The 72,089-nt window shown below is 42.2% G+C and overlaps 2 protein-coding genes across 5 annotated transcripts; one reads left to right on the top strand and one right to left on the bottom strand.

Moving 5' to 3' along the window:
* Positions 1 to 8,492: 8,492 nt before the first annotated feature.
* pabpc1b (poly A binding protein, cytoplasmic 1 b) lies at positions 8,493 to 35,918 on the bottom strand. Of its 4 annotated transcripts, none has more exons than XM_078216727.1 (16): positions 35,811 to 35,918; positions 34,542 to 34,667; positions 24,313 to 24,506; positions 22,924 to 23,039; positions 22,294 to 22,433; positions 21,378 to 21,472; positions 20,752 to 20,889; positions 18,310 to 18,405; positions 17,743 to 18,015; positions 17,478 to 17,568; positions 16,119 to 16,232; positions 12,017 to 12,150; positions 11,166 to 11,250; positions 9,751 to 9,881; positions 9,398 to 9,493; positions 8,493 to 8,914 (listed from the first exon to the last, which is right to left on the bottom strand). In XM_078216727.1, the coding sequence occupies exons 3-15, from the start codon at positions 24,484 to 24,486 to the stop codon at positions 9,407 to 9,409; spliced, it is 1,674 nt and encodes a 557-aa protein (XP_078072853.1). In that variant the 5' UTR covers positions 24,487 to 24,506; positions 34,542 to 34,667; positions 35,811 to 35,918; the 3' UTR covers positions 8,493 to 8,914; positions 9,398 to 9,406. The 4 variants fall into 4 exon arrangements, with proteins under 4 accessions (XP_078072853.1, XP_078072852.1, XP_078072851.1 ...); XM_078216726.1 differs by having other exon boundaries at positions 12,017 to 12,159; positions 35,811 to 35,917; XM_078216725.1 differs by lacking the exons at positions 34,542 to 34,667; positions 35,811 to 35,918 and adding an exon at positions 30,512 to 31,549.
* On the top strand, positions 31,805 to 40,946 carry LOC144495495 (uncharacterized). The gene is made up of 3 exons (XM_078215512.1): positions 31,805 to 31,849; positions 33,840 to 33,977; positions 39,651 to 40,946. The coding sequence occupies exons 1-3, from the start codon at positions 31,805 to 31,807 to the stop codon at positions 39,840 to 39,842; spliced, it is 375 nt and encodes a 124-aa protein (XP_078071638.1). The 3' UTR covers positions 39,843 to 40,946.
* The last annotated feature ends 31,143 nt before the right edge of the window (positions 40,947 to 72,089 follow it).

The following is a 72,089-nucleotide window of genomic DNA, read 5'->3' on the forward strand; positions in this document are numbered from 1 at the left end:
ACCTAACCTGAACGTCTTTTGGACTGTGGGAAGAAACCAGAGCACCCAGAGGAAACCCACTCAGACATGAAGAGAATGTGCAAACTCCACAGTCACCCCAGGCTGGAATTGAACCTGGGTCCCTGGCGCTGTGAGGCTCATCTCTGTAATCTTCTCCTGCCCCCACAACCATCTGAGATATCTGAACTCCTTTAGTTCTGGCATCTTGAACATCCCTGATTTTAACCACTGCACCATAGGTGACTTCAGTTGCCTCGGCCTTAAGCTCCCTAAATCTCTCCTCATCTTTAACACCCTTCTTAAAACCTGTCTCTTTGATCAAGCAGTGGCAGAGTGGTTAACACTGCTGCCTTACAGCGCCAGGGACACTGGTTTAATTTCCAGCTTGGGTCACTGTCTGTGTGGAGTTTGCATGTTCCCCCCATGTCAGCATGGGGTTTCCTCTGGGTACTCCAGTTTTCTCCCACAGTCCGAAAGACGTGCTGGTTAGCATTGACCATGCTAAATTCTCCCTCAGTGTACTGAATAGGCGCCGGAGTGTGGCAACTAGGGGATTTTCACACTAACTTCATTGCAGTGTTAATGTAAGGTTGTGACACTAATATAAACAAACTTTAAACTTTTGGCCACCATCCCTAAAGTTATCTGCTACGGTTCGGTGTCAGATTTTATGTTATAATGTTCCTGTGAAGTATCTTGGAATGTTGTATTATGTTAGAGGTGCTACATAAATGCAGCTGTTGTTGGCAACTATTCCAACAATCCCACTTTCCAAATCTGAAAATAGAAGCACAAAACTCAGCAGGTCTGGCAGCATCTGTGGAGAGAGAAACTGAGTTAACATTACGAGTCCGTATGACTCTTATTCACAAACATAAATTGCAGTCACTTTGCTGGATGCCTTCGTTCAGACAGTAAGTGAATGGCATACCTCTGTCTACATCCATGGGGATGAAGTAGAAATGGTCGAGAGCTTCAGGTTTTTAGGTGTCCAGATCACCAACAACCTGTCCTGGTCCCTCCATGCGGATGCTATAATTAAGAAAGCCCAACTTCTCCAGATGCATCATAGAATGCATTCTTTCTGGTTGTTTCACAGCTTGGTATGGCTCCTATTCTGCCCAAGACCGCAAGAAACTACAAAGGGTTGTGAACGAAGCCCAGTCCATCACTCAAACCAACCTCCCATCCATTGACACTGTCTACACTACTTTCTGCCTCAGAAAAGCAGCCAGTATAATTAAGAGCCCCACACATCCTGGACATTCTCTCTTCTACATTCTTCCATCGAGAAAAAGATATGAAAGTCTAAGATCACGTACCAACCAACTGAAGAACAGCTTCTTCCCTGCTGCCATCAGACTTTTGAATGGACCTACCTCGCACTAAGTTGATCTTTCTCTACACCCTAGCTATGACTGTAACACTGCATTCTGCACACACTCCTTTCCTTCTCTATGAATGGTATGCTTTGTCTGTATAGTGCAAGAAACAATACTTTTCACTGTATACATGCAACACTAATAAATCAAATCAAACCTCCCAGTCAACCAGAGGCCAGAAAATCACAGGAAGTGACTGCCTTTTTGAATTGTAGTGTTAAAATTTGCGTGCATGGCAAATATGGCACCTGAATTGTTATGAACACAACTTAAAACGTATCGAAAAAATGTGTCTTGTAGGTTAAAAGTCCCTAGAGGGTTAAATTGGGAACTGCTGGGAGTAGAAATAACCTTTTTAGCATTAGAATTCAGTCTATTATGTACTTTGTGCGTCTCCATGCTGCTGCTGCTGTTTTCTGAAAGTCAGAGCTGCTATTGAAGCTCATACAAAGACTAATTTGTCAAACATATCAGAGAGCTGCCAGTATCTGAAAAAAAAAACTACCTCAGCACCTTGAGGAGAAAATAGAGATTTAATTGGGGGCGGTGGGAGGGCACAATAATCCAACCTCACACAAGGAGAACATCTTTGATATACTGTAGGACAATTGGCACCTATATGGCACCCATGACTTAGTGAGTCACGAAAGGGTAAGCTGAAAAATACAATTATTTTGAATCGCCATTCTTACATTTAGACAATTTACTGGATATTTACACATAATGTTAGCATTCCTGAAGAATTAAAACTGATGATTGGACTTCAAAATCAATATCCATATTACATGCAGCAATACTCCTGCTGAGTTAACAGAATATAATATAGAATAGTCTTGTCAAAGTTTTGCATTGGAGTGGGAGGTCATGTTTCCATTTTTTTCTCAGTTAAGGGTCTGATGTGCAAAGTTTGGAAAGATAATGTTGGGCACATTAAAAATGAGTTAAAAAAGAGGTACGAATGAAGGGAACAGCTTGCTGAGCAAAAGTAAAGCAATATATTAAATTACACTTTCTTAAATAGGAGAGTGAGAAAGTGTGCGCACCTAGCTTACTCCCAGTCTCAGAGGGCTCACACTCGCCCTCACCAACTGAGAGTGGATGAGAGTACGGTGTGTGACGGTGAGAGTGAATGAAAACCCTAAGAATGGGAGAGAGACAGACACACAATCTCTCTAACATGCACCTGCTCTTGCTCACGCACACACTCTCTCACATACAGATTTTGACCATTTAAAATTATCACTTTCTTGGAAGAGGCACATTTTCTCTAAGCGATAGTAATAGTAACGAAGATGCAGCAAAAGATTTACAAAAGGATGTCAATTACATAAACTCAAAGGAAATCGAACACCATATGAATGTAGTTTACTGTTCAAAACTTTTACACAAAAAAAGTAGGCACTTGAAGGGTTTAAAATTGATGAGGATCTGCAAGATAACGCAGGAGCAAAGTGGCCTGGGTGTATATGTGTACAGATCATTGAAGGTGTCAGGACTGGTTGAAGGAGCAGCTAATAAAGCAAACAGTATCTGGTGCTTTAATAGGGACATAGAGTACCTTAAGCTTGTATAGAACACCAGTTGAGCCTCAACTGGCATATTCATCCAGATTTGGACGCCTCCGCACTTAAGATATGAAGACCTTGGAGTGCAGAAAAGATTCACGAGAATGGTTCCATGGATGAGGAACTTAGAATCCCTTCAGTGCAAAAGCGGCCATTCAGCCCATCAAGTCTGCACCAACTCTGACTGGCTCTCTCTCCCACCCTATCCCCATGCATAAACCACGGCTAATCCATCTAACCTACACATCCTGGGACACTAAAGGGCAATTTAGCATGGCCAATCCACCCAACCTGCGCAGCTTTGTACTGTGGGAGGAAACTGGACCACCCGGAGGAAACCCACACAGACACAGGGAATGTGCAAACTCCTACTAGTCACTCAAGGCCAGAATTGAACCTGGGTCTGAAGCTGTGAGGCAGCAGTGCTAACCACTGTCCCACCCCTTGTGTACTTGTGCAGAATGATTGGAGAAGTTGGGATTGTTTCCCTTGGAGAAGAAAATGCTGAGAGATTTATGAGGGCAGAGTAGATAGGGAGAAACCCATTGATGCAAGGATCAAAAACAAGAGAGCAGAGATTTAAGGTAATTGGCAGAAGCGGCAATGGCAAGTGAGGAAAAGCTTTTTCATGCAGCAAATGGTTAGGTTCGGGAATGAACTGCCTAAAAGTGTGTATAGGCGGGTTCAATAGAGGCATTCAAGAGGGAAATAATATCTGAAGGTGATGCAGGGCTATGGGAAGAGTGCCATTGGATGAATTGTTCCTTCAGAAAGCCAGCAGACATGATAGGTTGAATAGCCTCCTTTGAGTTGTAACAATTGTATGCGAAACTATACATATTCAAATACAAATAAAAATTAGTGTCTGCTCAGAAAAAGTGAAATGACAAAGTTGGAAAATATGGAGACAATGCAATGTAGCATTAAAACTGAACCCCAAAGGCAAAATAAAATGATTAGAAGCTTAACATTCTGGAAAGCAGATTATGTTTAAGGTGGGGGGGGGGGGGGGGAGAGAAGGAAAAGAGGAGCGCAATGGCAGGACATCACTCATCATATTCTGGCAACTTGACTACATTACTCCATTTCATATATCCTAACTGATTTATCCAAGCTAGTAGGTTGCCTTTGGTTCTGCATGCTCTCATTTTTAAATATACGTGAAAACTTGTGGAATGCCATCTACACTATATCCATAACCACTCCCTTATCTACCACTTCAGTTACATCTAAGTAGGCCATAAATAACTTCAAATGCTGTGTCACAAAATAAATTCCTGTAATTTTCTCGTTAAGACTAATACGCATTATAATTTAATGGGACAATTCCTTAATTGATTTGAAAAATTAAAACAATTTCATCTACTTCATTTAATATCCTGGGTTGAAGTGACGAGAGAATTAGGATCTCTGAGTTACTCGAAAGCTGATTCTAAATAAACTTTTGCGAAATCAAGAGGAAGAAACTAGATTCATTTTTAGATTTCCTTGCATTTTAGTTTATCCTCACCTACTGTGAAGACCAACACAACAACATAGCCATTTAGCAAATTTGCCATTTTGCTTTCTAATTACTGTGTTGCTTACATGTCATTAAGAGACCATTTTAGTCATCCTTTAATATTGTACAATCTTGTGTCAACCCTATCGATTGTAAGCCTTTTCAACATTAATCAATACTTCCTGATTTACCTATATAAGCTTAACTGTCTTGTCTATTATACTAAACATTTACATGGTATAACACAAAATAGAATAACAATTACTGGACTATTTATTTTCTCCTTTTCATATCCCACCATTGTATTTGGAATGCAACAGAAGGCGACCATTTAAATCAGGTCCCAATGATCATTGAAGGTTTATTCACAGGCTGAACCTCCAGCCATCCCAAATATCCTGTCCCACAGCACAGAATGGGGCTAAGGCAGAGGCAATCATATTTCCAGAGTAGCTTCCAGGACTGTTTTTTCCAACTCCACTATTCGGGCAGACACCCAGCTCATAGCCATAATGACCCGGATGCCTTCCAGAAAAACCCAAGAAATCCTCTATTTAGTGCCATAATCCAATGGGCTCAAAGGAAAAAGATCCAACATTTGGATCCCAGCAGTGAAAGAAAAGATGCACACATTTAGTATCCATATTATGTCACTCATCTGCGTTTAATCTGCCAACATAGGGTAATGCAAAAGTAATGAAATGACTTAATTTGCCATTAGGCAATACCATCAAGATAATCTGGAATTTCATCACATCACAAAGGGTGTGAAAAAAAGTCAGCCGTTAAAGGGTTTCCCTGGAGACAGACTCAAGAATTCTGTATTAAATATTGAATACTGCTCACAATTTATAATTACACATCAGTAACATAATTGCCTAAATCTTCCAGTCTCCAGATTGTCAGAGATCAGGCAGCCTCCCCCCCCCCTTCAAGCTGTACTTCAGGACCCAGTGGGAATTGTCCAGAAGTTTAAACTTCCAATGGGCAATTTCCCTGCTCCAACTCTGAGTTAGAGGCTTGAAAAGTTCCAATTTACTTATCTGTATAGTTACCCAAGAACCGTTAAGACAGAAAAACCCTAATCTAACACTACAACCCCCCTGCCCCCACCTCCCAACCCACTTATTCACTCAAACACAAAGCAGCTCAGGTAGCTTTAAACACTTACTAAAATATGGTAGAGTACAGTAAAGAGAGGGTGCTGCCGATTCTCTGCTGCACTCTGAGCTTACTGCACTGAATCCTGCAGGGATCCTCTATCAGAAGTCAGAGCTTGTTCAACAAGGTGGGTAGTTTTCTGCCGGATTTGTGTCATGTGGAGATGCCGGCATTGGACTGGGGTAGGCACAGTAAGAAGTCTCACAAAACCAGGTTAAAGTCCAACAGGTTTCTTTGGTAGCACATGCCACAAGCTTTCAGAGCACTGCCCCTTCATCAGGTGAGTGGGAGTTGTGTTCACAAACGGCATATATAGACACAAATTCAATTTACAAGATAACGGTTGGAATGCGAGTCTTTACAGGTAATCAAGTCTTAAAGGTACAATGTGAGTGGAGAGGGCCAAGTACAAGTTAAAGAGGTGTGTATTGTGTCCAGCCAGGACAGCTAATGAGATTTTGCAAGCCTAGACAAGTGGTGGGGGTTACAGATAGTGAGACATGAACCCAAAATCCTGGTTGAGGCCATCCTCATGTGTGTGGAACTTGACTATCAGTTACTGCTCAGTGATTCTGCATTGTCGTGTGTCGTGAAGGCTGCCTTGGAGAACGCATACCCGAGGCGGAATGCCCGTGACTGCTGAAGTGTTCCCCGACTGGAAGGGAACACTCCTGCCTGGTGATTGTCGAGCGGTGTTCATTCATCTGTTGTCAAAACATCTGCATGGTCTCCCCAATGTACCATGCCTCGGGACATCCTTTCCTGCAGCGTAACAGGTAGACAATGTTAGCCAAGTCGCAAGAGTATGTAACTGTGTACCTGGTGGATGGTGTTCTCACGTGAGGTGATGGCATCCATGTTGATGATCTGGCACATGTTGCAGAAGTTGCTGTGGCAGGGTTGTGTGGTGTCGTGGTCACTGTTCTCCTGAAGGCTGGGTGGTTTGCTGCAGACAATGGTCTGTTTGAGGTTGTGCGGTTGTTTGAAGGCAAGAAGTGGGGCTGTGGGGATGGCCTTGGCAAGATGTTAGTCTTCATCAATGACATGTTGAAGACTCCGGAGAAGATGATGTAGCTTCTCTGCTCCGGGGAAGTACTGGACGATAAAAGGTACTCTGTCCGCCGTGTCCGTCTTCTGAGGTTGGTGCGGTTTTTTGCTGTGGCACGTCGGAATCGTCGATTGATGAGTCAAGCGCTATATCCTGTTCTTATGAGGGCGTCTTTCAGCGTCTGTGTCTGTTGCAATCCTCCTCATCTGAGCAGATCCTGTGTATACGGAGGGCTTGTCCATAGGGGATGGCTTCTTTAATGTGTTTAGGGTGGAAGCTGGAGAAGTGGAGCATTGAGGTTATCCGTGGGTTTGCAGTACAGTGAAGTGCTGAGGTGACTGTCCTTGATGGAAATGCACGTGTCCAAGAATGCACCGATTCTGGAGAGTAGTCCATGGTGAGTCTGATGGTGGGTTAGAACTTGATGTCATCATATAGTTGTTTCAATGATTGTTCACCATGAGTCCAAAGGAAGAAAATGTCATCAATGTATCTAGTGTATAGTGTCGGTTGAAGGTCCTGTGCGGTGAAGAGGTTTTGTTTGAATCTGTGCATAAAGATGTTGGTATATTGAGGTGCGAATTTGGTCCCCATGGCTGTTCCATGCATCTGGATGAAGAACTGGTTGTTGAAGGTGAAGACGTTGTGGTCCAGGATGAAGCAGATGAGTTGTAGAATTGCATCTGGAGATTGGCATTTGTCGGCATTGAGTACTGACTTCAAGTCGGGGAACACTTCAGCAGTCGCGGGCAGTCTCTGATCTTCGGGTAAGCGTTCTCCAAGGTGGCCTTCACGACACACAACGCAGAATCGCTGAGCAGAAACTGATAGCCAAGTTCCGCACACGAGGATGGCCTCAACTGGGATCTTGGGTTCATATCACACTGTCTGCAACCCCCATGACTTGCCTGGGCTTGCAAAATCTCACTAACTGTCCTGGCAATACACACCTCTTTAACCTGTGCTTGGCCCTCTCTCCACTCACATTGTCTGTACCTTTAAGATTTGATTACCTGTAAAGACTCGCATTCCAATCATTATCTTGTAACTTGAGTTTGTGTCTTTATATGCTCTGTTTGTGAACACAACTCCCACCCACCTGATGAAGGGGCAGTGCTCCGAAAGCTTGTGCTGCCAAATAAACCTTTAACATGGTATTGAGAGACTTCTTACTGTGATTTGAGTTAGACATGGGTTCAGACTGACTGAAGTTTTGGGTCAACATAAATTCAAAAGTACTGAGGTTTACCTGACCATGCTAGGGAAATAATTACTTTCTTCCATGTTCAGGACTGCTGGTAATTATTAAACTACAACGTACCAATTTTCCTGGTGCATTGCAGGACATATTCATTGCTGGGAGTGAGAAATTGAGAACAAGACTGTATTATACGGCATAGTCGATATCACGCTTTCATTCTCATTTTTAAATGAGAGTATATTCCCCAGGTATTTTACACAAGGATCGAAAGCAAGGCTGAAAAATCAAGGAAAGATTACTACTGGTTTTCAAGGTTCATAGAAAATACAAACCAGATTTTGAATTCCCTACAGCCCCTATTATTCATTGGTAATTTATGTACTTCACTGTACCTTCAATGAATGCAGTTCCAATCATGTCAAATTATGGAAATAAAATCTTTGTAATAAAGTAAATATCATCTATTAGCTCATATGGCTATGAGAGATAGAATGTCCTAAATCTTTGGAAAATAGAGATGTGAATAGGCAAAATTTACCCTTTCTTCCGCACAAGTAAAACCCATGAGTTTAGAATAGTTACTATTTTCAGTAGTAAACGCAAGTCATGGATAATTAAACAAGAATCCACACTGTCATTATTCAGCATTTTTATTAAAGCAAGCATTCTATAATCCAAACGTTCAGTTTCAGTTTCTAATGCTCAACCATCAAACACACTGCCAACTAAAAACAGTGTGGATCTGCTGAGCATTTCCACAGTAATGGATTACAAAACTTTAAAGAAAGGAATGCAAACAACATTCTGTGCATAAAACACCTACCCCGGCCTAGAAAACTTTTCATTTTACAATTTTTTTTTGGTATTTTCCCATTAAGTCTAGGACTAGCATCACTTATGCCAGACCTGGTAGTGACTTTGTTTCATAAGCTTAGAGGTTTCCTTTCTTTTTTTGTATACATTTTTTATTTTGCGATGTTTTAAAATTTTTTAGCTTTTTCCAATGTTTAGAAATTTTTTTTCTTCATTAAATGCAAGCTTCATGGTCCTCCTCTCCTACAAAGAAAAATAAAATACAGAGTTATTTTCATGTTCAATGTTTCAATCAGTTTCATCCAAACATTTTAATCTAATGGATATTAGGTTTGCAAAATTTGAATTCAGCAAATCTGCTCAGCATTCCAGTGAAACAAGTACATTTTGGTCATTTCACACAAAGGGAAATTAAAGCAGTTATCAAAAGGTGCTACAAATTATAGTAAAAGTGGGAATGTATTTATTACTGCAATCAAAAATAACTCGAGTTATCAACATCCAAGCAGTGGAGTGAATGTTCCTTGTCCACATTGTAGCTGAACAGAAACTGAACTGAATTAAGAGCAACTATAGGCATAGAAATTGGGACGAGGTTCCAACTGGTCCCCACCGTCACCCAGCATGGAGTGAACCATGGAATACAGATACCATACTTCATTACAGCCACAATAAAAACTCAGTTTTTATGAAAGGCTACCCTCCCCCATCCCCATTAGAACTCACCTGAAAGATTTAAACACCTGCAGCATTTGGCACAACTACTTTCTGAGCAGCCTCTTTTGCCTGATGGGCCTGCAGTACAGCAACAGCTTCGTCAACCTAAATTTAAAAAAAGTCAAATCTGTAACAAAACAATTGCATTGTAGGGTATCATAGCCACACAACTGTAGAAAAGGCAAATGTATTTGATGAGTGAGCTACAAAAATCTGGATGACGTTGGAAAATCTGACGGTAGTATTGATATTTCTGTAGTAATTGTTGAACAGAAAGCAATATATAACATAACTATGTTTATTATTTTCAACATTATACTTTAGTCAAAATAAAGGATTTGAAACCAAATACAATGAGTTACCTTGGAGCGCAGGGACTCTGGGGACTCCAGCATATGAAGCAATTCAGAGTTGTCTATTTCAAGAAGCATCCCGGTGATTTTACCCGCCAAACTTGGGTGCATGTTCTGAATCAGGGGGAAAAGGCGCTCACCTGCAAGGAAACATTTCACTGAATAACTGAGCATAATGCAAAATTAACTGCAGGCTAAGCATTTCTATATAACTTGCAGTACGAGAAATAGACTACTTCAAATCACACTGACATCCCAGACATCTATAACACCATTTTCCCCCAACGTCTTGCAAACAAACTGAGAAATTGAACTCTTTCCACTTTTAGTCAACCTGTGGCAGCACCAAATATTCCAAAAAGTCTCAGTCTACCCCACACCAACGCCAATTAGTGCTGAATCAGAAGCGAGTTCAGATGACCTAACATTAATTTGTGACATCAAACCTTAAAATCATCAGGCCCCTGAATGAGAGCAAGGCCCTGCACAACACCCAAACTATCAAAGTATTAACACAAGTAACAACGGTGGAAAATTGACAATCAGTAAAAAAAATGGAATCTATGTAGATAAAGATAATAAAAAGGGATTATTCACATTAATTGGTATACACACCATTTAACAATGGAACTGACATGGAACACACAAATGAACCAGCAAAATGGTACAAGTTGTATTTGACTCAGTAGACCATCCAATTCCCCCAAAATTCCCTAGATTCTGGGATCATTCCAACAGAGTTGAAGTTAGCAAATGCAACACCACTATTCAAGAAAGGACAGAGAAAACAGGGGAACGGCAGGCTAGTTAGCCTGACAGTCATCAGCAAAGTGCTGGAATCTATTAAGGAAGTTTTAACAATGCATTTCAAAAAGCACAGTATTAGAACAAGTCAACATGGTTTTATGAAAGGGAAATCCTGTTTGACAAATTTATTAAGAGTTCTTTGAGGATATAACTGGTAGGGTATCTAGATAAAGGGTGACCAACAGGTGTAGTATATTTGGATTTTCAAGAGGTATTCCATAAAGTGCCACAAAAAAATCAATACACAGGATAAGGGAGCAATATATTAGCAGGATTGCAGATTGATTAGTGGACAAAGAGAGTAGGGATAAAAGAGGCATTTTCAAGTTGACTGGCTGTGATTAGGGGAGTGTTACAAGGACCAGTCCAGAAATTTTAGCTATTTACAAATCTATATTAACTTAGATGATGAATGGCAGAGCAGTTTACCTCCTTTTACTATTTCTTGTGTTTTAAATGCTACTGGTTTTAACTATAATCTACTCTCTCCTTGCCATGATTTATATGGTTAGATGTCATGACCAACCACCAAATCAAATTCACTTATGCCAGTGTCACCTCACCATCATGCAGTTCAACTTATTACCCATTTTTATTAACTTTAATGGAATTCTTACCCAGCATCTGCTTCTGTTCTTGGGGAGGGGCAGCAGCCAGCATGGAAGCAGTCAGGGGCTCTTGGCCTTGCACATGAACCGCAGGCTGAAAAGGGAGAGCGTACATCATAACATTTCAAAATTGAGTCATTTTCATCAGATTATGATATTTCACAAAAACTCCGGTCAAAACTGCCTTTGGATTACCACCCACAACACAAGGTAACATTATTTCCATGCAGCTATGTAACCCAGTGGTCTCTTGCCAGAAAAGTTTTGCTAATAGTAACCAGTAAACCCTGCGTTGATCGGGTTATTGCAGTTGCCAGTATAATCTTAAACTGGGAGAATAGCTCCAGAACCAGCATAAATAACAGCTGCAACTAAAAGGAAAGGACAGGTGTAATCATTTAACAAGTGCCATGTCAACAATGAGCCAACTGCAACTTAATTCTATTTGAAACAGGCACATAAACACTTTAAAATGGCAGCATATTTATCCAGATTATAATGTATTCTAAAGTGTTTTGAAAACCAATTCCATTGTTCAAATTATGGCAAATTGCATTCAACGTGTATTGCTGATAAAAGTTTACATATGGATGAATTTACCTAGCAAGAAACAAAAAATTAGTCTTTAACATTATCACTGAGCCACATTTGACACTCGCTACATATATACCAGGGTCAAGTTTGCTGACTGGTCTATGTGAAACAATGGCTGTAACGGCCCAGTAGCAAGGGCACAACCAGCTTTCCTATTAGACTTGGTTCATGTAGTGACCATATTCTGAATAAACTTCAATAGTTTAATTTACAAGACACTGCAGCATAAATACTTTGGAGTAAGAACATTTGCATGACATACATACCTGTTGCATAGCAACTGGAGGCTGAGCATTTAGATGCTGTTGTGGATTGCGTACTCCTGCAGCATATTTGTACTGTGTAAACGAACGGACACCAGGAGCAGTAGCACCAGGGCGAGGTCCCATTGTCTGTGTTGCTGTATTGGCTTACAAAAAAATAAAGATAAAACACTCCCAAAAATCCAAAAATCTCCAGCAGCCTTTTGGTTACAATTGTCTGATCCACCACAAAGGGAAACATTAATAGGTATTTTTATTCTTCCTTGTTCTATTAGTGGTTAGGCAGCCTGGAATCATTGAGTAATGTAATTAGAGAGCTTTCCCCACAAATCATCTGGTCAGTTTCATACAAAAGAAACGAAGAATGTCAACCTGGGGAAGAATAATGGGCAAGCTGGGCACAGATATTGTAGCAAAGCAAATGGACAGGATACACAAGTAGCGAAAAATTAGTTGATGCCAATTTTTGAAAATCTTTATTTATCAGCCCACTGAATGAAATGCCTTACTCATCCCAACCCACAAGCATTTCTGCAGTCCCTGGAGATGGTTTTTAGAACCCTAGTCAAACAGGTATATTTGAATGGGAGATTCTGCATGCAGCTGTTCTTGCAATCACAGACCATTTTGCTCCTGTGTTTGCAGCGAGGGGGTGACAGGAGAGATTGTGTACACATGACAGAGTGCCAATAAGTCTGGCTCACTCCTGCGTCAGGGTTCACATTCAACCTCACTCCATACACCAACATGCATTCCCATTGACTCTTACATGGTGAGGGGATGAGCACCCTAGGGCTGGGAGTGAGTCAGACACACCCTTTTAGACGCCAAGACACATCTTTATTACTTTTTTTGGCTCAGCAAGTTGTTTCTTTCACATCTCTTTTTTTTTAAATTTGTAACACTGTGCCAAACTTAATCTTTCTGAAATTTTGAAATGTCCCCCCCGCAAGATAAGGTCAGGATGTAAATGGAAAGTGGGAGGCCTTCAAAGGAGAAATTTTGAGTGTGCAGAGTTTGTATGTTCCTGTCAGGATTAAAGGCAAAGTAAATCGGAATAAGGAACCTTGGTTCTCGAGGGAGATTGTAACACTGATTAAGAGGAAGAGAGAGTTGTATGAAATGTATAGGCAGCAAGGAACACATCAGATGCTCGAGGAGTATAAAAAGTGCAAGAAGCTACTTAAGAGGGAAATCAGGAGGGCTAAAAGAAGACATGAGGTTGCTTTGGCAGACAGAGTGAAGGAAAATCCAAAAAACTTCTATAGGTATGTTAGGAGCAAAAGGACAGTGAGGGATAAAATTGGTCCTCTTGAAGACCAGAGTGGTAGACTGTGTATGGAACCAAAAGAGATGGGGGAGATACTAAATGGTTTTTTTGCATCCGTATTTACTGAGGAAATGGGCATGGCATCTACGGAAATAGGGCAAACAGGTAGGGAGGTCATGGAACCTTTACAGATTAAAGGGGAGGAGGTGCTCGCTGTCTTGAGGCAAATCAGAGTGGATAAATCCCCAGGACCGGACAGGGTATTCCCACGGACCTTGAGGGAAGCTAGTGTTGAACTTGCAGGGGCCCTGGCAGACATATTTAAAATGTCAGTATTCACGGGGGAGGTGCCGGATGATTGGAGGGTGGCTCATGTTGTTCCGTTGTTTAAAAAAGGTTCCAAAAGAAATCCGGGAAATTATAGGCCAGTAAGTTTGACGTCGGTGGTGGGCAAGTTATTGGAAGGTGTGATAAGAGATAGGATCTACAAATATTTGGATAGACAGGGACTTATTAGGGAGAGTCAACATGGCTTTGTGCGTGGTAGGTAATGTTTGACCAATCTATTAGAGTTTTTCGAAGAGGTTACCAGGAAAGTGGATGAAGGGAAGGCGGTGGATGTTGTCTACCTGGATTTCAGCAAGGCCTTTGACAAGGTCCCTCATGGGAGGTTAGTTAAGAAGGTTCAGTCGCTAGGTATACATGGGGAGGTAGTAAATTGGATTAGACACTGGCTCAATGGAAGAAGCCAGAGAGTGGTTGTGGAGGATTGTTTCTCTGAGTGGAGACCTGTGACTAGTGGTGTGCCACAGGGATCGGTGTTGGGTCCATTGTTGTTTGTCATCTATATCAATGATCTGGATGATAATGTGGTAAATTGGATCAGCAAGTTTGCTGATGATACAAAGATTGGAGGTGTAGTGGACAGTGAGGAAGGTTTTCAAAGCTTGCAGAGGGATTTGGACCAACTAGAAAAATGGGCTGAAAAATGGCAAATGGAATTTAACGCAGACAAGTGTGAGATATTGCACACTGGAAGGACAAACCAAAGTAGAACGTACAGGGGAAATGGTAGGACTCTGAAGAGTGCAGTTGAACAGAGGGATCTGGGAATACAGGTACAGAATTCCCTAAAAGTGACGTCACAGGTGGATAAAGTCATAAAGAGTGCCTTTGGTACATTGGCCTTTATAAATCGGAGTATCGAGTATAAAAGTTGGAGTGTTATGGTAAGGTTATATAAGGCATTGGTGAGGCCGAATTTAGAGTATTGTGTACAGTTTTGGTCACCTTGTTACAGGAAGGATGTAAATAAGGTTGAAAGAGTGCAGAGAAGGTTCACAAGGATGTTGCCGGGACTTGAGAAGCTGAGTTACAGAGAGAGATTGAATAGGTTGGGACTTTATTCCCTGGAGCGTAGAAGATTGAGGGGAGATTTGATAGAGGTGTATAAGATTTTGATGGGTATAGATAGAATGAATGCAAGCAGGCTTTTTCCGCTGAGGCTAGGGGAGAAAAAAACCAGAGGGCATGGGTTAAGGGTGAAAGGAGAAAAGTTTAAAGGGAATATTAGGGGGGGCTTCTTCACGCAGAGAGTGGTGGGAGTGTGGAATGAGCTGCCGGATAAAGTGGTAAATGCTTTTAACATTTAAGAAAAACTTGGACGGGTTCATGGATGAGGGGGGAAATTTCTATACATAATCAAGTGCTATTCCCTTTCAAAGGAAATTTCCATCTTAAATTCCAAAGACAATAAGCAAATATTAAATGTAAGTTTCGAAATGCAGATAGGGTCCATTTTGAGTCTCGTGATAAAGTTAAGCCTTTTCAAATACTTTTCTCCAAAATAGAAGTGGCTTTAACTACCTAAAACACAAGACTGACCGAGACAGTGGAATAGTCCACAATTGGCAGGAGAAAAGTTTCATTGCTGAGCCTACATTGCAGAAGTGACAACACCTCAATAACTTCATTGGCTTTGTTCAGGGTATCCTGAGGTTAAGGTAGCAAAATTTGTTTCTTTCATCGCCATCCGCTTACTACTACCGAGGAAGGGCAAGCAGCCATGGCAACATGCCTCTTCAACTCCACAAATTAAAAACAGGGATGAAATAATTTGACTGCTTCTTTTAAAGCATTGCCACCTCACCATCAATCCTCCTGTTATCTCACCCACCATACTGAATTACAGAGATTTGACCAGGCAACAAAAATAACTGGTTGGTTATTTAATGGATTTTTAATTTAATTCCCAACTTGGGTCACTGTCTGTGTGGAGTCTGCACATTCTCCCCGTCTGCGTGGGTTTCCTTCAGGACATCCAGTTCCCTCCCACAGTCCAAAGATGTGCGGGATAGGTGGATTTGGCCATACTAAATTGCCCCAGTGTCCCGGGATGCATAGGTTAGAGGGATTAGCGGGGTACATGTGAGGTTATGGGGATAGGGCCTGGGTGGGATTGTGGTCGGTGCAGACTCGATGGACTGAATGGCCTCCTTCTGCACTGTAGGATTCTATGGAGGAGACAGAAGTCTTGTCCACCTACTGGAGAGCCAGAGATTCATCTGTGTCACCCCTTTTTGAGAAGGCCTGGTGCATTAAGTGCCAATCAAGCATTTAACTGAGTAGTAGCAGACCTTGCCCGAAATCAAGTACCTCAAGGGCAGCAGTCCTGCAAATGAAGAGGGCAATAAAACCCACCAATTATTTTCTGGATACTTTGAAATGACAAAATAAATGACTGGATGCATGTAATGGACCCTACACGTAAAACAAATATGCATGAACCTTTCATGACATCATGTACAAAAAGCACTTGAGTAACAGACAACTCACCAACACGTTGAGTGCTCATGACACGTGGCACCTGAGCAGAAGTTGGTCTCATGGAACTGAGGGTTGGTGGTCGAGGACCTGTTGGACGCATGCCACCAGGCATGTTCTGGAATGCTGGCAAAGAAAACAATTTTACAGAAATTTAAGAAATCTGAATTGGGATATAGCAATTGTCCCGATGACAATTCACATCACAGAAATAATCTCTGGAATAAAATAATCCATTAAAACTACCACCTTGTTCATATCTCCCTGGCCCTGCACTCAACCCTGGAACACCTAGATAACAAAGACTCCTATTTATCAATTACAGCTTAGCCTTCAACACCATTATTCCTACGAAACTCATCTCCAAACTCCATGACCTGGGCCTCGGTTCTTCCCTCTGCGACTGGATCCTGAACTTCCTAACTCACAGACCAATCAGTAAGGAGAGGCAACAACAACACCACCTCCACAATCATCCTCAGCACAGGTGCCCCACAAGATTGTGACCTCAGCCCCCTACTATACTCCCTATACACCTATGACTGTGTGGCCAAATTTCTCTCCAACTCTATCTTTTGCTGATGACACCCCCATAGTGGGTTGGATCTCAAACAACGACAAGACGGAGTACAGGAAAGAGATAGATCTGGTGAACTGGTGCAACGACAATAATCTCTCCCTCAGTGTCAACAAAACAAAGGAGATAGCCATCAACTTCAGGAAGCGTAGTGGAGGACATGCTCCTGTCTACATCAACGGGGATGAAGTAGAAACAGTCGAGAACTTCAGGTTTTTAAAATGTCCAGATCACCAACAACCTGTCCTAGTCCCCGCATGCCGACACTATAGTTAAGAAAGCCCACCAACACCTCTATTTTCTCAGAAGACTAAGGAAATTTGGTATGTCCACCATGACTCTCACCAACCTTTACAGATGCACCATAGAAAGCATTCTTTCTGGTTGCATCACAGCTTGGTATGGCTCCTGCTCTATACAAGACTGCAAGAAACTACAAAGGGCCATGAACGAAGCCCAGTTCATCACTCAAACCAACCTACCACCATTAGCATTGTTTACACTTCCCATGGCCTTGGAAAAGCAGCCAGCATAATTAAGGACCCCACGCACCTCGGACATACTCTCTTACACCTTCTGCTGTCGGGAAAAAGATGCAGAAGATCCCTGCTGCCAGACATTTGACTGTACCTACCTTGCATTAAGTTGATCTTTCTCTACAGCCTAGCTATGACTTAAACACTACATTCTGCATGCTCTCCTTTTCTATGAACGGTATGCTTTGTCTGTATAGTGCGCAACACTGTATCCCAATACATGTGACAATAATAAATCAAAATCAAAAAAAAACTTACGTTGGGGTCTGACACTTTGAGCAGCCCATCGAGGGCTTGGTCGAAGCTGTGCAAGCTGGCCTGCTGGATAATATGCAGCACGGTTCTGCGTCTGTGTGAACAACGAGTTTTGTTAACCATTTAGCAAGCATTTTAGAGAAAAAAACAAATGCTACTTGCACCAAAGTGTTTATTCTTCTGTGCACTTGATTAACACTGTACACTCTTTAACAATATAAAATATGCATAATTGCTGCCAATGTTTCTCCAGTATACAGACATTTACCTGAGGAATAGCTGCCATGAAGTATCCAGAGGGTGGAGCAGGCTGATAAGGATTGATAACAGGGTTTGGTACAGCCCTGACACTCGCCATTCTCTGCATGTACTGGTTTGTCAAATGAGCCTGTCGCTCCTCTTTGCGCTGAGCCAGAGCAACGTACAAGGGCTTGGTGCTAACAATTCGGCCATTCATTTCTGTTACAGCCTTGGTGGCCTCTTCTGGTGAGGAGAAACAGACAAACCCAAAGCCTTTGCTGCGCCCGTGCTCCATCATCACCTGTACAGATAACATTGAAATTATTTCATCCCACTGAATCATTAATCAAATTTGAACATTTCAAAACCGTTGTCTAGACAATGTTGACAGAACAGACTAAACCATACCAGCCATGAACTCAAAAAATGCCAGGGTTTAAAGCAAAATACTTGATGCATTTAAAACTGAATTTAAAAAAACATTATCTACCATTAATTTACCTCCACAACACACTGGTACAAAATGGATCCCTCCCCCAAGAGGCATTACAGTAACAATGCAAGTGAACATGGAAATGAAAATAAAAACTAATACCTTAGCACTGGTAATTGTGCCAAATGGTGAAAACTCTTTGCGCAAACGCTCATCATCAATACCATCATCCAGATTTTTGACATAGAGATTGACTCCCTATCATAGAAAAATATCCATAAAGTTGAAATTAAATGGTACTTAATCATAAATATACTTAAAATAACCACTAGAAACATAGTATTAGCATTGTCAGCCAGATGTGCCAAGTGGATGGTCCACCTTTGATTTGATTTATTATTGTCACACGTATTAGTATACAGTGAAAAGTATTGTTTTTACGCGCTATACAAAGCATATCATTCATAGAGAAGGAAAGAAGAGGGTGCAGAATGTAGTGTTATAGTCATAGCTAGGGTGTGGAGATCAACTTAATGCAAAGTAGGTCCATTCATCCCAGCCTTCACCAAGGTCCCCACCATCCTTAATGCCACACTTCTGACAACTCAATTCACTTTCAATAATGTCTGAACGTACTGGATATAGCAAAGACTTATGGTGCTCCAACAAGCTATAGTGCTGAAAACCTGGACTCCAGAATTAGCCACATCTTCATCCAAGCTGCTCTAGTACAACTAAAACATTGTCACATCTACCTGCCAAAGTGCAAAATTGCCCAATTATCTTGTCCATAAAGAGTCAGATCCTACTGCTGCCCCAGCAGCTTTATTGCAATCAAAGAGCTGCAAGGTACTGCTGACTGTGCCACCTACCAATAAATTCACCAATGCTTAGTTCATGTTCTAAGTCACCATACCTCATTACAGTCTTGGCCCAAATAAGGACAAAAGCTGAAAAATGTGATGGAGTGCAACTGCCCTTGAGATCAAGCCAGCGAGTGTGGCCGCCTTGTAAACTTGAAGGCAAGCGAATATGGAGAATATATCACCATTGCCTGGAAACATACCTAGCACAAGGGAAGATGGGTGTGGTTGTTGGATGCCAATCATCTCAGCCCCAGGAAATCACTGGAGGAGTCCCTCAGGGCACTACCCTCGGCCCTACCATTTTCATCTGCTTCAATAATCTTCCCTCTATTACAAGGTCGTAAGTGGGAATGAGTATTGCGACACTCAGCTTTGTTTGCAATTCCAGAAAACAAAGCTGTCTGTGACAGCACGTAGCAAAATCTGGACAAGAACTAAGCATCGGCTAAGCAGGAAGTTACATTGATATGATGTGACAGTCTAACCAACATCCCAAGGTTTTACCATTACTAAATCTCCAAATGTCTTGGCTCACTGCTGACCAGAAACTTAACTGGATTAGCCACATAAATAGCGTGACTATATGACATAGGCTAGGTATTCTGCAAAAAGTACCTCACTTACTAACCTTCCCAATGACTACAAAGGGCAAGCCACAAGTCTAAGGGAATACACTCCACTTGCCTGGATAAATGCTGCTTAAGAAACTCCATGGAAAAACAGCCTCCCTGTTCAGCACCCCACCCACCAATGGTGGAACATGGCTATAGTAGCATCATAAGATGCAATGCAGAAATCCTTTGACTGCATCGTCCAAACCCACAACACCTATCACCTAGAACATGACCAGTAGGCACATGGAAATACTACCATCTTTAAAGCCACACAACATCCTTACTACTCCTTCATGGTCTATGGGTTAAAATCCTGAAACTCAACCAGACAGCGCTGTAGGAATACTTGCAGTACATAGTGACTTAAGATAATTCACTACTGCCTTATGGGCAACTAGTGGTGTGCAATAAACAATGAATAATAAATAAATGCAGGGACGCCCACATCACATGTGAAATGAATAATTAAAAGAAGTCTTTGGGATCAGCTTTTGTACAGTAACATTTATATTCAATATAGTCATTCTGAGGACAGGATTACCTCTATTGCTAAACAGAAGGAAACATTTTTCATTCCCTTTGGAATAGGAGCAATTTGCACAAGATTTGAGCCATCATCAGCTTCAAAGATTCTTAGACAACAAGTGATATCAGCACACATGTAGAACCTGCAAGTGTGTTCTTGTTTTTCAGAGGAGGATCAGGTGGATGAGAAACAGTAATCAGGTGCCTAAATATTCAGATTAGTAACAACTAGCTCACTTAAAACTACCTTTGCTGGCAGCACACAGCAAAGATTGCACATGGAAAAACAAATTCACTGATGGTTTTAGTGTTAACCCACAAATTATTGACAAACTGCATGCATTCTTTGACTCTTGAGGTGAATCTACATCTAACTAGACTTTAAGATGAATCAACAGTTGAGTAATCTGTAGCTCCACAGAAATAATAGTGAAAATCTAGTTCCAGTGGTCACTTTTCAAGAATAGTTACGTGAACAACCCGAAATGACTTTCAACCAGTGCGACACAGTCATATACATCTGGCACCCATTTTGAGGAGTAAAATTTTGTTTGCTTGAGGTCAGCGAGTTTTAAAACACCAGCAATTCCACTACTCACCTGGTACCTTGTGATCCGGTCCTGTTTCATCTGTTCAAATTTGCGCTTCAGCTCTGTCTGTCGCTCAACCTTTTTCTGGGCACGGCCAACATAAACCTGTCTCCCGTTGATTTCTTTGCCATTCATCTCATCGACAGCCTAATTAATGCATACATGAGTTTAAAAAATAGGAAGGAATATCAGTCAATGCATAAACTGATGGCCAAAATAATTTGCTACAGCTACAATCCATTCTTTCTGCTAATGGTCATTAAAAGTTGGAATGTTGTATGCCTGTTAAATGATGGCATACATCATTCATATACCAGTAATTCCAAGACATTATTGCTTGGTACACACCTCTATAATCAGTGCAAAACAAACACCAGGAGGAGAAACCCAAGCAGCTATATGCTTGGCTTCTATTAAAGTATTTCTAGTCATCACATAATTGGGCTACAATGTAATTTCCTTCCTTCTTTTCCACCTCCAGAAATACCAACAGCATAACTGGAAACCCTTAAAGGGTTTAAGAGTAGATTAAGTCCATTAAATCAATTGAAAATTATGCACAAAACCCATTTCAGAAAAGTACCTTTCTAGGCTATTCACTTGACCTAATAGAGATTTTAACAGCAGCTGCTTACTTTTTGTGCGTCTTCATGCTTTTCAAAACTGACAAAACCAAAGCCCTTTGATCGTCCACTGTCATCGGTCATGACTTTTACACTCAGGAATGCCCCTATAAAAGATTGCAAAATTTTCAGTATTGAGATTTAAATATATTACAGGCTTTTGCTGGTTAATTGATTCAGAACAGGACAACATTAAGCCCAGAAATTGTTAAATCCTTAAATTACCTCACTGCGTTTCTTAGTCAATCCTATCACTGAAGAGTGTTAAAGGGATGAGAAAAAAGACCAGTCACACCTGTAAATAATTAACTGATAAAGCCAGAATCTCAGTTAGAGTACATGCTTAATAGCTATGGACCAAACTATCTTCCTGCAGAATATTAACAATGAGAATGAATTTACACTATTTGGTTAGTAAAAACAAAATAAAAATCCGTTTATATGCCATTGTCGATATCATGAATTCTGCACCCCACCAATCTTAGTTGGGCAATGTAATCCTATTTGTTATAGGATTTGTCCAGAATGAGGTTTCTTGCTCTTGTTTCATAGGTAGCTAGCTTCTAAACAAGATGTTAGGATTAGCAGCCTGGAACTCATACAAATTAAACAAGACATCAACGTAATTTTTACATTTGGTTGTCACTCTGCAATATATGCCACTCAAGGCAAAAAAGCACGGTCATCTCAGGCATACAATCAGGACAACCACAACTGTTCTTGTTTACACAGATTTCATGATTGTAAATTACAAGACAAAAATAAATAAGGCAAGTATTTAAAGCACATGGCAATGACTCTAATCACAATAAATCAGTAGGAAATACATAGAACAGGGGAAATCAAGCTCTCTTCCTTGATCCAAAATCTGGTACCTGGAGCGTCTCTACAAGGTCAACAAACAGGCACAAAGTGAAATTAAACTCACCAAATTTGTTGAAGATTTCTTTCAACCTCTCATCGTCCATATCTTCCCCAAAGTTCTTGATGTATACATTGGTGAATTCCTTTGCTTTGGCTCCAAGCTCAGCTTCACGCTCTTTTCGAGATTTAAAACGACCTACAAAACTATAGAACGCATAATGTTAAAATTAATCATACCTACTACTCTTTTAATTCTTATTTCTCCAGGCTACCAATGAGCCCTAGCCAACGTTGTTCCTTTATAGCCCAGAACGTTGAAGCCAACTGATACACCCCCATTATCAGCATGAGTGGTTCTGTAGAAGGATCATTTAGATCCAAAACATTAATTGTATTTTTGTCCACAGATGCTACCAAACCTTAGCTTATCCAGCATTTTCTGTTTTTATTTCAGATTCCCAGTATCAGAATATTTTGCTTCATTACCACCCTAATTCAGATCAGCCACAAAATCAGACTTCCTGACAAATTAGAAACTAAGTTTAAATCAGCGTAATAAACAGCGTAGTGCACATGGTTCTTACAGTAAAAGGCTTCCTGATGTTAAGAGTCTCAGACATGTATTTCTATTTTCTGCAGTAGCCTTATTTTTAAGTCTAATAAAAATGTGATTATTCAAAATCCATATACTTACACTTTACGATCGTTAAGAAGCATGCCGTTCATTTTTTCAATGGCTCGTTCTGCCGCTTCATGCGTTTCAAAATGAACAAATCCATAGCCCTTAGACCCATTTTCATCACAGACCACCTGGGGAGAGCAAAATCCTTGGTTAACAATCTGCTCTACAATCAAAATTGTATTACATGTCATGTAATTTTTGACATGATACAACAATTTTTAACAAAGAAAATCCTCCAAAGTCATGTCACAGAGGTATAGATCAGGCCAAAAAAATCTGTTCATCCTAACCAGAGAAATCAGGAAGAGCTGATCAAGTTTTGTTAGAGTTGGATTTTAAAAAGACAGCTAAGAGGCAGTGGCGGGGGAAGGAATTCTAGAGTGTTGGACAAGGACATGTGAAGACAGTTACAACGGTGGGCTGAAAGGGAGGGAGGGATACACAAGAGAACAGACCGGACATAACATTCTGGGGTAGTGCCTGATGTGAATAAGAAAAAGAGAGATAGAATCAAGGCCATGAAGAGTCTTGAGAACTAGGATGAGAATTTTAAATTGAAGGTGTTGGTGAAAGTGCATGTTTGTAAAGATGAGACAGGATATGGGCAACATAGCTATGGATAATCTGGCCTTTACAGTGAAGAATAGAAGACAGCCATGAGAACAAATAGAAAAACAAAGTGCAGGAAAAGCTCAGCAGCTCAGGTAGCATCTGTGAAGAGAGAAGGTGTTAACTCTGAGTCCAACGAGTCTTCTTCTGAACTGCAGTTGCCGCCAGACCTGCTGAGTGTTCCTACCACTTCTTTCTGATCTCTAGCATCCACAGTATTTTGCTTTTATTGCACAAGGGCAATCGATTAGTTTCAGCATGGAGATAACAAACATATGATTGTGGATTTGGCACTTTTTGAAACATTTATTTCAGAACATCATTGAGATGATGGATGGAAGAGCGTATTTTAACTCAATAAATTAGACTTGGGCTAGCACTGAACATTTGGGTTTCAAGTTGTGAAAGCCGTTACTTAAGCAGAACAGTTTCATCCATCTCAACATACATAATGTACTGTAAGATTTGTTGAAGTTTCAGCTCTAGACCTGGAAAAGAGTGTACAGCTCTAGTACGGAAACCTAACTGAATCTGGAGATGTACTATATGACAATGAAACATCAACATTTAGAATACTCTCAACATCAAAGCATATGGGGCAGAACGACAAGATCCAGGTTAAAGCACCCGAGAGGTTGAAGAACTTGGCACTGCTTACTCTTAATAGAAAACTGGTGAAATATTATTCATGATTAAGGAAACAGGTGAATTAACCACTGAAATGTTTACGATTGCCAAACTCTATAACCCGAGAAATGGGTTCTAGTCAGTTAAGGTCTCATTAATTCTCACCTTGCAAGAAAGTATGTTACCAAAAGCTGAAAATGTGTCATATAAAGCTTTATTATCAATGGATTTGTCCAAGTTCTTAATGAAGATGTTGCCAACTCCAGATTTCCGTAAAGACGGGTCACGTTGAGACCACATGATACGAACAGGCTTGCCTTTGATAACATCAAAGTTCATTGTATCTAAAGCACGCTCAGCTGAGGAGAGGAGAAAACAAAACAAACTTTTAGTATGTAATACTTTTTTTTAGATCAACAATTTGCCCAGAGGTTAAAATTATAGCCAACATCTGAAGGACTTTATATTTCAGGGGTATCAGCTTCATCAAATAATGAACTGGCCCCATTTTTACATTGTTTGGGACGCTTCAAGTCTGGGCTTGAAAAAACCTCTCGGGCTTTAAAGGGTAAATCAGAGGGAAGGACTTTGTACCATGCACAGTAATATGTTACAATCATGAGCTAGCCAATGGAGTATCAATGATTACCAACATATCTTACACAGCCAGTTCAATCCACATTCTATAGGCTGGCTTAGAATGGAGTAATTGCGTATATTGGGGGTTCTTCCAGCACCCCCAATATATGCATTAACTGAACTAGTTATGTATGTCACTTAAGTCTATAATTTTCAGCTTCCACAAGGCATGTCAGATCCAGAATATTACTGATTGGATTTTGTCATGAGTGACGCAACAATACTTGCCACTGATCTCTCCAAGAAAGCTGCCCACAATGATCTACTGATATCTGCAACTTGGGTTCCTGTTTTCCCAGTCAGTTTGCATCTGGTGCCAAGTCAAGGGGATCTCCAGGCACTCAACACGTGATGTCATTAAGCAGGGCAATCAGCCAATCACACTGAAGTGTTCTCAGTGAACCAGGAAGCAAAATGCACTGATCCTTATTTTGTTAAATCTCATTTTACAGGGAGAAAACAAAATGATTGGGGGACAGACACTGAAAATATCAAAACTTTTTTAAAAAAGTCAATTTATCACAAAAAATTGCCAATCCATAAATATAAAATCACTTTTGCAGGGATAGTGAAACTGTTTTACTAGTAATTGAGTTTAGTACACCATGTGTTATTGATGACTGCTGTATTTTACTTCATTTTTTGGAGAGGGCACTGCTCAGCCAATCAGGTAATGTTAATTTTCCCATTCCTTATAAGGACCTAACAAAATTTAAATGCTAGCAGCTACAACTTTTTCAAGTTGCTTATGGACCCTGCTTATGGAAATGGGTACAATGACATGAAACTCAAACTGCAAGCTCACCATTATTTTACAATACAAACAAATTAAAGGACATCTACACTTCTAATTAATCACAAATCTCTTCCCCCCCCCCCCCAAGGTAACAGATTGCTCAATTTTTTTTGTTCAGAGCATTTCAATTTTATTAAATGCATTTAAAACATTAAAAGTATTGGATTTCCCTTATTCTTTCAAAGTGCATCCAGGCTTTTTATTCCCAACACAAACAGAAAATGCTGGAAAATTTCTACAGGTCTAACCAGGGTCATCCAGACTTGAAACATTAGCTCCATTCTCTCTCCATAGATGCCACCAGACATGCTGAGACTTTCCAGTGTTTTGTGTTTTTATTTTAGATTTCAACATCCGCAGTCATTGCTTTTCTCTTCTTCCCAGATTTTAGTTTTATAAAGGCATATTTCCAAGCACGTGAACGCTTCATTGGAAGATATTTGCCCAAACCAACCTGACAGCACCTCTCTTCCAACATTCAACAGTCAAAACTTCTGAATGCCCAGCTCATTCCTGTTCTTCTGTATTCTCTAACAATCGCTCCTACAATTTGGTGATCAGAACGGTGCATTGTACTCAAAATGGGATGTGATTTTACACAATACTGTATATAGTAAGTCCCGATGTGTACTCCTTTCCTCTTCTTTTACCGAAGTTAAATATTTTATTTTACTTAGCGATTTAGATTTGTCATCTTTATACTTAAAAGGTTTAGCAATGTTCTACAAACTTCACTACTAAGTACAGGAATCCACTGTTTACATTCAGAATATTGGCAATTCTATGATGTGAGCATCCTATTAATAAATAAACAATGCAGAAAGTGACCCTACAAGAATAAAATCTGGAGTTGCTGAAGTACTCAGCAGGCTAGGCAGCATCTTTGGAGAGGGAAATAGAGTTAACATTTCAGGTCACTGACCTTTCATAAGAACTGGAAAAAGTCACTGAAATACTGGCAAGTTTTAAGCAAGTACATAGGCAGCAAAAGGACAGGGAAGGAAAAAACAAAAGGAAAGGCCTGTGACAAGGTGGAAGACACGATTGATTAAATGACAAGAGGCTTGATGGCACAAGGCAAAGGGACATGCAAATTCAAAAGCTGAATCTAGAGAAGGTGCAAATAGCAGCAGCAGAATTAGCCACAGCTGCTGCCTAAAAAAAGAGCAGTGACTAGGATCGGAAATTGTTCAGTTCAGTATTGAGTCCAGAATTTAAATGAGGTGCTGTACCTCGAGCTTTGGTTAAGTTTCATTAAAAACATGCAAGAGGCTGAGGACAAAGTTCAGAACAGAGGTGCAGCAGAGAATTAAAATGATAGGCAGCTAGACGCTCAGGGTCAGGTCTGCAAGTTTAATGGACAATGCACAAAGCAGCTACCCAATTTGGGTTTGTTGTTCCAAATATAGAGGAAGTTCAAAGATTTAGTGATGCAGTGGTCCCCATATCTGGGTCAGAAACTCTGGGTACAAGACCAACTTCAGGATCAATGGCCAGAGAAAGTATGTTCGTAATGTGGCAAAACAGGTTTATTGTCAGCTTGTAAATCCTTCAAATATGCCCAGTGGCAGGCAGCAAGAACTGTACATGCTGAAGGCAATGGAAAATCACTACAGGACTTCGCCAAGCATAATCATGGACTAATCTAATGGAAACCCATTGTCGACAACACCCTCTTAGGTCTCAACACCAGAAGAAGAAATGTAGGAGTTTGAATTGGGCAGCGATTACCGTCTATTAAACAGAAAGCAGTACAAGTTTAGTATTTGATGCCCTGGGTGATGGCAAGGAGGTGAAAGGACAGATGTATACCTCTTCTGCTTCCATAGCAAAGGGAGGGATCAGTGGTGGTCGTCAAAGACACCACGGTTCAGGAAGAAACGGTTCTGTCGTAATGAGGTTGAAAGGATTAAAAAGGGAAATGCGCGTTTAGTGACATAACATTGGAGGTGTCATAAATGGCAAAGGATGGTCTGCAAAAGTGAAAGGTGGAGTGCAATGTGAGGATAATGGAAATCCTAATGTGGAAAAGCAAAGGTGAGTGTGCAGGAAATGCAATGGACAGTCAAAGGCCCCATCAATGATAGGTATGGGGACCCTCAATTGAGGGCAATGACAATATTAGAACAATGCAATTTAAATGACGGGACTATCAAACCATACTAAATATGGTTTTAAAAACTATTCTGCATGCCTTCATCTTTTCCTTTCCCATTCTTCTCTGGTCCATCCTTTCGTTGAATTCTTTAAGCCTGCAGAATTGGTAAGTACTGTTCTTGGCACTCTTGATTCTCTGCCCCTTAAACCCAACAACATTAAAACACTCATAACCCTCAACCCCAAGAGTGGGCACATCATCAGACAAAAACAGCATCCAGGTGGTCTTCAGCACAAAGTAGTTTCTACACATTAGCACCCAGGGATAGACCCTGCCCCACCTCCAGTGTCATAGCTTACTCTGCATTATTGAGAATTTAACCGACATGCAAATCATCTTGAACTATGAACTCATACCTAAAAGATATGCCTTCTACACTACCAAAACAAATTTCAAAAAACACAGCTGATAAGACATTTTTAATACATCGCTATGATCTCTGTCCAAAACAGAAGACAGAGTGGATTTGAAATCAGTTGATACGTTCCTGGTTTAGATTTATCTCATTCAGAAAGTACAAAGATTTTCCAACTGCCTTTTTCCTTTGAAGACAGTGACCCATATTGGTTACAGCACCAGATTCTTTACCACTTCTTCATGCCCTAGCTAATGTCAGCATGCTAAACCTGGGAACCAGGGGCGGCACGGTAGCACAGTGGTTAGCACTGCTGCTTCACAGCTCCAGGGTCCTGGGTTCGATTCCCGGCTCGGGTCACTGTCTGTGTTGAGTTTGCACATTCTCCTCGTGTCTGCGTGGGTTTCCTCCGGGTGCTCCGGTTTCCTCCCACAGTCCAAAGATGTGCGGGTTAGGTTGATTGGCCAGGTTAAAAATTGCCCCTTAGAGTCCTGAGATGCGTAGGTTAGAGGGATTAGTGGGTAAAATATGTGGGGGTAGGGCCTAGGTGGGATTGTGGTCGGTGCAGACTCGATGGGCCGAATGGCCTCCTTCAGCACTGTATGATTTCTATGATTTCACTATAAAGCTCAATCAACTAATGCAGCAGAGGCCTAGCCTTCATGGATTGTGCAAGAATCATTCAACTGTTCAACTTATTCACAGTGGCAGCTAGTGTACAACTCACCTGACGACATTTAGCTTCAACCCAACACTGTTTGCTTATAGCAAACCGATTCAGCAACAAGTGTAACAGATTATGGCACCAGGTGTATGTACACAGTGCTTTACCCTTACATTCAAGTCAGATTGATTTTCTCAATTGTTATCCCATTGGTTTATATTCACTGCACTCACTGGCCTAGCTAGAGCACTATAAAAATGCATCTCAGCGTCAAATTAGATTCAGTTGTTGCATACTACTGAACATGCATTTATAGTGGCATTTATATAGGATGACCTCAGGATGTCCCAAAAAATTGATACAACTCTTGATATGCAGTTAATGGAGGAGATCATGTCAATAATTTAAAAATCCCCAAATAGTAATGAGTTAAATGGCCAGATAATTTGATTTGGTAACGTTGCTCAGGGATGTATGTTAGCCATAACAATCTCTGAGCTACTCTCCTTCATGATGTGGAGATGCCGGTGTTGGACTGGGGCAAACACAGTAAGAAGTCTCACAACACCAGGTTAAAGTCCAACAGGTTTATTTGGTAGCAAAAGCCACTAGCTTTTGGAGCGCTGCTCCTTCGTCAGGTAAGTCTTACCTGACGAAGGAGCAGCGTTCCAAAAGCTAGTGGCTTTTGCTACCAAATAAACCTGTTGGACTTTAACCTGGTGTTGTGAGACTTCTTACTACTCTCCTTCATACAGAACTATGGGGTCTCATTTTCTTGAGGGAAATGATGGGCCCTCAGTTTAACAGCTCCTTCAAAAGATGGTACATGTAACAGCGAAACCTTCCATCAGCAACTACTGTGTTGAAATATTAGTGGAGATTATCTGCTCACATGGCTGAAGTGGAATTTGAACCTACAGCCTCTGACAGAGGTACGATTGCTACCACTAAGCCAAGACCGACCTAATGCAGCACTGTACACTTCATGAATAACCCTACAACATGGAATTCCGCTGATGGCTCAGCAGGTTTATTCAGCAACTGCCTGAATCATTTTGATTCCTGATCCGATTACTACGAATTGCCATCAAATCAGGAGGGGAATGGCGTGCAAGCTCAGCTCATCTCAACCAGGACTGGGGGGGGGGGGGGGGGAAGAGTTTAGGCCCCATTTCTCCGCAAATTGCAGCAAACCACACTGAAAAGTTTATCGATAAGTCAAGCATTTTCACGTGAACGGCCGGGTGGGAAGTATCAAATCAAAGAGGATGTGTTGAAATGTTCATTAATAAAGGGAAAATGGAAAAAAATACACGGAGGGGCCTCTCCTTCCACATCCGCGGCAAGCACCTACAACTGGCGGTGGGGGGTGTAGTCGACAGAATATAACTCGTGTCTGGAGGCCGCGCATTATGAGACACACCACATGGCGGCTGCAAAAGTAGGGAAACTGGGGCCTTAATGTGTGCTCGGGCCTCGGGTCATTTAATAGGTATATACTGAGGGAAAAGAGGGGAGGGAGGCGGGGGAAAGGGGCGGCTTCTGCATCAGCCTGGGACAAAAAAAAATAAGCTGGCTTGCAGATTTAAACCGAGTTCAAACAGGAGGGAGGAGACTGAGGCTTGGAGGCCGATTCACGTGGTGTCGACATTTCTCTCTCTCTCTCCCCCCCCTGAAGTCTGTCTCAGAAACGCACAGGGATGTGGAGGACCCTTCCCCAATCCCAGCCTCCCGCCCACTCAAAAGACTCACCGTCGGCCGGCTGCTGGAAGTTGACATAGGCGTAGCCCAGCGAGCGGCGGGTGATCATGTCCCGGCACACGCGGATGGAGAGGATGGGCCCGGCCGGCGAGAACTTCTCGTACAGCATCGCCTCGGTCACGTCGGGGTGCAGGTCGCCCACGTAGAGCGAGGCCATGGGGTAGCTGGGGGCGCTGGGGTTCATGGCGGCGGGGAGAGGGAGAGAGGAGGAGGAGATGGTCACTTTGATGGGGAGGGTGTTGAGGGGGGTTAAGAGGGGAAAACTTCACTCACTCAAAAAATAACTCAGACCCAGGAGGAGGGGGGGGGGGAATAAAAAATAATCAGCTGGGGGGGTGAGGGGGGGAAGCTGACCAAAAGGAGGAGATTTTTTTTTTATAAAGGCGTCGAGAGGGGGGGGAAGAAAAGAGAGAGAGAAAGGCCAGGAGGAGGAGGAGCGGCGAGGAGGGAGATGGCGCCTGCGGGGCTGGCCTGCTGGAAGAGGCCGAGTGCCTCGGGTCGCGAAAGGGTGGGTTTGGCTCCGGGTTGGCTCGGGCTCCGCTCCGGGTTGACTCGGGCTCCGCTCCGGGCTGGGATGGAAGCTGGTTTCTCTCTCTCTCTCTGTGACGGTTCCCCGCTCGCGGGTTCTTTTCCTCTCTTTCCTCCTGGTCGGCGACGTCGGTTTATTTTTAATTTGTGCTGGTTGTTTTTCTTCTTCTTTCTCTTGGTTTCCAGACGTTGATTAAATCTTTTCCTCGGTTGTTTTTTTTTCCTTTTCCCTTGTTGAGACTTGTGGATGATTTCGGGTTGCCGTTGTTTTTTTTTCCTTTTTAATTTTTTTTCCCCCCTCCCCACCCGGCTTTTTTTTTTGAGATTTTCTTTTTTTAAATTTTTTTTGGGTAAGAGTTTTTTTCCGCTTTTTTAAATTTTTTTTCTTTTTTTTAAATCATTTATGTATAGAGATAGAACAGAAAAGTGTGCTGACGGGAGAGCTCGGATGGAGCCTGGTGCACACGGACACACACACACACACAGCCGGGGATCGGAGGGTCAAAGCGATCAGCTCGCCGTTATTTATAGCCTCGCCCTCCCCGTCACTTCCGGCGGCGCACGCCTCCTCACCACCATTTCCTCCTTCGCGGCAGCGCCGCCCCTCCCCCTTCTAGCCACACCCCTCCTTTTGCATTTCCCCCCCCTCAATGGCGCCTCGCGCCTGCGCGACCGGAGGGACGTCACAATCGCGCCTCCTCCGCGCTGAGGAAAAATAGTCCCCCTCACCCACCGAAAGTAATCCCTTCCTTTTGAATGCTCGCGCAGCGGCAGGTGAGAGGAGGTGGTTGCCAACGGCAGGTAAGGTGTACCCTGAAGTTGTCACCTTGATGGTTTGCTCAGGATTTATTTACTTTAGTGGGTGGGGTGATCCATCATTTTGTAAAATCATTTTCCATATATCACTTTTTGCACGTTTCTTTTTCCCACTAAATATTTTGTATTTACCACACTCCGGTACGAAAGGACAGAGGCAATAGCCACAAGGTCCACACAGTAGAAACATTTTTCTTTTCATATCAAGATGTAAAGTTTAAAATTTATTTAATAGAATGTAGTACCTCCAGTAGAAAAATCGCGAGAGGAAAAAAAACAGGTTTAGCCATCAATTTATGCAATCGTCTTCCACACATCACTTTTTACTGGTACACACATTTCTTTTTTCCTCTTAGTACCAATAAATATTTTTGTATTTACCACACAGATGTCCTGTATGAAAGGACAGAGGAAATAGCCACAAGGTCCATGACATTGCTACTACAGCAATATAAACATTTTCATTTCATACCACAATATGTAGCACCCCCAACAGAAAAATCTGCCCTCACTGAGCATCAGAAAATTGGGTGCTTGTCTAAGTGAGATATTAGGAGGGAGTGACCAAAAGGTTAATCAAAGAGTTAGGTTTTACGGAGGGTCGTGAAGTAGGTAAAGAGGCAAAAGGGTTTTTAGAAGGGACTAACTTATTAAATTATTAATTAATTAAACCATTGTGTTCGGTTTGCCTGTCACAAATTTGTTGAGTTTGTTCCCTTGTCGCTGACTCCATCTGTCTCCCTGGAAACGGTCTGATGCTATAGTTAAGAAAGCCCACCAACACCTCTACCTTATCAGGAGGCTAAGGAAATTCGGCATGCCCACTACAATTCTCACCAATTTTTATAGATGCACCACAGAAAGCATCCTTTCCGGATGTATCATAGCTTGGTATGGCTCCTGCTCTGACCAAGACTGCAAAGAAAGTACAAAGAGTTGTGAACATAGCCCAGTCCAACACGCAAACCATCCTCCTGTCCATTGACTTCGTCTACACTTCCTGCTGCCTCGGAAAAGAAGCCAGCATAATCAAGGACCCCATGCACTGCAGACGTACTCTCTTTCACCTTCGTCCATCAGGCAAAAGATACAAAAGTCTGAGAACATGTACCAACTGACTCTAGAACAGCTTCTTCCCTGTTGCCATCAGACTTTTGAATGGCCCTATTATATATTAAGCTGATATTTCTCCTCTCCCTATCTGTAATTGCAACACTATACCCTGCACCCTCTCCTATCCTTCTCCCCATGTACTCTATGAATACTATGTTTTTGTTTGTATAGCACTCAAGAAATAATACTTTTTACTGTATCCCAATACATGTGACTGTAACACTACATTCTGCACTTTCTCGTTTCCTTCTCTATGAATGGTATGCTCTGTATGGTGCACAAGAAACAATACTTTTCACTGTATACTAATGCATATGACAATAATAGATCAAGTCAAATGTGACAATAATAAATCAAAAGTAATGAGAATTTTAGCAACTTGTATTTCGACAACTGTACACATAGACTACAAGTGCAAAACAGACATTCATATAATTACTGTGGATGTGACATTACACTTTTGAAGCTCATTCAGATAACATTTATAAATAACACTTCAGGAATGTCAGTTTTTCATAAAATTTTCAGAAAATTCTTTATCCTCATTAATGTCATTAGCAATGCTATACCATTTATATTCATCCCTGACTATATGATTTAAAATCAGTTTCAACCAGACTGAAATTTTTAATCTGTGAAGATGTGAAGCACACTCTATCTGGGATTTTCACTCCCATTCGTGTCGGTCAGGTTTTGTGCGGAGAGCGGGAAACATCACGAGAAAAGCAAAGTTGCTTTTTACGTCAGCATACACACATGGCACAATTGTCCCCCCTCCCTTCCTTCCCTGTCAGTGACGGAGCACGTTACCTGACATTTAACCTCAGGAACCCCTAATATGATGTTACTATGTAATTATCAGGCCTGTACGCTGAAATTAACACCTACCTCCAACCCTGTCAAAAAACCCATCCGTGGCAGGGTGACAGCAAAACGGTGTGAAGCCCAACTGGTCTCAGAAGGAATGCACCTGGTGAGCAGACCTGCCAGAGGAGCTCAAGTGAGTACAGTGCTCAGGGAGGAGAAGGTAATGCCCAGGAATTGTCTAGGCTGCCCAGGAATTGTCTAGGCACCCCATGTCACTGTCCAGGTAGTGCCATCTGGAATGTCCAGGCAGTACCAGGAGGGTGCTGGAGGAGTGTCCGGGCAATGCTGGGAAAGTGGGTGCTGAGGAGGGGTTCCAGGGTTAACTGATTTGGTCGCTGTGCGCTGTGGCAGCCTCTAAAAATTGTGCCCCGAACCTCGCATTTCTAAGTTGTTGGCGGGGCAAGCAAATCAGAGACCGCTCTGCCCATGATAGATCATGGGACCTGATCCTTGAAGTGTTTTTTTCTAAGTCCTGGACTACATGGCAGAGAAAGTTGCCATTTCCGTCGGCACCTTCAGCATCGCTATTCTTGCCCGACATTGGCCTTTGCCGATATCCTGGAAAATCGCGATCTCTGGCTCAGATGATTTCAGAAATGTCTTCTCAATGGGAGATTTCAGAGCTTACTTATGAAAAATACAATTTGATCTGATCTTTGCACTATGATGATCTCCAAGGTAAAGTAACTCAACTTACCTGCCAGCTCTCACCATACCCTTGGCTTTGCCTCTGACTTTTTTCTCCTGCCCATATTAAAGGATCCACCGTCTTGCCAGGCACTAGTGGCTGAAACAGTTGCCTCCTTATCGCATGAAACCTCACCTGTTGAGCAGAATCACAAAGCAACAATACTTTGAAAGTATTAAAAAAAAGGGCCTGCAAAGTCATTCTTATTCTTAATTATCAAAATTACTCAGATGTCTTATGCGAATGCGGCCTGGAGTCATTCAAAAGCAGATGTAATCAACTCTCCTGTTCTTTCCAAGGTGGTTGACAAAACTCCAAACTTCACTACTTGTTACCTGCTGGCAGATCTCACTTACTGCAGAATTCAAAACAGCTCATTGAAATAAGATGTAAAACAACAAGATTTAAGAATCGCCCAATGCTGTATCTCATCCACTCAGTGAACAAACTCTATATGACTGTTAAACTTTGCAGCCTGATAATTACAAGGGATGTAATCTGATGATCAGTATGTCAATCTACTCTGTTTTATCATTTTTTTGTATTTTATATTTGACTTCATAGAATCATAGAAATCATAGAAACCCTACAGTGCAGAAGGAGGCCATTCGGCCCATCGAGTCTGCACCGACCACAATCCCACCCAGGCCCTACCCCCACATATTTACCTGCTAATCCCACTAACCTACGCATCTCAGGACTCTAAGGGGCAATTTTTAACCTGGCCAATCAACCTAACCCGCACATCTTTGGACTGTGGGAGGAAACCGGAGCACCTGGAGGAAACCCACGCAGACACGAGGAAAATGTGCAAACTCCACACAGACAGTGACCCGAGCCGGGAATCGAACCCGGGACCCTGGAGCTGTGAAGCAGCAGTGCTAACCACTGTGCTACCGTGCCGCCCCGAATGGACTTGGAATGATTGATTGCAAAACCTACCTCAATTTGGTTCTGTCAGCTACTGAAGTTGATTTTTAAATAAATACATCTTTGGTGAGGGTGATGAATCTACTTGACTCATGGACATCTCCAACAACAGCCAATCACAGGAAAGAATCCCCCCCTCCCACAAATAATGCCACATGATGAATGGTCAAGAAGTTTGACATTTCAGCAGATAATGAGCATGGCTCAATTATGAGGGTCCTGCAGTAGGATTCTTCCAGTGTTGTTTGCCCAGGGACACAGTACCAAATTTAGGCACTGTTCACGGAAAACGGGGACATTTGGTCGATCAGCCTACCAAAAAGAAAATTAAAATATAATTAAATTTACCTCTCAAAGGCCTCTTGGTCTCAATCCAGTCCCTTGTTGTGTAGCCTGACAGAAACTTAATATCATTTCCTGCTCAAGCCTCTCAGTAAAAATTGCAAATAGATCCTGATGATGTCATCAGGAACTGACATAAATATGTTAAAAGGACCCCTGCTGGCTTTGGGTGGCTGTCCTGGTTGCCTGCCATAAATATCCCAGTAGGTTAGCTCTCAGTGTCGCCTGGTTCGTTATTCCCACCAGGAGATTTCAACAGCTCTCCCTCTGAATATCGCACAATCAATCTGACAATACAGAATTGGTTGAGCTGTCCCTGGAGCTGAGTATTGTGAGCGCACGTGTGGATCTGAACTGTCTGCTAATGATACTGCCAAAGGGAAGCAAGCATGTGAGGAAGAGGATAGAGGGTGAATGATCAACTCCTAGGGATCCCTGGAGGTCACACTGTGAGATGGAAGGAGAAGTTTTGGTGGAGATGCTTTGGATTGTACAGGCAAGAATGGAATCAAGCATGGAATACCCCTGAGCTGAACATCAGAGGGCAGAGGTGGAAAGAGGAGAGTATGATCAACTATGCCAAAGACTGGAAATGCATCAAGCAGGGTCAATCTGTGTCGCTATGTCATTTGTGAATTTTGTTAGAGCCCTATTTTGTTACAGCAGAAACTGAAACCTGATTGAAGAGATGCAAACATGGACTGTGCGAAAATAGGTACATATTTGGAAGGCATTAAAACGTACAAAGACTGGAAAGGAAAGCAAGGTTGAAATGGGGTCATAATACAGAAGGATGCATTGAGGGTGGGGTTTTTAAAGAGGGCAGGGGGAAGGATAGCAGCTTTGAAAATGGGGGGGGGGGGGGGGCACAGTATCTGAGGAGATGAGCCATTTGCCAGATATGCCAACTTTTGTGAATTACCTTGAGAGACAATTTCTAAATAAAACGAAGCCTCACTCGAGATAGAGCTTTGAAATCCCAGGATTTTTCACAAGCATTCAAAAACACATTTCTCTTGATTGCTTTGCCAGCTCCCATGACAAATTGTCCTCTGCTGCATGCCGTTGCCCAAGCGGCAGCCACCATGACCTGTACTGAAAGGTCAGGGATGAGAGACTGGCCGCAGAGACAGGAAGATAGTGGTGACTGGATATGAGAGCCAGAGAAGTGAGCAAGATTAAGCCTGAAGAAGACTGGCAACCATTCCCAATGGTGTGAGAGACTCCGGCAGTAGTGGTGGCTCTTGAAGTCAGTGGGGAGGGCTTTAGGCCAGTGTCCATGTCTTGTCCAGAAAGAGTGTCCTAGGTTCAGCTGCTAGTTTTGGTGGAGAGATTTTGAGAGGGGAAAGTCTTGGGGAGACAGGCCTTCCAGTTTAGCGAGGGTTCTGGTTAATGAGAGTAAGGCCCAGTTAAATAATGAAGATGTGCTTCATTTAAAGAGCAAAATTTATCAGCACAGAAAAGAGTGAGAATTGAACTCCACCTTTCCTTTTTTTAAAATGCAATTTTGGGGACTTAAATCTGTTCAGACAGGAGAGTTTTTGAGTGCAGGAGGTGGAAAGCTGAGTTGTGCAAATGGTCAGGTGTTGGCTTTTGACCGTTGGAACCTGGGCTGTGATCCAACTTAGATGCAATGACCTTGGGCTCCTGGAGCCTCGGTTCTTAATAGGGCTGGAATCATATTGCAACTCTGGCATAGATTAGCAGTGCAACTCTTTTAGTTGGTGTGAGAATTGGAAATTGTCACTTGAGTATGTTAACTGTCAAATCAAAACAGACCTGCAATGAAGTGGGAATAAGAGAGCACCTTTACCCGGAGCTCATTGTGGGCAGGCCGGCACTCTGTAGTGGTCAGCCCTGAACCTCTCAGTTCATGGTGCTGACTCTGACAATCTCGGCAAATGTTTAGGAAAAGTTGAGAGCTGCTCCTGACAGAGTCTTCCCACCTTCCATGGAGCAGCAAAGACTTGCCGCTAATGGCTTGGAGAAGACTGAGATGGTTACTAAGAAGGACCTGGTGGAGGTCATTCCCTGGAAGAAGATCCAACAGTAAGTGTTCACCACTAGGTTCAGGCTTCTTCCCTCCCTGGAAAAGGATTTTAGGTAAGTGGCAGGAAGGAGAGGAGGAGCGTTAGTGTGGAGAACGGGGAAAGGTTAATCACAGCTGGCAGGAGTGCCACTAAGGTGGATGGAACTCCCATTGCCCCAACTAAATTGGATAAATAAATATACTTAGCTTTTCAATGGTGACGGCTGGCTAGGCTACATCCATGCCTCAAAAAGGTGAGCAGAAGAGGTCTGATGTCTGGGCATTCCTGAAGGGACTTAATGGGGTATTAGGCCCATCATTAGTCTATACAAGGGGCCAAATGCATGTTTTAGACAGCCACCCTGGGCATGTGAAAAATGATGTGGAGATGCCGGCGTTGGACTGGGGTAAACACAGTAAGAAGTTTAACAAGACCAGGTTAAAGTCCAACAGGTTTATTTGTTCGGAGCTCCGAAAGCTTGTGTGGCTTTTGCTACCAAATAAACCTGTTGGACTTTAACCTGGTCTTGTTAAACTTCTTACTATATGAAAAATGGCCTGAGTTAATCTCTGGTTGTTTGTTCTCCAAATGTCCATGGGATGCAGGATAGTGATCCCTGGAATTTGGCCTTGCTCCACCCAAATTGACACAACTATGTCCAGACTTTATCCAACCCCTGGTCATTACAGTGATGACTGTAGCACGGAGCTGTTTCATGTGCCTCACAGCTGTTCAAGGGAATCTTGAATTTGAATCACAAGCAAAATACTGCGAATCTTGGAAATCTGAAATAAAAATAGTAAATTCTGGAAATGCTTTGTAGGTTTGGCATTATCTGTGGAGAGAGAAACAGAGTTAACGTATTAGGTCTATGACCTTTCATCACTTCTGTCTAACTTTTTTTCATGTTTTGCTTTTTTCATTTTTATTAAATTTGCTTTCAGAAGGCAGCAACTCTGGATCCTGCCATATTCACATATTGTGTAGACATATGTTCTGCTTCTTTACTTGTTCCACTGGCACTTCTGGGACCATGCACCAAAAAACCATTTTGTCTTTTAACCTTCTTTGCCCTCCACCTTATCACAGATCTTCCCTTTTGTTCTTTTTCCCTCTCTCTCATTTCACTTGCTCGAAACCTATTGCATTACTAACTTATCTTAGTTCTGATAAAAGGTCACAGACCTGAAATATAGGGCAAAATTATACCTTAAGCAAGTCCTGCTGCCAGGACTGAAAATTGGTCCGAGGCAACATAGGCGGGTGACAGAGTTGCGCACACAATTTTATCAGGGCTGGCCAATTTGTCTGTACCTTTAAGACCTGGCTGGTTGGAGAGATTCGCATTCTAATTAGTATTCTGTAACTTGATTTCTGTGTCTGTGCACTGTTTGAGTGCACATTTCCACTCCATCTGACGAAGGAGCAGTGCTCCGAAAGCTTATGGTATTTGCTACCAAATAAACCTGTTGGACTTTAACCTGGTGTTGTGAGACTTCTTACTGCAATTAAGGACTGGCAGGCAAGGAGGGTGGCCAGTAAAATAGTACAGGCAGGACTGTTCCACACCCTGAAATGCTAGCATTATCTTTCAAAGCCAGCCAGCAGCACATGATACTGCAATAGCCCTGGAGGGAGAAGTGAGAGAGCTCTGGCAGCAGTTCAAAGTGAAGACATGGTCAAAGATAGATCAAGGGTCACAGCAAGATTCAATAATGCCTCCCTGGAGATACTCTTCCAGGCTGTAATGAAACGCAGGGAAGTCCTGATCACTTGGGATGGCAGAAGACAAACTCATCAATTTATCTGCTTGCAGGAGAAGAACAGTGCAAGGGAAGAGCCCAGAATGGAAGGCGGCATGCCCTACATCACCAACCTCATGGCTATGAAGGAAGACGCACTAGAACTGGGAAAAATGGAGGCAGGCAAGGCAATTTTGGATGGTAGATGGTTATGGAACTCTGAGAGATGGGCAAAGGAGACTCCCCCTGGCAAGCATAAATCATAGTGCTCGTGTGTACAACTCATCACAGAGCTCCAGATGATGAGTAGTTAGAAGGACATTTGGAACATGCATCACTGTCACATCAGTCTTTACTCTCTTGCCATCTTAGTTGAGAGTGGCCAGCCACCGAGTCTGAGTGACAGCCCCCTCAGCTCTGAGGAGGAGGGTTCCTCAGAGTGTACACTGTCACATCATTTCCCCACAGCCTCCACCAGTGCAGATTGTTACTTCGAATGGGTATGTGTCTGCAATTAGTAATGGTGATCAAAGCACAGACTTGCCCAAGCAGCTGTAACAATTGAAACCACTCACACTTGCTTTGTATATAAATGTACCAGAGTGAGAGCACCTTCAAACAGTTTTGTTCCTCTGCACTAGGCAAATTGGCCCTTGTGTGATGATACCATGCTATTAATATATTGCATGTTTGAGGGGACTGCTTTAAGATTCGGTGTTTTGTTGCTGGGGCTCGGTTTCTTTGGAAGGAATGCAGTAGATGCTGGAAAACAGAATTCTTACTCATTTTAGCCATGTAAGTGTTTGTTTAGCAGAATGCTTAATGGGCTTTTGTTTACCAAAGAAAAGGACTCCTTCGGTGTTTTCTTGATTTGAAGTAATGGAAGGTGAGTTAGGTGTATGGGGCATCAAGTGATACTAGAAATGGGAGGAGCTAGATTTGTAACAGGGGAAAAAACAGCTTTCTGTGTTCAGTTGCTGGAGGGAGCTGTTATAAAGAAGAGGTCTGCACTCTTTCTCTGCCAAGTCTCTGCAGAAACTCTCTGAAGGCTTCATTCAAGGATGTTAACCAATTTAAAGCAAGTATCCCTGAAGCTGCTGACTGGAGCTGGTTGAAGGCAGAAGTCGGGAGGCTGCTCTGAAAAATCAAACCCTCTCAGAAAGCTTCAGGTCTGAACAAGTATATCTGTATTTGCTACTATATTTAAGGTGGGATTTAAGTATATATAAAAAATTGCTTAATTGGAACTGAAGTAGTGATGTTAGAAATTAAGATTGCCTTTTCATGCTTAAAGAATGTTCAACGGTTAACAGTTAAACTGTTTCATTTTGTTACATTCAGACTGTGTTGTGAATAAAGCTTGTTTTGATAAAAAGATCCCTAATTTGTCAGTGGAATTACTCCTGGAGTAAAGCATCCTTTTCTCCATGGGAATATCCAGTTAAAAATTAAAGACTTGCCTCTGGACACCTTTGCTGTCATTTTATTACTCCGATAGACTGGTAAAATTCAGCTTGTTAATTCTGTTTCGCTTTCCACAGATGCTGCCGAATCTGCTGTGTATTTCCAGCACACTGTTTTTATCTGAATTTGAATGAGTCTGGGAAGCTGAATCAGAACTTTATGTAGAACCACATGGTCTCAGCATTTATTCACCTTCAGATTTTCTTTCCATTTTTATGCAGCGGTACAGAGAGCACAATATTGTTGCTCTTATTCCTAAGTTCCATTGCTTAAACAGTACAAGACATTTGTGATGACTCAGATCCATATAGAAACTGGAAGTTTTCACCATTTTCACTACTTCTTTGCAAAATGACGGTATTTGGACAGCAAGTTGCATTACATGTGGTAAGTATAGATATATTGTAGGATTCCCATGGAACTTGCAACTTGGAAAGAGAGCATTCGGCCCAACTGGTCCATGCTGAACCTTCTCCTCTAACCCCTATCAGCCTGTCCTTCTGTTCATTTGTTCAAAATGAACTATGATCATGATCTGGAGAGCACTCTCTGAGAGGTTGGAAGTAGATGCAATGGTAACAATCAAAATGGAATCGGATAAATACTCCAAAAAAAAAACAATTTATGAAGAAATAGCCAGGGGGGGGGGGGAGTGCACTTAATTGGATAGCTCTACCAAAGAGCTGGCAGAAACACGATGTACTGCTGTATCAATCTACTGTGGTGCAAGAATGGATCCTCCTTTAACACTTGCAGGGTTAACAAACACGTTATGTTAAAATATAACCAAACCATGCTGCAAATACTGAGCAAGTCAGGTAGCATCTGTGGAGAGAAACAGAATTAGCATTTCAAATCAATAGCATTTCATCTGAACAGAAAGAAGATAGAAACGCAAGCCAGTAGAAGGGATGAGAGGGCAGAACAAAAAGGAATAAGTGCTGTGATAGGGTCAAGGGCAGGAGAGATCAACTAAGGAAGAATTTCAGGATCCTAAAACCAAAGAGAGAGTGGTGGTGCTTATAGCAAAGGGACAAAAGTTGTGTTCAGATGAGACATTAATGGCTATAGAGCAGCTATTTGAATGCAGTGTGAAGGAATAAAGAAAGAAACAAGCCAGGAAAAAAAATAAAAGCATCACAGAGCAAGATGGAGACAAAGGTTATGATCTAAAGTTATTGAACTCAATATTGAGTCCAAAAGACAGTAGAGTGCCAAGACTAAAAGATGAGCTGCTGTTCTTTGAGCTTGCTTTGAGCTTCATGGGAATTCTCAGGCAGTCTAAGGATAGAAAGGTCAGGCGGAGAATTAAAATGACAAGCAACAGGAAGTTCAGGAATATTTTACAAGTTTTTTGTGAAGCATATTCAGGTGCAGTAATGCAGAGTTTGTGAAGTGTTCCAACCTGTTAGACATCAAATAAGCCACTAACACGGTTAACAAAACCAACTGTCAATCATTAGTGGTGTACATTTGAAAAAATACCAGCTCATGATTTTATACCAAATCTCTTGAGTTTTAAAAATTTGCCTCTTGATTTATGAGATGGTGGTGCTTGACATGTCAGATCTAAAACTTCAGCCAGCATGGGGGCCAGGAGGGAAAATTGGGCAGTCAACAATAATTAGCTCAGATGTACCTTCGATGAGAAACAAGCTAATCAGAAACCACAAATGAAAAGTAAACTCTAGAAAAGATTGAAATCTGAAACAACTGCCAAGTGAACGTTGGTACTTACATTTGCATTTACATGTTCTCAGTGCTGTTCTTGTAAAGCTGTCAGACAATACTACACAGTGCATACTCAGTAGTAATAGAAAATAAGAAAGAAGCAGCAACCTTTTATTAGATACTTGAAAATTTAACTCTCAAAGATCCAAAAATAATTCTTCTTAGAATAATATCGGGTGTTATATTACCAGTTTATCTCTGTGTCAGTACTAATCCATTGACTCTGTCTACACTTCCCATTGCCTCGGAAAAGCAGCCAGCATAATTAAGGACCCCACGCACCCGGACACACACTCTTCCACCTTCTTCCATTGGAAAAAGATACAAAAGTCTGAGGACATGTACCAACTGACTCAAGAACAGCTTCTTCCCTGCTGCCATCAGACTTTTGAATGGACCTACCTCGCACTAAGTTGATGTTTCTCTACACCTAGCTATGATTGTAACACTACATTCTGCATTCTCTCCTTTCCTTTTCTATGAATGGTAAGCTTTGTATAGCATGCATGGAACAATACTTTTTACTGTATATTAATACATGTGACAATAAATCAAATCAATAAGCAAAGATAGAATTTTTAGTTCTTACAATCTTCTGCAAATACCTTTGCAGATTTGCTATTCAGCAAAAGAAAAAAATTAAAGAAGGGGCAACTAAATTAAAAGATAAATGCATCAAATATTGGAACAGATGCCAGATTTATCTAATGTTGTAAAAAGCGATTTTTAAACATTAATAAGCAAAAAAAAATTCTTATGCCCTCTGGGAACTCTGATTTTCTTTCTGAATTCAGGGCCCTGGGAATAATTTAAGAGCTTCCACCCATATCTTCTGAAGAAACTGTTGGGAATGCAATGAAGAAAAGGTTCAGGATTACTTCATGAGGAGAGGTAACTGAAAGGGACCTCTACAATCTCTGTTCCTGTGAGAGAATTGCTATTTCCTATTGAGTATGCTGCAAATAGGTTAATTCGTTCATAACTGTGATTGGAATAGAAAATCAGTTAATCCTGAATATAGTGGGTTGTACAGCACTGGGAGTTAAGGAGCCAGTTAAAGTATTACATTGCTTGTTGTAATTAGTTGTTGATTAAGGAAAGGCAAGATACTGCAGATGCTGAAATCTGAAACAGCGGGTCTGACATCATCTGTGGAGAGAGAATAGAGCCAACGTTTTGAGTCAGGAGGAGCCTTTGGCAGAGCTGATTAAAAACTATGTATTTTAACCACTAGCACCCAATACGAGCACTTAAATAATGTGAGTAAGCTCATTTTCAAATGCACAGATTGGTTGCCGATTTTGTTGTGAATATCCTTCAAAACTAGATAAGACAACCTCCTTATTCATATGATTGATCTAATGGGTTTGGACCCAATTTCCTTACAACTGAGCCACTGCTCCCCATCAACCCTCCAAACATGTACTGCTAGAGAATTACTCATCACTAATGTGGAGAGCAGGTGCTGAATTGTTTTGCAATTTCCATCCTATGTTCTTGAGCCCACCAGAAAGTCCAAAAGCCATGTGTATATTTTACTGTGATTTTGAAATAAGCTGAAAATACAATTAAGAGAAGACAGTTGAAGTCATTTACAGGTCACAGTCATGACTGTAACCATGAGTCTCAGAATACAGAAAGAAATGTTCAACAGTAAGTTAGCAATTTAACATTTCTTTGCAACACTGAAAATTAGCACAGGATAAGATACAAACCATAGGCCCTGTCTGAAATAAATAAGCTTGAATCTGAGATCTTTAGAAGTTTCCATTATAATATCCCAGTGTTGAGCTCCAGCAATACAAAAGCAAAATACTTTGGATACTGGAAATCTGAATGGAAACGGAAAATGTCAGAATTGCTTAGCAGGTCAGGCAACATCAGTAGATAGAGGGTTAATGTTTCAGGTCGGCTTATGATGAAAGTGAGGAGGTGTGGGATAGAGGGAAAGTTGGCCGATTGGATAGGCAACTGGCTGTCTGACCGAAGACAGAGGGTGGTGGTCGATGGAAAATTTTCGGATTGGAGGCAGGTTGCTAGCGGTGTGTCGCAGGGATCAGTGCTTGGTCCTCTGCTCTTTGTGATTTTTATTAATGACTTAGAGGAGGGGGCTGAAGGGTGGATCAGTAAATTTGCTGATGACACCAAGATTGGTGGAGTAGTGGATGAGGTGGAGGGCTGTTGTAGGCTGCAAAGAGACATAGATAGGATGCAAAGCTGGGCTGAAAAATGGCAAATGGAGTTTAACCCTGATAAATGTGAGGTGATTCATTTTGGTAGGACAAATTTAAATGTGGATTACAGGGTCAAAGGTAGGGTTCTGAAGACTGTGGAGGAACAGAGAGATCTTGGGGTCCATATCCACAGATCTCTAAAGGTTGCCACTCAAGTGGATAGAGCTGTGAAGAAGGCCTGTAGTGTGTTAGCTTTTATTAACAGGGGGTTGGAGTTTAAGAGCCGTGGGGTTATGCTGCAACTGTACAGGACCTTGGTGAGACCACATTTGGAATATTGTGTGCAGTTCTGGTCACCTCACTATAGGAAGGATGTGGAAGCGCTGGAAGGAGTGCAGAGGAGATTTACCAGGATGCTGCCTGGTTTGGAGGGTAGGTCATATGAGGAAAGGTTGAGGGAGCTAGGGCTGTTCTCTCTGGAGCGGAGGAGGCTGAGGGGAGACTTAATAGAGGTGTATAAAATGATGAAGGGGATAGATAGAGTGAACGTTCAAAGACTATTTCCTCGGGTGGATGGAGCTATTACAAGGGGGCATAACTATAGGGTTCGTGGTGGGAGATACAGGACGGATATCAGAGGTAGGTTCTTTACGCAGAGAGTGGTTGGGGTGTGGAATGGACTGCCTGCAGTGATAGTGGAGTCAGACACTTTAGAAACATTTAAGCGGTTATTGGATAGGCACATGGAGCACACCAGGATGATAGGGAGTGGGATAGCTTGATCTTGGTTTCAGATAAAGCTCGGCACAACATCGTGGGCCGAAGGGCCTGTTCTGTGCTGTACTGTTCTATGTTCTATGTTCTATGTCAGTGATCTTCCTTCAAGAGCGTTGTCAAAAGAAATTGATATTGAGCCACATAAGGAGATATTAGGAAGATGGCCAAAACATCTGTTTTTAAAGAGTGTCTTAAAGGAGAGGAGAGGCAGAGAGGTTTAGGGTGGGATTCCCAGAGCTTGGAGCTGAAAGCTAGATCAGCATGATAGAATTATTAAAATCTGGGATGTGCAAGAGTCCAGAACCGGTGAAGCACAAATATCAGAGGGTTCCAGGGCTGAAGGAGGGTGAAGAGTTAAAGAAGAGGTGAGGTGAAACAAGGATAAGAATTTCAAACTTGAGGTGTTGTTAGATCGGGAGACATTGTGGCTGTTGGATTGGATTGTGGCCGGAATTTTACAGCCCCGCCTGCCATGGGAATTGGAGCGGGCAAGGAGCGGAAAATGGGCAGGATTTAAGAGTTTCGGGATGAGTGAGGCCGTAAAATCCTGCCCAACAAGTTAGTCAGCACAGGGGTGATGGGTGAATGGGACATGGTGCGAGTTAGGGTACAGTAGCAGAGTTTTGGATGAGCTTAATCTTATAGAGTGTGGAATTTGTAAGGCCATCCGGGAGAGCATTAGAATATTCAAGTCTAGAGGTAATAAAGCAATGAATGTGGGTTCCAGCAGCAGATCATCTAAGTTTAGGTTCTTCTGATACAGTTCAATATCATCTGCAACTCTCTTAGAATTGGCCATCCATGAATAGCTACACACACACACACACACACACACAAACAGCCCAAGGGTCATCCAGACTCACAATGTTCTCTCCACAAATGCTGTCAGACCTGTTGAGATTTTCTGATAAATTCTGTTTTTGCACCAGATCTGCAATCATTTGTTTTTATCTTATACGAGTAGCTAAACCCTTGTAATTGGCAGTGAATACTTTATAAGTATTCAAACAGGATTAACAGGTTAAAGGGAAAGCACGCAATCCTGTCTCTGATTCATTTGAGCAACCTGTTGTTATAATACGAAAGCAAAACACTGTGGATGCTGGAAATCCGAAACACAAACACAAAGTGCTGGGATACAATTAACACATTGGGTCACATCTGTGGGGAGAGAAATAGTTTGAGGTCAATGATCTATCAAAACAGGAAGATATTAGAGATGAATAGTTTTTAAACTAGTAACGGGGCCAGTGAAAAGGTAAGGAGGAAAATAAAACAAAGTGATAAGTTGGAGGGCAGGAGTAATTAAGTGACTAAAGGGATAATGATGCAAGGCAAAATGGGGTAAATAGTGGAACAGATAGTGAAAACATGATGGGCCCAAAGGAGGTGTAAATGCTCATAGCAGATGGGGGAGGGAAGCATGGAAAGCCTAGCAAAGTGGTAAAGAATGGTAGGTAGACCTCAGGGGTACAGAACACCCTGTCAAAAAGGGGTGAAATCTTCCACTCTGAAGCCTGTGTTCATTGGCAGGGATGGAAATGGGGGTGATTCCTGTTGTAGGACCGGATGGCTGAACTCGTGCAATTATATTCTGTTTATCTCATTCTGTGCAGAGCATGGTGAATCTCATGGGGGTGGCAGGAAGTCACCCTCTCTACTCTTACCTCATGGGATTGAAGGTCTGGACATATTGCAAGTGCATCAGGACAACCATTCACTAATTGCAGACCAGTATGACCAAACGTGTCAAAGAGAAGATAACAATCTGCAGCCTTACGGTTGTGATGTTCCCTGGATTCTCCTCCAGGCGGTCCAGGAAAGGCGAGTGGTGCTGTTTCTCAGGAATGGCAGCGGGTGGCCCTCCTGTCTGACCACGGTAGCCTGGGGCGGAAGTTAGTGCCTGTGGGGTCCAGTGCAGAGACACCCATCAGTGTAGAAAGAAGATGAATGATCTCCTGCGCTCCACCATGGTAAGTGCCTCACCTCCTGACTGAAAACTGACATTCTCAAAAGGGCACCTCGCATCAAAGGTGCAAGTGTACAGGGATGTCACACACAAGCAGCAGATGGGACATCCACAGTTTACACCTTCAATATCATCAGTTACAGGAACAGTTTCACCCTATGATCAAGTGTAGTATGGAGAGGATGCTGCATTTGGTTGAGGTCATTAGGTTACGCTGAGGCTTCATATGTTTCATATGAAGCAAATTTTAAAAGCGGCATCTCGGCCTTTTGGCTAAGATGCAAATGAGCCCAAGTCTTGGAGGAGGAACCTCCCCCTTCTCCAATCAGCTTGGCTCATGTAGATCAGGCCCAGGACAGGGTGGTTTGGTCGCTTGCCCTGTCTTGTCAGCCTGGATCTGAAATGTCTCAACTTGTTGAGACTCTGAATTGGATTTGATTTGATTGAATTGGAAAAGTATAAAAAAAAACAGTTTCACCCTATCTACTCTGTTCCTCATGACTTTGAACATGTCAAATCTCCTCTTAGTATTCTTCACTCCAAGGAGAACAGTCCCAACCTTTCCAATCTATCCTCATAACTGAAGTTTCTCATCCCTGTAACCATTCTTATAAGCCTCTTCTGCATTCTCTCCAATGTCTTCACATCCTTCCTGTAGTGTGATGCCCAGAACTGTGTGCAATATTCCAGCTGAGGTCTAACTAGTGTCTTTCATAGGTTCAGCATAACCTCCTTGCTCTTGTACTCTATGCCCCTATTAATAAAGCTCAATTATTTTATGAGTTCCAGACCACTGACCAAATCAGAAGACCTTATCGTAAGTGTGTCTGCTTCCTGCTACAAACCCCTCCTGATGTGCTGCTGACCTGCAGCTCAGCCTCCAGCTCAATGACGCTGAGCTGAAACTCTTTGAGCCACAAACGCTTACTGCACTCATGTTAGCCCTGGATCACACTGGCATCTAGGTGCTCCCACATGCTTCAGCCTTGACACATCACCTGTTTTGTCATCCTCAATGTGTTTTAATTAATCATATCATTCAATTATATATACAGCTCCAGGGTCCCAGGTTCGATTCCCGGCTCGGGTCACTGTCTGTGTGGAGTTTGCACATTCTCCTCGTGTCTGCGTGGGTTTCCTCCGGGTGCTCCGGTTTCCTCCCACAGTCCAAAGATGTGCGAGTTAGGTTGATTGGCCAGGTTAAAAATTGCCCCTTAGAGTCCAGAGATGCGTAGGTTAGAGGGATTAGCAGGTAAAATATGTGGGGGTAGGGCCTGGGTGGGATTGTGGTCGGTGCAGACTCGATGGGCCGAATGGCCTCCTTCTGCACTGTAGGGTTTCTATGATTTCTATGATTTATTTTCCTTATTATGTATTTAATCTTGCCACCACTCCATGTATTATTTTGAGCCTTAGGAATTGAATGGATCTTAACCATTCACCAGATAATCCCCAAACAACTAGCTTCTTTCCATGTAGTAGAGTAAGAACCAATTCTTGCATAATAAAAACTTAGAAAAAGCATAAGGAAAGGAACACCTCAGCAAAATCTCCCACTTACCAAACTCCTAGGTGTGCACTCCATTCCAAAGCTGCACTCATTCAGCCTGTGCACCAATATCAGGGCCAAACAGAAGATGGCTACATCGTCCATGTACACAGTGGCTTTGACCTCAGTGCCTCTGCCCAGGATTGTTAGCCGTCTTAGCCTTCCTGAAATTAGCAATACACTTGATGCAGCACAAGACGGGAGAGAGAGGACAGTCCTGCCTGATTCTAGATTTGATTTGATTTGCCATGCATTGACTGAAACTGCAAAGGGAATGCTTGTGTAGAGTTGTTCCATGCAATAGCAAATTTTAAAAAAATATTTCATGAGACATGGGCTTTGCTGGCAAGGTCAGCGTGGGTTGCCCATTCCTAATTGCCCTTGAATTGAGTGGCTTGCTAGGCCATTTCAGAGGGCAGTTAAGAGTCAATCACATTGCTTGGATCTGGAGTCACATGTAGGGTAAAATGGCAGATTTCCTTCCCTAAACCTAGATGGGTTTTTCTGGCAATCAATAATAGTTTCATGTCACCATTACTGAGACTAGCTTTCAATTCCTGATTTATTAATTGAATTTTAAAGTCCACCAACTGCTGTGATGTGATTTGAACCCATGTCCCCAGAGCATTAGCCTGGGCCTCTGCATTACTAATCCAGGTATTAACTCCAGGTATCATCATCCCTCCCCAAACTGTATTTTGGAGAGCATATCCATCATGTCAATGAGTGATATTCTCTCAAATATCTTTTTCTGGTTCAAGCTGATGAGGTAGGTGTCCACACCCTGGTCCTGCAAATTGGTGATCATATCTCTATGTAGTGCAATGCTGTCAGAGATCTTCTTGCTGGGTATAGTGCAGGCCTGATCAAGGTGGGGAACCAATTTCAGAGCAGGCTTGACCTGATTGGCGAAGTCCATGGTCAGAAATTTGTTGGCCTCATTAAGTACTGAGATGGGCCTCCATTTTCTGATTTCCTCACTCTCTCATTTCCCTCCTAGATGAGGGTGGTGATGCCATTCGTCATGGATTCTGACATGCTGCCAGTCAGAAGCATACTTTTTGCTTCTCTAACCATTTTAAAAAATTAATTCATGGGACATGGATGACACTGGCTAGCCAGCATTCATTGCCCATCCCGAGATGCCCTTGTTCAGAGGGCAATTGAAAATCAACAACATTGCTGTGGCTCTGGAGTCACATGTAGACAGACCAGGTAAGGATGGCAGATTTCCTTCCCTAAAGGAAGGACCAGATGGGTTTTTCCAACAATTGGCAATGGTTTCATGGTCATCAGTAGATTCTTAATTCCAGATTTTTTAATGAATTCAAATTCCACCATCTGCCATGGTGGGATTCAAAACTGAATCCCCAGAACATTAGCTGAGTTACTGAATTAATAGTCAAGCAATAATACCACTAGGCCATCGTCTCCCCTAATTTAGACTCTTATCCAAATAGGCTTGTGGCTTTCTTGTGCTTTAGCCAAATTGCATCACCTCATGCTTACTATATTGATATTTTTCCAATAACGTGACCATTCGGCAAATTTATTATTACCTTCTTGTATTTTGTCACATTCTTCCTCAGTATTATAACTCAATTTGGTGTCATTCGCAGATTTTAAACTTGTAAATCAGCTTTCCGAGTCCAATAATTTATGTAAATTACGAACAACATTGGTCCCAACACTAATTACTGTTGAACACCATTTCCTATCTTTATAGTAATGAGTAGCTACCCTTCATCCCTATTCTGTTTTCTATTTTGCATCCAATTTTCAATCGATTCTGCTGCTTATTTCCTGATTCCACTTATGCATGAATCTATTATGTGATACCTTATTGAAAACAGTTTGAAACTCTAAATATATTGCATTTACTGCATTATCCTTGTCTACTCTTCCTGTTATTTTTTCAAAGAAGGTTGATCAAACATGAAACCTTTAAAAATCCATGTTAATTACTCTATTATATTTGCAGTTTCTCTAACATCTTTGAGTAACAATTCCATTATCTTGCCTCCCACTAACAGTATTCTAACTCATGGTTATAGCTCCCCTGGCTTATTTTATCTCTCTTTTTAACTATGGGAATAACATATAGTAGCCTACCATCAATATTAGTTAGTCACCAAAAGATCCGTATGTGAATTTAGAAGAAACTTCTTTACCCAAAGAGAGATTTGAATATGCAACTCACTATCATCGGTGGCTGAAGTGAATGGGATTGATGTATTTATGGGGAAACTAGACAAACATACTACAAAGGGAGAAAGCAATAGATGGTTACAATGTTGAATTCAGATGAGAAAAGATAGGAGGGGGCTGCAGTGGACTATAAAGACTAGCGTGGACTAGTTGGGTCGAATGGCCTGTTTAGATAAACTATGTAACTTGGGTCACGAATTTCATCCCTGGCACCACCAGAGGGTGCTGCTTAGGGTCCATTATAAAGGATGTAATTAATAGCAGAGCATTTAGAAACACAACCTCTCCAAGTGTCTGTTGATTTTTTTTTCCCCTACCATTGTTTCTAAAACCTTACTCACTAGACATGTTAAACTGACTGGCTTGTAGTTACGAGGAATGTCCTGGCACCCTTTCTTGCATTAGGGTGTCACATTTACCACTCTCCAATGCTTTGGCATCTCCCTATGTCTAGGGACAATTCCAAGTTATGGCAAACCCTCTGTTATTTCCATTCCCACTTCCTTTAGTAACCTGAAATGCAAGCCATCTGGACCAGGTGACTTTTAAAAATTCATTTTTCAGGATGTGGGCATCGCTCGCTAGACCAGCATTTATTGCCCATCCCTAGTTGCTCTTCAGTAGGTGGCGGTGAGCTGTTTTCTTGAACCACTGAAGTCCCTAAGGTGTAGGCACTTCAACAGTGCTGTTAGGGAGGGAATTCCAGGACCTTGACCAAGTGACAGTGAAGGAACAACGATATATTGCCAAGTTAGGTGAGTGATTTGGAAGGCAATCTTCAATGTCTATCACCCAGATAGACATTAGCAGTACCAGCACAGACAGGGCTGGCTGGACCCTAAAAGACATAGCTGCTAGACTGGGACTGCAGCAGGTGGTGAGGAAACCAACAAGAGGGAAAAACATACTTGACTACATCCTCACCAACCTGCCTGCTGCAGATGCATCTGTCCATGGCTGTATTTATAGGAGTGATCACCACAGAGCCCTTATGGAGATAAAGTCCCTTCTTCACATTGAGGACACCCTCCATTGTGTTGTGTGGCACTACCACCGTGCTAAAAGGGATAGACTTCGAATTGATCCGCAGCTCAAAACTGGGCGCTGTGGATCATCATCAGCAGCAGAATTGTATTCGGCCACAATCTGTAACCTCATGGTCCAGTATATTCCCCACTCTATCAGTAACACCAAGCCAGGGGATCAACCCTGGTTCAATGAAAAGTGCAGGGGGGCATACCAGGAGCAACACCAGGCTTACTTAAAAATGAGGCGTCAACCTGGTGAAGCTATAAAACAGAACTATTTGGGTGCCTAGCAGCAAAAGCAGCAATTAATGGATGTAGCTAAGTATCCCACAACCAGTGGATCAGATCTAAGCTTTGCAGTCCTGCCACATCCAGCCATGAATGGTGATGGACAATTTAACAACTCACTGAGGGAGGAGGCTCCACAACTACATCTTCAATGATGGAGGAGCTCAGCACGGCAAAAGATAAGGCTGAAGCATTCGCAACAATCTTCAGCCAGGAGTGCAGATTGGATGATCCATCTTGGCCTCCTCCAGAGGACCCCAGCATCACAGATGTCAGTCTTCAACCAATCTGATAGACTCCATGTGATGCCAAGAAACAGCTGAAGGCACTGGATACTGCAAAGCTATGGGTCCTGACAATATTCCAGCGGTATTACTGAAACCTGTGCTCCAGAACTTGCCATGCCACTAGCCAAGCTGTTCCAGTACAGCTAAACACTGGCATCTGCCCGGCAATGTGGAAAATTGCCCAGATATGTTCTGTACCCAAGAAACAGGATAAATCCAACCTGGCAATTACCACCCCATCAGTCTACTCTCGATCAGTAAAGTAATGGAAGGGGCCATCAACAGCCCTATCAAGCAGCGCTTACTCAGCAATAAAATCCTCACAGATGCTCAGTTTGCATTCTGCCAGAGTCACTCAACTCCTGAACTCATTACAGTCTTGGTTCAAACATGGACGAAAGAGCTAAATGCCAGAGATGAGGTGAGAGTGATTGCCCTTGACATTAAGGCAGCATTTGATTGAGTATGGCATCAAGGAGCCCTAGCAAAACTGGAGTCAGAGGGAATCAGGGAAAAACCCTCTGCTGGTTGGAATCATAGCTGGCAAAAAGGAAGATGGTTGTAATGATCGAAGGTCAATCATCTCCACTTCAGAACATCGTTACAGGAATTCCTCAGGTTAGTGTCCTAGGCCCAACCATCTTTAGCTGCTCCATCAACGACTTTCCTTCCATCGTAAGGTCAGAAGTGGGGATATTTGCTTGGATACTCCTTGGATACTGAAGCAGTTCATGTCCAAACGCAGCAAGACCTGGACAATATCCAGGCTTGAGCTGACAAGTAGCAAGTAACATTCATGCCACACAAGTGCCAGGCAATGACCATCTCCAACAAGAGAATCTAACCATTGCCCCTTGACATTCAATGGCATTACCATCATTGAATCCCCCACTATCAACATCCTGGGGGTTACCATTAACCAGAAACTAAACTGTATTAGCCATATAAATATGATGGTTAATAGTGCATTGAAGTGTCCCATTACTGGCAATCCTAATGACAATGGAGGAGGAAGCCATGGAGACTGGCAGGGTGGCAGTATGCCAGTCAGCCACTGACAAGGGTTCAACAGAGAGCAGGTGAAGGCATTTATCTTGGAAATTGAGCTGAGCTGCTTCTGCAGTTGAGCATTTGAATCCTTAGAAATGAATTTCATAGTCAGCAGCATATAATGATCTTGAACCATTGTTGCCAGCATTCTTCACTAATTGAGGTCTTATCTCTCCTGCGGGGACAGTGCTGGAGGTGCAGCAGGAGCTCAGAGGCAGAGCAGCACTGTGAGGAATCACTATCACATGAATCCAATACATTCTCCACTAGCGCAGGTACACCTACCTTAGTGGGACTTTAGTTGTAGGTAGAACAGGAGGCACAAGGTGAGGAGCACTTCACATGTGAGCAGGAGTAAGTGATGAAGTGACACCTGAGGGTAGTTCCCAACAGAGGACTGAGGATATTTCCCACTACATTAAGAAACATACAGATGCTGAGCCTCGGGGCGCAAACATGAAGTGGATAATTGTGGAACAGCAAACTGAGATGGGGTGGGCATCTGGAGAGTTTCCTGAGGAAATGAGGATCCTTGGACAGAAGATGGAGGAGTACATCCATGCCATGAGTGGCTTTCTGACTCAGGCCTATGAGTGCCTGACCTCCGTAGAAAGAATGCCACTTTCATGGAGAGTTATGTGTCAGACCAACAAATGGATGCAGGTCCAGCGCAATGCCCTCCATACTATTGCGCAACTTTGAGTAGCATTGTTCTGCAGGTTGCAGTAATGGCTCAGGACAGCATGGAAACATTGTCAAATGCACACCCACTCGTGATTAGCAGGAAATTGCAGGTGGACCGTAAAAGCGCAGAGGGTGGCAGGATTATTGCAATGGGGGGCTCTTCCCAATCTCTAGTTACCTGCTCTGCCCCTCTGACACAATCACTGTGTCCTATCCCCATGCCAGAGGCTGGCCCTGCACAGAAACAGATGGGCCAGTCTGTGGCGGGACCCTCATGGATACTGTAACCCAGAGGACATGAATTATGAGCATCTTATTTTTTTGGAGAAATAAGCAGGCTGTCTCCACATCTGTTCCAGCCACAGGAGTAGCACCATTAGAAGTATGAGGAAGAATATATGGAAGTGGCAAGTAACATTCGTGCTGCACAAGTGCCAGGAAATGACCATCTTCAACAAGAGAGAATGTAAGCATCACAATGGTTAGCACTGCTGCCTCACAGCACCAGGGACCCAGGTTCACTTCCCGCCTCAGGTCACTGTGTAGAGTTTGCACGTTCACCCCCTGTCTGCGTGGGTTTGCTCCGGGTGCTCTAGTTTCCTCCTACAGTCCAAAGGGTTAGTTTGATTGGCCATGCTAAATTGACCCGAGTGTCAGGGGGATTAGCAGGGTATAAATGTGTGGGGTTACGAGAAAAGGGCCTGGGTGGGATTGTGTTTGATACTGACTCGATGGGCCGAATAGCCGCCTTCTGTACTGTATGGAATCTATGATTCTATTCTATGATTCTAACATCCTGTGGGTTACCATTGATCAGAAATTTAACTATTTCAGCCATTTCAGGCAGAACAAACATGGTTTTGTGAAAGATAAACCATATATGACAAATTTCTTTGAGGGTGTAATGAGTGGACAAAGAGTGGACAAATCCATCTGAAGATGGATTTGGATTTCTAAAAGGCATGAAATAAGGTGCTACGTTAAAAGTTCTGCAGAGCATAAGGGCTAATGTGTTGAGGTTGGCATATTAGCCTGGTTAGAAGATTGACTAACAGGAAACAGAGTTGGAATAATTGGGTCATTTTCAGGTATCGAGTGGATCAGTGCTGGAGTTTCAATTTACAATTTATATTGATGACTTGCATGAAAGGACTGACTGTATTGTAGCCAAATTTTCTGATGATACAAAGATAGGAAAGCAAGTTGAGAATACATAGTCTGCAAAGGGAAATAGATAGGTTAAGTCTATGGGCAACAAGGTGAAAGATGGAGTACTGTGAGAAACTGAGATTGGCAAAAAGAATAAAAAGACAGAATATTATTTAAATGGAGAGGAACTGAAGAGACTGAGTGCTGTTGTATATGAACCACAAAAAGTTAGCATGTAGGTACATCGAGTAATTAGGAAGGCAAATGGAATGTTGGTCTTTATTGCAAGAAGTTGGAACATAAAAGTAGGGAAGTCTTGCTACAACTGTGCAGGACCTTGGTGAGACCACACCGTGTATGTTTTTTGTCAACTCTAGGCTGGGGAAAGAAAATGTTACTTGGCGTTCCTGATCCTGCTTTCTATCCAAGAGCTTTTGTTGTAAAGTATGTAGGCTACTTGGGTAAGGTATCAGAGGGCTACCATCAACAATGGAAATGTAGCCCAGCGAAAATTACATCTTGAGGTGAGGATTCTGGAAAAAAGGGAAAATATTTAAGTTTCTGCACTCTCATGCTGCTAATATATCAATGATTGTTTGATTGTAAGCAAGCATCAACTTGGTAGGTTTTTGTCCACAAGGACAGTCCCTTTTTTTGTTTGGTGGAGTGGTGGGAAGCAGAGATCATCTGGCCACTTAGTTCTTAAAGTTTCAGGTCAATTATCTTGCATCAGAGATTGCAGAAAGTGAGAGATTTTAACAGTTTAAAGAGAAGGAACATGACAGGGTGAAAGGTAGAAGTGATTAATTGACAAAAGGAATGATGGGCCAAGGCAAAAAGATGTGGTAGAAGGACAGTAATGTCTAGAGGAAGTGTAAATGGTCACAGCAGAACCATTACCAGCATGTACTGTCCACGACAAACTGTATTTCCCGACGCTGACTTGAAACCAAATGAAAGCTTCCACACCCACTTGCATTGCATCCACCTGCAGACTTCAAATGTACCTCAGAATTTTTAATTGGCCCTTTTTATTTCAGTGTTTGTAATTAGACCTGGGCAGCAAATAAATTTTGAGATGATTTGATCAATTATTAGGGATTAATGAATTACAGTACCACAGAATATGCCATTAAATATCAGCTGTGGGTTTTTTTTACCAGCTTGCATAAGTAATTTTTATGATAGGAAATTGAAGAGGAAATGAATAATGTTGATTATAGATTAATGAGGATTGTATAATAAAGTATATAATGGTATAGCGGAATAAAGATTAATGAGGATTTAACATTTTAAATGTAATGGGAATAGAGAAAGACTGTTATTGGAGATTAAGCATAGTATATGATATGTGGTATATTACAATATGTGAGTTTTATCACTAATAAAGGCACTACAACTGCTCATGGGCAGGCAGCATTCCTTCTGCAGTTGTGGCTTCACCAAATGCACTCTCCAAGAAAATGCAAACAGTGAAAGCTGTTGAACTTTTATCAGTTTGAATTTGAAAATTCTTTCTGCCATTTTTCTGTAGATTTGGACTACCCCGTCAATTCAAAGGGCTAGTTGTCCTTCAGGTAAGTTATCATTTGTAAAATATAAACTTTGACATTGAAGCCCCCAATTTTAAGCTGATCCTTAACTTAAACTGCCTGATTTATACCTTGACCAAGTTTATGTGCAGTTTCCTGCAACAGTCAATGTCTTCATACACTTTAAGCTTGATATGTTGGGCACCTTGTGTCCCATCCCCAAGGTGGGAGGGGTTTCACCAAGTGTACCATCCTCAAGGCGCGAGGGGTTTCACGAGTAAAAACAAAAAAAATGTGAAAACACACCATACCTATGGCAGTACCACATCTTATGGTTTAAAATTGTGTGATAGTGTTGATCTGGCGAGTTGCAAACCACCAGCTGATGTTCTATTCCGTAGTGGGTGCATAATCACTCTAAGCATGGGTTTTAAGCTCTTGACAATTTCTTCTAGATTGAGATTTATCAATTTTGAATGGCTGCATTTTACTTTGTCATACTACCAGGTTAAATGTTTTAAAACTATTTCATGGCAAATGGGTTTTTCTGGCAATATTAGGATTAATTGTTCATTTATTGTTTGTTGTTTCATTAGTAGTAGGCCCCTTAATCTTTGAAATTAATTATTTTGCATTTTGCTGGGGGCTGCTGGCATTTGTTAATTTCATTGTTGTATTTTTTTGCCTTGTTCGAATTGACAATTTAATCTCTTAGCCTTCTAGATTACAACCTTCTAGCCCAACTGAGTACTGTGCAACCAATTTCAGCAATTTAAGCTGTGCTAGATCTGTGTTGTGATGTAACACATTTATTTTAGTTAGCTGGGTGGCTTACCTACTCTTGTTAAAACTCTTGACATCAAAAACACTCTGCATTTTTCCAAGTAATAGGTGGAATATTGAAGCTTTCCCTTGTTTCCTTTCTGCTCAGTTTCCAACTGGAAAAATCAGCCTCCTGCATATTAGTTCCACACTCAGATCAAAACCTGCCTTTTCGCAGCCTATTGTTACACCTGACTGACCTAGGGTTTTCACTACTTATTGTAATTTCTGACCTCAGGAGGGGAATCTTACCAGATGACTTTGGCAACTACCCCTGCTGAACTTAAACAAGTGGAGTCATCTCAACCAAGATGTGAATGATGACTGAAGTGTTCAAACTGACTTCTCAAGCAGGCTCATTCAGACAATCTGAATTTTAATCCACACCTCACCATTCTTTAAAATTAATTCTATGTGAGCTACTAATAGTTGTATTTGTAAATACATTATTCAAAGTTCTCCCCTTGACAGAAATATTGATCTAAATCTTCCTGTCTCCGGTGGTCAGAGATTTGATGTAAATTGGGAGATGCATGTCAGGACCCCAAGGAAGTCGTGATGCACAGACATACATGGAAATTCCCTGGCTGATTTTCGCTGTCCAAGTCCCTCCATGAATGTCTCTGACACTGAGCTCAGTGCAGAGACTTCGGCCAGATGTACAGGACCCAACTGGATACTTACTTAGGAAATATGAGACAGTTTAATATCTGGTCTATATCAGTAGTTAGCCAGTTACTCAACTGAGCAACATAACTGTCTCCTTCAGCCACCCACCCCCCCACACCCCCCACCCCACCACCACCCCCCCCCCCCCCCCCCCCCACCAACCCACCAACCCGTCCCAACTATTCCCTCGACCACCTGGCTACCCCCACTACATGATTACACCCCGATCACACACTAACCCCTCACCAACCAGACCCAACTACCCACACACCAGTGAAGAAATGGGGTTGAATAATATGGAATTAATACAGAACTAACAGGTTAAAAGTTACTTCCAGTAAATTCACAGTAACATATTTTAACAAGAGTCAACCCTAGCTTGCAAACACAATCTGGTTAACTCCCTTCACAACAATGCAAATTCACTGATAAGAAATGCACACACTCCTAAAAATGGCATTCAATGGTTCTTGTCACTATATTAATCATAGAGCCATAGAATCCTTGCAGTGCAGAAGGAGGCCATTTGGCTCATCGAGTCTGCACCGACCCTCCAAAAGTGCATCTTATTCGGGCCCACCGGGTCCCTGGCGCTTTGAGGGAGTAGTGCTAACCACTATGCCACCATGCCACCAGTATATTGGCACATATAATGCTACCTCTGATCCTTAAAACCACAATAAGAAGTCTCACAACACCAGGTTAAAGTCCAACAGGTTTATTTGGTAGCACAAGCCACTAGCTTTCGGAGCGCTGCTCCTTCATCAGGTAAGTGGGAGTTCTGTTCACAAACAGGGCATATAAAGACACAAACTCAATTTACAAAATAATGGTTGGAATGCGAGTCTTTACAGGTAATCAAGTCTTAAAGGTACAGACAATGTGAGTGGAGAGAGGGTTAAGCACAGGTTAAAGAGATGTGTATTGTCTCCAGCCAGGACAGTTAGTGAGATTTTGTAAGCCCAGGCAAGTCGTGGGGGTTACAGATAGTGTGACATGAACCCAAGATCCCGGTTGAGGCCGTCCTTATGTGTGCGGAACTTGGCTATCAGTCTCTGCTCAGCGACTCTGCATTGTCATGTGTCGCCTTGGAGAACGCTTACCCGAAGATCAGAGGCCGAATGCCCGTGACCACTGAAGTGTTCCCCAACAGGAAGAGAACACTCTTGCCTGGTGATTGTCGAGCGGTGTTCATTCATCTGTTGTCGTAGTGTCTGCATGGTCTCCCCAATGTACCATGCCTCGGGACATCCTTTCCTGCAGCATATCAGGTAGACAATGTTGGCTGAGTTGCAAGTGTATATACTGTGTATCTGGTGGATGGTGTTCTCACGTGAGATGATGGCATCCGTGTCGATGATCTGGCACGTCTTGCACAGATTGCTGTGGCAGGGTTATATGGTGTTGTGGTCACTGTTCTCCTGAAGGCTGGGTAGTTTGCTGCGGACAATGGTCTGTTTGAGGTTGTGCAGTTGTTTGAAGGCAAGAAGTGGGGGTGTGGGGATGGCCTTGGCGAGATGTTCGTCTTTATCAATGACATGTTGAAGGCTCCGGAGAAGATGTCGTAGCTTCTCCGCTCCAGGAAAGTACTGGACGACGAAGGGTACTCTGTCCGCTGTGTCCCGTGTTTGTCCTCTGAGGAGGTCGGCGCGGTCCCTCGCTGTGGCGCGTCGGAACTTAAAAGCAACTTAATACCACAATCAGATAAAATAATGCTAGGCTTCAAGTCTTACCATTTTGCTGGACACTGTCCCTTGACTATAAGCAACATTGACCAACATTACTGTTCCGTAAAGTACAGTTTTCAGGAATGAATTCAAAATAACATTTCCTAGAAATTATTATAAGTGGTCCTTTCACCAAATATAGGATGCTAATTACCAGTGGCTTATTATTGATTGAAGGAACACCTTCCACATAACCATTAATTACATAACCTCAAATCTTCAGATTTGTTAGATTCTCATAGATTAACTTCAGACTTGTTCTGAATCTAGCCAACCTCACGTACTCTGGGAAATTACAATCTATTCAAAGAAGGTAATAATTCTGATTGATTTCAATCCTTCATTCGGAGATTGAGCAGGGCTCGAAAGTTATGTTTCGTTGGGTTTAGCTCCCTCTGACTGAATTTGAGAGAAATTAAACAAAAGGTACAGCGGACCTAGAAAAAGCTTCAAATATTAGTAAGGATTGTAATGCATCACGCATCCACCTACTCACCTCATCAAATCACCCACCTACCCACTTATCAAATTTACTCACTCACCCACTGTGGTGATTTGTGGTTTTTGTCCCTTTAAGGGCAACATAGCAGAGTAAGGGTCAGCTGGCTTGGGGACCAATTGGGATTCAGAGTGGATAATCACCCGAGGGGATAAAGTCCTCTTAGGCAGGAAACATGAAGGGAGCTAGATGCAGCCATGAGGCTGCTGTTTTCTTATTAATGTATCTTTTTTGTATTCACAAATGAAGTCTGTGAATGTGCATCGTTACACCCACCCACCCACTCACTCTCATTCTCACTCTCATTCTCACTCTCATTCTCACTCTCATTCTCACTCTCATTCTCACTCTCATTCTCACTCTCACTCACACTCTCACTCACTCGCTCACCCACTCATTAACTCACTCACTCATTCAGTAACTCATTTGGCTGCAGAAAGATTTGGACCTTGAAGAATGTATTAAATACAGCAACTACTGTTGTGAAAAAGGGCTGTGCCCTCTCTTCTTCCATCACTTCTTGCACCCGACCACATTCTCTGAGAATGGTTGCACTGGCTCTTCAATGCTTCAGCTGGAATTGGAATAAAGGGCTGAAAAATCATAGAAGCGTTGGGTTCAGAAATCTTCATGGGCTGTGTCAATACACTCATCATCAACCCTGACCGGAAGATTTGTCCGTTAAGTACAAATGGGCAGGAGTATTCAGCATTCAAACCTCATCACCAAATGTCAATCTAGAAAAGCTAACCAGTGAAATCCGATGCCTTTTCTAAAGTTGACCCAGACTGCAAAAAGACAATTATTTAAGAACTGACCGAATTACATGCAAACAAAAGGTTGTACTTGCTTTGTAATTTATGCTGTGGGTATTCCCATCATGATTTCACTTGTTTTGGAGAACAATGTATATGTATATGAAAGCTGATGGGGAGATGGGGAACATCCCAATATTTATAGCATTAAATTGGCGGTTTATTTCTGAGGGGTGGTTGCAGGGGAGTTTAGATATGCTCATCAGTAAAATTTATTTTCCTGGGAGAGGCAAAAAACCAGATCTAAAACCCAAGTCCGTTTAGAAAACAATCTGTAAAATTTCTCTCCAATCTCTTATAAACCTACATTGACTGTGACTTATATTATTTGGTACCTATCTTGTGTGGTATGATCGCCGCTTCAGTCCTTGTCTCCTGAAGGAACACAGCAACCCATCAGCCCTCATTGCGCAAGCTGGCAGTCCGTTCCACAGATTTACTGTTCTCTGGGAAAAGAAGAATCATCAAATTAACTTCATTCTTCCCAGTGCACAATTTATATGTATAACCCCATCTCAATTGTCAGTTAGTTGCTTTTATAGACTTTGGTCAAATTGTCCCCGAGTCAACAATTCTCCAAAGTGTATAGAACCAGCTCCTTAAGCCCCTCTAGGTAGTTAATTTAAATTGGGATCATACACTTGTACCTCCTCTGAAATTTTTCAAAGTCTCAGTATCATCCACAATGTGAGGAGCTCAGTATTCACGGAATTTGGGTGCCAAAAGGACAGCATTTATTGTCCCATCCCTCTTTGCCCTTGAAAGGTTGATAGTGAGCCTCTTTCTTCAACTGCTGCAGTTTGTGTCGTGAATGTCCTGCCATTAAAAAGACTTACATAACACTTTTCAGAACCACTAGTCATCTCAAAGCGCCTTACAACCAATTAAGTACTTTTTGAATAGTCACTATTGTAATGTAGGAAACATAACAGCCATTTTTGCATTAGTCAATGTCTCACAAACCGCAATCTGATAATGACCAGATAGATTTTTCATTATATTGCTTGAGGGATGAATATTGGCTAGGGCACCAAGAATAACTCCCTGCCTCTCTTCAACATAGTGCCAAGGGTCTATCGCATCCAGCCAAGCAGGCACATAAGGCTTCAGTTTAACAACTTACCTGAATGACAACACTACCATTATCGTGCAATGCTTCTTCCGCAATGCACTAGAGTGTACACTCAGGTCTAGAGAAGGACTTAAACCTCGGACCTTCTGATTCAGAGGGATCAGGACTACCAATGAGCCACAAGTGACATTGTGCTGTTAGGGAGTGAGTTCCAGAATTCTGATCCAACAATGCTGAAATAATGGCAATATATTCCAATGTCAGGATGGATTTGGAGGGGATTTCGTTCCTCTAGGTGATAGAGGTCACATTTTAGTTGTTGTTGAAGAAACCTTCTTGTGTCGCTACAGCTTATCTTGTAGATGGTACACTGCAACCATGATGTACTGGTGGTGGAGCGAGTGAAAGTATAAGATGGTGGCTGGGGTACAAATTAAGTGGGCTGCTTTGTCCTCATGGTATTGAGCTTCTGCTTCTTCAGACAAATGGATGGTATTCAATCATACTCATGACCTGTGCCTTATTGATGAGGGAAAGGCTTTGAGGAGTCAGGATGTGAATCAATACAGAATACCCAGCCTCAACCTGCTCTTGTAACCACAGTAATTAGGTCGAGTTAAGTATTTGAATCATAGAATCCTACAGTACAGAAGGAGGCCATTCAGCTCATCGAGTCTGCGCTGACCACAATTCCACCCAGGCCCTATCCCCATAAGCCCATGCTAGTCCCCCGACACTAAGGGGCAATTTAGCATGGCCAATCCACCTAACCCGCATATCTTTGGACTGTGGGAGGAAACCAGAGGAAACCCATGCAGACACAGGGAGAACGTGCAGACTCCACACAGATAGTGACCCAAACAGGGAATTGAGCCCAGGTCGCTGGCGCTGTGAGGCAGCAGTGCTAATCACTGTGCCACCGTGCCATTTGGTCAGTGGTGAGTCCCTCAGGATGCTGATGGGGATTCAACAATAGGAATGCCACAGAATGTCAGCCGGTGGGGTTAGACTCTCTTGTCGGAGATGGTCATTGCCTGGTACTTGTGTCGCACAAATGATACTTTCCAATTATTAACCCAAACTTGAATGTTATCAGGTTGTGCTTGTGGGCACAGACTGCTTCACTATCGAAGGCATTGCAAATGGAACTACATACTCTGTAACTGTCAGCAGGCATCTAAATTTCTGATCTTATGATGGAGGAAAGATCATTGATGAAGCAACTGAAGATGTTTAGGACACTACCCTGGAAAACTCCTGCAGCGAAGTCCTGGGACTGAAATGATTAGGCTCCAACAACCACAACCACCTCTCATGGGGAGATGATGGCATGGTGGTAATAACACTGTGCTAATAATCCAGAGACCCAAGCACATTCTCTGGGGACATGGGTTCAAACTCCTACATGGCAGATGGTGGAATTTGTATTCAAAAAATAAATCTGGAGTTGAAAAGCTAGTGTCAAGTCATGGCAACCATGAAACTATCCTCAATTGTGGTTCACAGCCATCCTTACCTGGTCTGGCCTACATGTGACTCCAAACCTACAGAAATGTGTTGACACATTATTTATATGGTTAGGTTCGTTCAGTTTCTGGTCAATGATATACCTGGGATGATTGTTGATAGTGAGGGATTCACTGATGATTATGAATGTCAACGGGTGATGGTTAGATCCTCTCTTGGAAATGGTCATTGCCTAGCACTTGTGTGGCACGAATGTTACTTGTCACTTTTCAGCCAAAGCTTGGATATTGTCTGGGTCTTGCTGCATTTGGACATGGCCTGCTTCAGTACCTGTGGGGTCACAGATGGTGCTGAACATTATGCAGTCATCAGTGAACATTCCCACTTCTGACTTTATGATGTAAGGGAGGTGATGAAGAAACTGAAGATGGTTGGGCCTAGGACATGATGCAGTGGCCAGAATTATCTTTCATAGCTATTTGGCTCAGTAGGAGCAAAACTCTTAGTAGTTGGCATGCATGCACTCCCTTTGAAAAGGCTGATGTAGGTAAAGCGAATGTCCTTAAGGTGGTCAGAAACTGGTGGAAAGAAACATGCTCCAGGTTTGTACAACTAAAACTCCAGCTAGTGTGAAGCAATGACTGTGCTGTTTGCAAAATATCTCATCACAGCAGGAATCTTACTGTGCATATTTGCTTATCATGCACACATTTCCATCAAAGAGCAGCAGAGATGGGAGGAAGACTGAACACCCTTTTTATGGCACTAGCTGCTATATGGTAAGTTTAAAGATCCACTTTGAATTTTAGTGAACGCATGAGTGGATGAATGAGTGAATGGGTAGGATGGGTGAGGTGAGTGGGTAGAGTTAGGTGGGGTGGTAAACCATCTTCTTAACTCCTTTTCCTGGTCCCCTCCACCCTCACTTCCAACATGTGCAAAGAACTCATGGAATTATTTGTCACTAAGATCAAGACCATCTGATCAATAACCTCTGCCATGTCCCACCCGTCCACTGGCCCACCCGACCAAACTTCCTTTAATGCCATTTGCCCTGAACTCACATCTTTCTTCAGTTTCTCTCTTATCTTTCCTCATGCCCACTCTGATCTCACCTGGTACATGAGAGGCACCTCCTGTTTTTTTGACCCTTTTCACACTAAATTGCAAATCATCCAAATTTTTCTTTTGGCAGGGCTAGGGAGAGAAATCATGGGCCCTGGTGTTTCTCCTCTTTCTGTGGACCTTATTCACATCCCTGCACACTCGTCACTTAACTCTCCCTCTCAATCATATGGATTCACCAATCAATTAATCAATCACAAAAAGGTATTAGTAAAATGATGACACCCATTTTTGGCATCTGGTTACAAATATCATCTGATATAAATACAGCATGGATCATGAATATCAAGAACAACAATGACATAATGCAGTGTTAGTTTACTTGAGGTGATCTCACTGTGACTATTAAATAAACCAAAGAGAACAAATTTTATTTTATCAGCATCATACAATGTTGTTAATTTGACGGGAAAATATCTTATTGGTTGTTTATGACACTGCAGATGATAACACTGATTTTGGTGACTGCCTCTTAGAAGAAATCTTAGAAACCCTACAGCACAGAAGAGGCCATTCGGCCCATCGAGTCTGTACCGACCACAATCCCACCCAGGCCCTACATCTTTTATCCACTAATCCCTCTAACCTACGCATCCCAGGACACTAAGGGGCAATTTTAGCATGGCCAATCAACCTAACCTGCACATCTTTGGACTGTGGGAGGAAACCGGAGCACCCGGAGGAAACCCACGTTAATATGCTCTGCACATGAACATGGGTGACATTAAATTCATATTTGGGGGAAATATTTAATATTTGCAACCCAAGTAAACTATGCAAGATTTTTTCCATTCTGTAGAAGAATCAGAAAACTTTCTCTTGCCTGGATGCATGATATTATTCAATATAATTATTTCAGAGAATGGGTGTAATTGGATTCTATTTTATCAATAATCTCACAGGGTAGAAAGATCAAATGACTCCTGAACAACAAAGAGGAATGATTGAACAACATGGGTTTTCATTGTCAGTGAGAAGCCTTGGAATCCTCCGGTGTCTCTCTACTACACAGCTTTTAAGAGGCCGGAAGATAAAGGCTGAATAGTTCCCAATTGTATGTGCTTTCTTGTTCAAGGCTAAAGACTGCTAATTATTGCTTCTCACTACAATATATTTTCAATGTCTACTATGCAACACAACTTTATCGCAATATTTCAGTATCTCAAGAATCTCATAAAAGCATCGAGAAAGAGCAGGATAATAGGTAGAGACAAAAGGAAAAGATTGCGGTCAATGGAAAAGACTCTTGAGAATCATGTGCAGGATAAAACAGGTTACTGATTCACTATAAAGCCATCATGCACTCCTGTCTAAGCAATTTCACCCCACAAAGCCTTCTCACTGAAAACTTTCATCAGCAACAAAATAGTTAATCACAGAGCTATCAACTGATTTCAGGAAAGTGGCGACAAAGAAATCACTATATTTACAAAATAATTCAACTCTGTTGCTGATACATCCTTACCATTCTGACTTCTGTGACACAAACCCACAATATAGCATAAATGGCATCTGTTCCTTTTAGGCTATTGACACTACTCCAAGATTTGCCGTCAGACATCTACAAGCAGCTTCCAAAAAATGAACAATTCATTGAAATACTATCTGAATTTTTCAGAGAAGAATGGTACAAGGTATATATATTCAGTATGGCCTTAAATCAAGAACTGGATTGTTTCCCCTTCCCCTAGAAACTGTCACACAAATTGTGTTGTACCATGTGAATTTACAGTCTAAAATGGAAAAATATAATTAATAAATAAGAAACTCCAACAGCAAAATAGGAATGAAACTCACTCCCACCCCACACCACCCTGCAAAAGCCACACCCTTCCAACAGCCCCCAACCTACCCTTACCCCTCTAACACCCTCAGACCTACCCACCTTGCAAGATCCCCAAACATAGCCTCCATCCTGCTAATACCCCCAAACTTTCTAGAACCCCCAACCTAACCTCACCCCTCCAACACCCTCCAACCTCCCACACTCCTGCTTCTGATTGGCTGTAAAAAAGAGATTTGGCTTATCACTTTTCAACCAAAACCTGTCTCATTTGCTACACTACTGTTGCTAAACTTTGGGAAGCTTCTTGGTTTTTCTGGCAGGATTTTGAAAACAACTCCAAACCACAAGTCTGCCTTAAGATCAGAAGCTGCAGTGTGAAGTTATACGAACTAAGGAATAGCATGATGGGAAAATTGGTCAACTATTTGGTACAATATAAGAAAGACTGACTCCGCATAACTTAAAACATGCCTGACCTCTGTATAACCCGATAAGGCTATCTCCGCATAACTTAAGACGTGAATTAGATCAGAGAAGGTCAAGCTATTCCAATTGCCTGACCTCTATAAGGCCTGATAAGATTGATTCCTCGTAACCTAGGGCTATATGAGTAAATAAAACAAGATAAGGCCAGGGATGACGGGAGTCACCGACCTTCTTCTGTTACATCAAAGGGCAAGATAAGAGTATGAATGATGAGACAAAAAGTTCTAGGAGGTCAGCAGGTTATGACATGATTAATGGTATTGCTTATGATTCTATTACTGATCGAATTCCTGAATAAGCTCTGGTCACGCTAACTGATAATGATTATGTATAAATACTGGACTGTTTCTTTCTGTAAGTGCAGACTTGAGGAGGAATTAGCAAGTTGTATCAACTGCTCTCTGAACTCAAGTTTTCAGCCAAAACTGCATGCAGTCTTTCGTAAATAAAGGCTAATTATTTTGTCGGAACGAACTTTGTTGAGTTTTTCTATCACAGTCAAGAAGCAGGAAAGTTTCCACTTCAACAGCAGCAACAACACTGTGAAATTAATCTGACAGACTAGCTTTATAAAAAAACAACTCAGCTTGAAGTTTCCCATTTTTTTGAAATTCTCTTTCAGGTCTGCAGCTCTGCCTCTGGGGATTAACAAGCACCTCTGTTCAGAGCAACCACTAGTCCCGGAACATGGTGTTTGGCAATGACTGCATCCCTCTCACCTGAGCTCCCCCTCCTGGACCCCATGTTAGCTGATATTGTAAACCATTCTCTCTCTCTCTTCAGGTGTTGTTCCTGTTTCCTTTCCATTTTAATGCCGTTAGCACTCCTCTCCTCATAAACCAATGCATGACCTCTCCATCCTTGCAAACTACTGTTGTGAAGTTGATTGTAGATTGGTGTTTCTAAGATTGTAAAATGCTTGGGGAACAGCTTGCATGGTCCCTTTAAAAAGGTGGTGCTTTCTCTGTGTTTAGAGAGTTTTTAAAAATGCAAGTACGTATAAGAGTGCCCAAAATGAAACATTTGTATCAAAAGGCCAAGCAGCAGTGTTACCAAGGCAACAGGCTTTTGAATTTTTTTTGAATTCAACTAATCAATTTGAATTAGGCACTTAGATACCAATAACCTATTAAATTTAAATCTGATGGTTTTGGCAACCTATGACCAATCTTGTTGTGGGGTATATTGATATGTCATCACAGGTATAAAAAGACCAGGGCAGTGGGACAAAAGAAGAGAGCAACTGCCAACTGCCAGAGTAACAGCTTTTAGTTCAGCTCTCAGCTCTAGAGAGAGAGAGAACTGCTGGCTCTTATAGCCTCATTTATGTCTTAAGAGAAAGCACCATCTCGATAGCAAAGGTACCAAAGAAGACAGAAGTTCCAGACAGAAGAACCAACAGAGAAGGCCCAGAATATTCCAGAAGAGACAAAACCTGGTTGTAATTGTGAGAATGACTAAATATTATTTTGTAAATGAGTGAGAATTATATTTATTTGAATAGCATTCCATTAGAATCGTGTTTTATTCAGTTTGTTAATAGTTTAGTTAATTTGCTTACTGTTAGATAAATAAAGTGTTACTTGTTGATTTTAGAGAGAGTGTCAGGGAGTTACTTTGATTTAACCACTAAAAGTTGCTGAACAATGATTCAATGAACAAACAACAGATCGTACCACTTCATACTCACGTTTTACAGATTCTAGTGCAAGGTACTCCTCTTTGAGTAGTTAGATATTAGTTCTCAGAGGGGGGGGATTTCTACCCCCACCACAGTACCGAACTGATTCTTATCAAAGTCACAAATGACATCCTTTGTGACTGTTCTTTTTGATCTGTCTGCAGCCTTTGACACGGCTGACCACACCATCTTCCGATCTCTCCACTGTCACGCAACGCCCATGATCTCATGTGGTTCCATTCTTTGCTATCTCATAATAGCCAGAGAATCAGTCGCAAAAGCTTCTGTTCATGTCCTGCTCCGTTACCTAAGATTTTTCCTAAGGATCCATCCAAGGCCCCCTCCTATTTCTCATCCACATGCTGCACCTTAGCAACACAGTCTGAAGGAACATTGATATTTTTCACATGATGGCACCCAGCTTTCGATCACCAGTACCACTCGCAACTCTTCCAATGTTACTAAATTATCAAGCTGCTTTTTTGACATTCAGTACTGGATGAGCAGAAAACTTCTCCAATTAAATATTGGGAAGACTGACACCTATGTTTTCAGTCACTATTCCACACTTCGTTCCCTTGCGACCATCTCAATCCCGGCTCTTGGGAACAGTCTGAGATTAGGTTCACAATCTTGGTGACATATTTAATCCCAAGATGAGCTTCCAACCTCATATTCGCACCATCACTAAGACTGCCTATTTCCACCTCTGTAACATTGCTTGCCTTCACCTCTGCCTCAGCTCATCTGCCACATCCATGCCTTTGTTTTCTTTGGACTCGACAACTGCAAAGCATCCCTGTTAGTCTCCCACATTCTACACCCCTTAAACTTGAAGTCATCCAAGACTCTGCTGCCTGTGTCTTTGCTCACTGAAAGTTCCATTCCTCTATGTCTCTACATTGGCTCCTGGCCAAGCGATATCTTAGCCTGATTTTTCAGAATATCAGCAGGAACACATTTCTATTGAACCTTGGCAGTGCTGATGCCATATTAAACTCTAATGAGTGGTGATTGGCATAAGGAAGGACTTCTGCCCCTCATGGGGGAGGAAGTCCTGCCTTGGAGAGCTGCCTGCCAAACAGATTTGCCAGCAGCTCTGCAGTCCCTCCAGCCACAGCACTGCAGTGGCTGCAAGAGGCACTGCCGAGAGCTTCCTGGCTCCAAATCCTGGGAATCAGAGGACAAGTCAAGTGGCAAGGGTCCCAGGGTTGGGCAGTAAACAGCCCTTAATTTCCCTGTTAGAGGAAATACCGTACCAAGATCCTTTTAACATTTTAAACTCCTCAACCAGATCATCCTTCAATTTCCAATATTAAGGAATACAAGCCAAGCCATTTGTCATTATAATTTAATCCAAAATCTGCTATCATTCTGGTGAATCTGCACTGCAGTCCCTCAAATCCAAGAGCATGGATGATTGTATACTATATATCCTCACTTTAAAACTTTGAAGCCAAGTGTGATCATTATTTTGGCCGCTTTAAATGCTTGACTTATTCACCAGACCAACAATTCTTGTCTTGCCCCTGCTGCAGAGGGAAGATAGCAACAGCAGGATGACAATGCAGTTTGAGAGCTGCCAACAGTGGGCAGAATATGAAAATTGGGAGCTCGGGAAGTATAGTGGGCTTTTATTGTAACTAATGTGGAAGTCTCATGGGAATTCACAAACGATGGGAGAAAAATTGGATAAGACCCGAAAACATTGCCAGGGAGCATGTTGCGTGTTCATTGTGGTGCAGGTAGCACGTGTGCTGCTGCATGGTTGTAAAACCTAGCAGGGAGCCCTTTAAAGCTAACCAGCATTACTTAAAGCCAGGCTGCACCTCTTAAAGGGGGAATGTGTTTTGGCCACAGCAGGTGCTGGATGTGGCTGGAAAAGTGTGTCTGACATGCAAGAAAAGTGACTGCAGCACAACAGGACAGAAACCCGCTTATCATGCTTTCCTACAAATAATCTCTATCAGCCATGACTTATACTTCATCTTACCCTCACACAGTTAATGCAACTGCAAACCTCACACACACACCCCACACCTTGCACATACTGCCGGCCATTCAACTATGACAGGCAAATCACAGACACATTGTACCATACTTTCTGACACACATCCTTCTCTTGGGGAACAAGGTGGTGCCTAACTGGAGAGGGACAGATATGGATCATGACCTCCTGCCAGTAGAAAAGATGACGCTGACCATCACTGGAGTAGCCACAAATGGGGCTGTGACCAGCTGCGGAGTTGAAGATTACGGTATGATCCTACCTAGCCCAATTTCTCACATCCCACTCCCACCACATCCCACACAGTCTTGAGATTTACAAGCTGCAAATAATGTAATCATGCACCTCTTGCTTTTCCTCACACCTTACCCTTATGCCTTTCTCCTTTCAGGCACAATCACAGCGACCAATTTCAATATTGGCACAGCAGTAGCATTTGTTGGGATCTGCACACGGTGAGTCACTA

The sequence above is a fragment of the Mustelus asterias genome, chromosome 7 (genome assembly GCF_964213995.1).
Source record: "Mustelus asterias chromosome 7, sMusAst1.hap1.1, whole genome shotgun sequence".
NCBI classification, from domain to species: domain Eukaryota; kingdom Metazoa; phylum Chordata; class Chondrichthyes; order Carcharhiniformes; family Triakidae; genus Mustelus; species Mustelus asterias.

What these genes read in the sequence shown, in the direction of transcription:
- pabpc1b (XM_078216724.1), bottom strand. Translation starts at nt 30,704, where the DNA reads ATGAACCCCAGCGCCCCCAGCTACCCCATGGCCTCGCTCTACGTGGGC. An exon ending in GTAACATACTTTCTTGCAAG is followed by an intron (nt 23,040 to 24,312) that starts GTGAGAATTAAT and finishes TGCTCTCCCCAG; the next exon opens with GTGGTCTGTGATGAAAATGG. An exon ending in AGAAATCTTCAACAAATTTG is followed by an intron (nt 21,473 to 22,293) that starts GTGAGTTTAATT and finishes AATCTTTTATAG; the next exon opens with GGGCATTCCTGAGTGTAAAA.
- LOC144495495 (XM_078215512.1), top strand. Translation starts at nt 31,805, where the DNA reads ATGCTCGCGCAGCGGCAGGTGAGAGGAGGTGGTTGCCAACGGCAG. An exon ending in GAGGTGGTTGCCAACGGCAG is followed by an intron (nt 31,850 to 33,839) that starts GTAAGGTGTACC and finishes TGTAATTATCAG; the next exon opens with GCCTGTACGCTGAAATTAAC. An exon ending in GACCTGCCAGAGGAGCTCAA is followed by an intron (nt 33,978 to 39,650) that starts GTGAGTACAGTG and finishes ATCTGCTTGCAG; the next exon opens with GAGAAGAACAGTGCAAGGGA.